Source organism: Lemur catta, chromosome 19 (genome assembly GCF_020740605.2).
Source record: "Lemur catta isolate mLemCat1 chromosome 19, mLemCat1.pri, whole genome shotgun sequence".
Taxonomy (NCBI): Eukaryota; Metazoa; Chordata; class Mammalia; order Primates; family Lemuridae; genus Lemur; species Lemur catta.
In genome coordinates this window covers 27,140,250-27,198,101 of record NC_059146.1, presented here as the reverse complement: position 1 = coordinate 27,198,101, position 57,852 = coordinate 27,140,250, and the positions used below count along the sequence as shown (strand labels likewise).

The 57,852-nt window shown below is 39.6% G+C and overlaps 3 protein-coding genes across 8 annotated transcripts; all 3 read left to right on the top strand.

Moving 5' to 3' along the window:
- The first annotated feature begins 5,846 nt into the window (after window positions 1-5,846).
- Window positions 5,847-16,123, top strand: LOC123624001 (zinc finger protein 225-like). Its single transcript, XM_045531510.1, has 5 exons — window positions 5,847-6,026; window positions 6,551-6,677; window positions 9,564-9,690; window positions 9,833-9,925; window positions 14,333-16,123. The coding sequence occupies exons 2-5, from the start codon at window positions 6,663-6,665 to the stop codon at window positions 15,946-15,948; spliced, it is 1,851 nt and encodes a 616-aa protein (XP_045387466.1). The 5' UTR covers window positions 5,847-6,026; window positions 6,551-6,662; the 3' UTR covers window positions 15,949-16,123.
- A 3,250-nt stretch (window positions 16,124-19,373) lies between these two features.
- ZNF234 (zinc finger protein 234) lies at window positions 19,374-32,433 on the top strand. Of its 3 annotated transcripts, none has more exons than XM_045531505.1 (6): window positions 19,374-19,509; window positions 20,180-20,250; window positions 22,577-22,638; window positions 24,983-25,109; window positions 25,564-25,656; window positions 30,565-32,433. In XM_045531505.1, exons 3-6 carry the CDS (start codon window positions 22,624-22,626, stop codon window positions 32,430-32,432), a joined length of 2,103 nt encoding a protein of 700 aa, XP_045387461.1. In that variant the 5' UTR covers window positions 19,374-19,509; window positions 20,180-20,250; window positions 22,577-22,623; the 3' UTR covers window position 32,433. The 3 variants fall into 3 exon arrangements, with proteins under 3 accessions (XP_045387461.1, XP_045387464.1, XP_045387462.1); XM_045531508.1 differs by lacking the exon at window positions 19,374-19,509 and adding an exon at window positions 19,519-19,653; XM_045531506.1 differs by lacking the exon at window positions 19,374-19,509 and adding an exon at window positions 19,663-19,760.
- Window positions 32,434-36,398: 3,965 nt separating this feature from the next.
- Window positions 36,399-46,728, top strand: ZNF226 (zinc finger protein 226). Of its 4 annotated transcripts, XM_045531500.1 has the most exons (5): window positions 36,399-36,524; window positions 36,978-37,029; window positions 41,068-41,129; window positions 42,575-42,701; window positions 44,534-46,728. In XM_045531500.1, the coding sequence occupies exons 3-5, from the start codon at window positions 41,115-41,117 to the stop codon at window positions 46,714-46,716; spliced, it is 2,325 nt and encodes a 774-aa protein (XP_045387456.1). In that variant the 5' UTR covers window positions 36,399-36,524; window positions 36,978-37,029; window positions 41,068-41,114; the 3' UTR covers window positions 46,717-46,728. The 4 variants fall into 4 exon arrangements, with proteins under 4 accessions (XP_045387456.1, XP_045387457.1, XP_045387459.1 ...); XM_045531501.1 differs by lacking the exons at window positions 36,399-36,524; window positions 36,978-37,029 and adding an exon at window positions 41,210-41,247 and having other exon boundaries at window positions 40,356-41,129; XM_045531503.1 differs by lacking the exons at window positions 36,399-36,524; window positions 36,978-37,029 and having other exon boundaries at window positions 40,356-41,129; window positions 42,579-42,701.
- Window positions 46,729-57,852: the final 11,124 nt, after the last annotated feature.

The window sequence follows — 57,852 nt, the reverse complement described above, 5'->3', positions numbered from 1 at the left end:
TATTTTATAATTTATCACAGAATCCATCCTAGTGATAAATTTCATCTGGTTTTATTGGAGGGAAAACATTTGTTTAACTTAAAGTCTATGATTTTAGCCATACGTCACTGTATCTAGGGGTCCTGGGACCACATAAGGGAAAATGCTCATGCAGGGTAAAGTAAGGGCTTCATTCAGAAGTTTGACAATAATAGTTGTTATTCAGGAGACAGGCTTTAGGATAAGGGTTTGCTCAGGCATTTGCAAAACTCTAATGATTGGCATTGCCAAAGTTGTGGTCCACTAGAATGTAAGTTCCCTGAGGGCAGGGTTTTTGTTTGCTGCAAAATTTCCACAATCTTACTATTGATTAGCACCTCAGCACTTGGTTGTTAAATGAATCAAAAGGAGAAAACGTGCACATCAGCTTTCCATTTGGATGTGTTATGTAAGAGATTGAGTTTGAGAAGGCCCTGAAGCCACAGGTAGGTGCCCCTGGGGCCCATGGCAACCATTTCTACATTAGTTTCAAAATGAGTGAACATGAAGATAATTCATGAAATTATTGTGTTTCAGCATCAAAAAGAAATGGAATGATCAAAAGTGAACAACTGAAGGGACAATATGGACATCCTCTTTTGGACCAAGTTATGCATTACAGGAGTCCCAGATGAAGAGGAAAGGGACAGAGAGCTTGTTTAAAGAAAGAAAGAGTGAAAACTTCTCAAATTTGAGGAAGACATGGATCTACAAATCCATGAAGTTGAATGAACTTCAAATAGGATAAACCAAAAGACACATTACAATCAAATTACTGCAAGCAGAAGACAAAGGAGAATCTTCAAAGCAGCAAGATGAAAGTGACTTGTCATGTATAAGGGATCCTGAATTAGAGCATCAGTATATTTCTCTGCAAACCTCTGAGGCCAGATGATGTATTGTAAAGTGCTGGAGGGAAAAGAATCTGTGTACTGAGAAATCTACGTTGAGCAAAACTACACTTTAAAAAGAGATAAATAAATACTTTCTCAGATAAATGCCAACAAAATTCATTGGCGGTAGACAAGTTTTTCAAGAAGTGCTAAGTACTTCAAGTTGAAATGAAAGGATGTTAGACAATAACTTGAAATCATGTACAAATATAAACATCCACTGTAAGGGCAAGTGCATGATTGAATATGAAACTCAGTACTGCTGTAATTTTGGTTTCTAACTCCACTCTGTCTTTTAAAAAACAGATGCATAAAAATGATTCTAAGTCTGCTAATGGAATATGGAACAATATGGAAAGGTCTAATTTATGACATCAGTAACATGAAGGGGGAGGAGCTGTGAAGGAGCTGGGTTTTGTATGTGATGGAAGTTAAGTCTATCAATTTAAAACAAATCGTTATGACTTGGGATGTTGTTAATACATGTAACCCCTATTGTAACCCTAAAGAAAATACCAGTGACACGTACAAGACGGGAAATAAGTGGTCTAAAATGTATCACCACATGAAAGAATTCAACACAAAGGAACGCAGTAATGGAAGAAATGAGGGGCATAAAAGCAACAAGACTTACGGAAAACAAAAAGATAAGTCCTTTTTTATGAGTGATAATAGTTTAAGTATAAATAAATCGAACTCCCCAGTGAAAACACATATATTGGCAAAATGATTGAAAAAATATATATGCAAGTATGTTCTCTGCACAAGAGATTCTTTTGGATCTAATGGCAGGCATAGGTTGAAAGTGAAAGGATGGAAAAAGATATTCCATGTGAATAGTAACCAAGAGAAAGCAAGGGTGGCTGTATGAATAACATAAAGTAGGCATTAACTAAAAAATTCTTAGAAGAGAGAAAAAAGATATATTACTAAAAGGGTCATTTCACCAAGAAGTTGAAACAATTTTAAGCATATACCCACCAAGCATCATATATGCTCCAAAATATAAGAGGTAAATACAGACTTGAAGGGAGAAATACATAGCTCTCTAATAATAGTGCAAGACTTCCTTCCTTACTTTCAAGTGCAGAAGACAGCCGGACACAACATCAATAAGGAAACAGATAACTTGAAAGAGATGAAACACCAATTCGACTTGATAGATACATACACAACTCTTCACTCAACAACAGAAGACACGCTTTCTCAAATGCACAAGGGATGTTCCCCAGGATAAACCATACATTAAGCCACAAAAATCTTAATAAATGTGAAAGTTTGATACCATAAAAATATATTTTTCTAATTACCGTCTAGATCACAAAAAATAGATAGGAATAGCAGCAGGAAAAGGGGAATATTCCCAATTGCGTGGAAAGTAAACAACACACATTTAAATAACCAACAGGTCAGAATAAATCAGAAATAAAATTAGAAAATATTTGGAGACAAAAGTGATAATGAAAACAACACATGCCTAAATGATGGTATGAGGCAAAAGAAGTGGTAAGAGGGAAATTTATACCTGTAAATGCTTACATTAAAAAAGAATAAAGATCTCAGTTTTACAAACTAATTTTATACTCAGGAATTAGAACAAGAAGAAACTTCACTGAAAGCCAGCAGACAGAAGAAAATAAGATTAAAGCAATAACAAATAGAGTGTAGAAAAATGTAGAGAAAATCAACCAAATTAAGAGTTAGTTATTCTGGCCGGGCGCGGTGGCTGACGCCTGTAATCCTAGCACTCTGGGAGGCCGAGGCGGGTGGATCGCTCGAGGTCAGGAGTTTGAGACCAGCCTCAGCAAGAGCGAGACCCCATCTCTACTAAAAATAGAAAGAAATTATCTGGCCAACTAAAATATATATAGAAAAAATTAGCCGGGCATGGTGGCGCATGCCTGTAGTCCCAGCTACTCGGGAGGCTGAGGCAGGAGGATCGCTTGAGCCCAGGAGTTTGAGGTTGCTGTGAGCTAGGCTGACACCACAGCACTCACCCTAGCCCGGGCAACAAAGCGACACTCTGTCTCAAAAAAAAAAAAATTTTATATAAAAAAAAAAGTTATTCTAAAAGGCTAATAAAATTTTGAAAATTTTATCAAAATGGATGAATAAATAATGAGAGAAAACTCCAGTAACTAAAATCAGAAACAAAAGTGGGGACATTACAAATGATTATGATAGAATACTATAAATTGCCAATAGTTTGCACAACCTACATGAAACAGATTTCTTGAAACACATAACCTATCTAAGGTAAATCATGAAGAAAGAGAAAATCTGAGTAGATCTATCACTAGTAAGGAGATGGAATCACTCATCCAAAGACTCTCAAGAAAGAAAAGCCCAGGAGCAGATGGCACATTGGTGAATTCTTCCAAGCATTTCAGGAACATTTGACACCATAACTACTTCTCCCAAAAATTCAAGAGGAGCGAACACATCGTAGTTCCTTCTATGAGGCTGGCATTACTCTGATACCAAACTAGACAAAGACATTACAAGAATATTATAGACCAATATCCCTTATGAATACTGATGCAGGAATCCATAACAAAATACTATCAAAACAAATTCAACAGCATATTAAAGGGATTGTACACAATGACCAACCAATGGGTTTAATTGGCAATGCAAAGATCGTTTGTGGTTCAACATGCAAACATTGGATCTGGGCATGGTGGCATGCTTGTATTCTCAGCTAGTCAGGAGGTTGAGAAAGGAGGACTACTTGAGCCCAGGAGTTCGAGGCTGCAGTGAGCTGTAATCATGCCACTGCATTCCAGTCTGGGTGACAGAGCAAGAGCACTTCTCTAAAAAGTAAAAAACATGCAAAAATCAATGTCTTATGTAAACAGATTGAAAGATATAAACCACATAATCATGTCAGTGAATGCAGAACACATCATGCAATAGATAAGTAAAGATCTTGAAGTCTTTGAAGAAAGAATTCTCTTATCCTTTTTGCTGAGTTCTTTCTTCTCTTGGGAGGCAGGTGTGAAAATGAGATGAAAACATTTATATTGAGATATTTAAAGAAAGAGGACTAAGGTAGCCTTAACATAAAAAGATTTATGGCTGATGATTCTTAGGAACAAGATACAAGTACATTAATCAAGAATAAGACTCTAATATCTTGAAGGAATTAACTCCTGGTTCTTAAAGCAAGGGGTTTAGTTATCACCAAAGAAATGAAAAATTCACAAAGAATATAATAATGGCTCTTGAAAATATGCAAAGATGTTCTATTTTATTTACAAAACATGAAATACAAATTAAAACTACATTTAGACAACAAATGTTATCATTAGATTGGCAAAACGTAATTCCTCAAAGGTTGTGTCCTTTTGCTTGTTCCCTTTTAAAGAATACTGTCATATGGCAGGCATTTAGACTTTATGAAGTCATTATCTGTTACCAAACAAAAAGTCTCACTTGCAGATGCACACTAAAGCCAATAATATGGCACCAGGTTTTCTAGAAAAGAAAACCTTTTATTGGAAGCCCACCAACAAGGAGAGAGGAGTGTGGCTCAAATCTGTCTGCTTGTACTGGACTTAAGACAGTAATTTTATTAGAAAATTTTAGAGATTGGTTTCTGGGATGAACTGGTAATTGGTGGAGGGAAAGAAGAGGTATAGAAAGTCTGTAGGCACGGGCACTTGTCTCTTCATGGGTCACATGTGCTAATTTGGGGGGAATTAGTATGAAATGTGAACTAAGATAGAAGCTTAAGGACCCCCCCAGCTGACTGAATGGACCCCCCTCTTGACCAAAGGGATCCCAGAAATATCCAAAAGCTGAGTTGATGGCCACGGAAAAGGGGGTCAGACATGTCTCTAGCATGCTCCCCTCCTTTCTTGCAGGTATTCTTTGTAAGTCATTAACTGGGCCTAAGGCTATGCAAGACAAAGCCTAAGCCACACCTGCAGGTTATCAATTTACTTAACAGATCACTTGTGTCTGGATATATGTTCAGTGGCTTGTCTCTGAATAACAAACTTAAACATTCCAAGCCTTTAGTCAAAGCTTCATTACTTTAAGCAATTACATCAAAGAATCTTTAAACTCACCAATAACTCATAATCCCCCACTTCCAGATCCCCTGCCTTTGGGGGCCAAAGCAATGTACTCCTTCCATGTATTGATTTATGACTTTACATGTCATTCCTGTCTCCCTAAAATGTGTAACACCAAACTAACCCAACCACGGCAAGGCAAGGCTTCTTTGGTGTGGCTCTCTGGGCAGTGGTGGCACATATTCAGCTCAGAATAAACGTCTTTAAATTATTTTAGCGAGTTTGGGTTCTTTTCTGTTGACAGAAATATTCAGCAGAAATTTGGGCTGTGACAACAGCAATCTCGTACTGTGCAGAGTCAAGTTGGCCATATTGGTTCCAACCAATTTCAGCCAGTATTGTTTTACAAGCTCAGGGAGTTTCAACATTTCAGCAAGTTGTTTCTTTTCTTACTTACGATCCTGCAAATTCAAGAATTTCTGTTAGTCGCTGTTTTGTTTTGTTTTTTTTAATTTAACTGTTAGGGGCACATCTTCGTATTAAATATTTTCTTTCGGGGACTCAGAGCTAAGGACCTGACTATTGGTTTGAACAATCCACATTATAGACCAGGCGCTCTGAGCTGACGGATTAATTCCACTTGTGCACTGCAGGAAGTGTAGTTAAGGAGCTGCATGTGACCGCGACACTTCCACTGGAAGATGCAGACTATTTACGTTTTCGCTTAGGCATTCAGAGGAGTGTATTTCAAACGCTCTATGGGGTCGCAATTCCTTGCACTAAGGCTGAAGGATCCGGGGAATTCTGGGAAGTGTAGTCTAAATGGTCTGTTGTGGGGGCGGGGGGGGTTGCAGTCACTTCCAATGCGCACAGAGTCCGCGGAATTCTGGGAAGTGTAGTCCAGACGCTCTGCGGCCTCCCAGGCACTTCCGCTCCGGGAGTGTGAGATTACTACCGATTTGGGCAGTGGTAGTTTGGGGGAGTTCCGCATCCTGCAGGCCTTTTCTGAATTCCCTGGATGTACTCCTTGGATCCTCATGGAACTGGTGATCGATTTAGGGGAAAAGAAATCGTGGCGGAGAGCGGAGGTTTGGAGGTGCGAGGGCGGCAGTGTGCGATCTTAAAGCGGCGCCTTCTCGCTTTGGGGCTGTCCTCGCGTCCCCGGGGGAGTTTGGAACCTGGTCGTGTCCCGTCTCGCCTGGTTCGAGGGTTTTCGTGACTCTGAGCTCCCTCCATCCGCCTCTCTCCACCCCGCGCGTGAGGCCAGTTCACAGCAATAACGTTGGGGTGTTACTTAGTCTCTCTGTACTTGCCATTACTGTTTTCCAAAATGGGGACATTAGGAACATCTTACTATAATAAAATTGTTTTGGTAATTGAATGAGGTAGTTAAAATGAAAGCTTTAAAATAGTTACTGTAACGTGATGAGTTACAATACTTCATTCCTTTTAATTTCCGAATTAGATTCCATTATATGGATATGCCACAATTTGTCTATCCGTTTAACCATAGAAGGGCGTTCTGGTTGTTTGCACTTGGGGGTTGTTATGACTAATGCTGCTGTGAACATTCTCCTGCTAATTCACAATACACATCTGCGTTGGTGGGTGGCATCCCAGGCCACCCTTTTGTGTGTTTTTCTGCCTTGTGTGGCACTTTCCAGGTACTATTGTGCCTTGCTGCGAACTGCATAACCTAGGACTCCACAAATTCCCAGAAGCTGGATGAAAAATGACCACATTCAAGGTGAGTTAAGACTTGCCTCTCTTGCTGTTAAAATCCCATCTCATTACTCAGATTGTCACATATTTCTTCTCTCTGTTGGGAAGACACAAGGATAACAATAGGCTTTCGAGGACCTGTTGTTTTTAGTTCTTCTTTTCCTGTATTTTTTTATGAACTAGGAAAAATAGGAAGAATGGATACTTCTTTCATTTCACTAATTCCTAGTTCACAAATTAGCTGTTTTTAATCTTACACTTTTCTTTATGTACATTTATAACTGTATCGATGATACTTATCTAATTTAAATTATGCTCTTTTTATTTAATATTATATAATGTTGTTTTTTTATGGTTGCATTCTTTTTAACTACTTTCCCCTCACAGACATTAGGAGCTCAATTTTGAAAGGGTACTCTTTTTTTTTTTTTGAGACAGAGTCTCCCTATTGCTCAGGCTGATCTTGAACTCCTGAGCCCAACCAGTTCTTCTGTTTCAGCCTCCCCAAGTGCTAGGATTACAGGTATGAGCCACCGTGCCTGGTCTAACAGGGTACTTGTGACCTGTGCCACCTTGTCTGTTTTGTAGTTAAAGTATTGACATATGGCACAGCACAGCAGGCTGTAACTGCTGCTTCACAGAAGTATTGTTGGAGGTTTCTACACAGGAAAACTAGATTCTGTTTCCTCCATGCCCGAGTCGTGTCTTGTGTGTATTTTATTTACTGGTCGTTTCTTTTTTATTTATGTTTTAAGGAGTTTGACCAAAGTAGTAGGTAACCTTCATTTAAAATGTCTGGTAATACTAGAAGCTTTGCCAGTCACTTGTGTTCTGTTACTGTGTTTATTCCACCAAGCAGCTGGATGAGACAGTTCTCAGCCTCATCTTCCTTTTACACATGTGAAATATGAGAAACACGGTCAGGTTCAGACAGGAAACCAAGTGTCGAGAATGTTAGCCATTCTGCTCAAGTGAAAGAGAGACAAGAAGAAAGAAACTTCTCCATGGAGGGGCCTGTGCCCAGTGGTGTAGGTGTCTGCAGTGCCCTGTTGAGTGATGGCATCCACAGATGGCACAGCTCTTCCCTGTCCCCACCTTGGGGTGACCACTTCTCTTCCTGATATGGCACCTCCTCAGGTACACCCAGAGCTTGAGATGCCCAAGGACCGCAGTGACCACAGTCATTACAGAAAATCTTTAAATTCTCTATGGCAAAATATGCCTTATAAAATGTTACCAGAAAATATAACAACTTGGCTCACGCCTGTAATCCTAGCACTCTGAGAGGCGGAGGTGGGCGGATCATTTGAGCTCAGGAGTTCGAGAGCAGCCTGAGCAAGAGTGAGACCCTGTCTCTACTAAAAATAAAAAGAAATTAGCTGGACAACTAAAAATATATATATATAAAAAAAAAATTACCCGGGCATGGTGACGCATGCCTGTAGTCCCAGCTACTCGGGAGGCTGAGGCAGTAGGATCGCTTAAGCCCAGGAGTTTGAGGTTGCTGTGAGCTAGGCTGAAGCCATGGCACTCTAGCCTGGGCAACAGAGTGAGACTCTGTGTCAAAAAAAAAAGAAAAAGAAAATATAACAACTTGGAGTAAAAATACATACCACTTTGATATCTAAAAAAGAAACAATCTAAAATAAGAGTCTTATGCACAGAATAGAGAAAAAAGTCAAAGGCATATGGCTAACAGACATTAACAGGAAAGTATAAAGGAGAAATAGTGATAGCCAATAAATATTTGAAAAGGTGATGGTATTATTTATACTCAAGTAAGTGAGAATAATAAAATGAATTCTTTTTCCTAAGCAGATTATGAAAATCCTGGGAAAATTGGTAACTTGCTCTTGGCTGTGCAAAGATAAATAAGAGAACATGTTTCCTCTTGAAAGATCACAGAGTTTGATGAAAAAGTGCAAAGATATGACATTATATGATTACAATTTAAACATGCTGATTTTTTGACATTTTGATTTTTCATTTGAAAATATTTTAACTAATCAAAGAGGAGGGTAAGATCTACATAAAATTTTCTTTACAGGATTGGTATTGTTGAATAATATGTTAAATTAATTATATTTAGAGCAGGTAAAAATAGATAATCAATTCTTTGGAATATAACAGAGACATGAAATGAGATGGAATAGATCACAACAATGCTAATAATAAACATAACTAATGCTTATTAAGTACTTAATCAGTACCCCATAATTTTCCCAATGCTATATATATACCCTGGTTTAATTGCTCAAAAAACTCATGTGAAAACCATTAGAGTAGAAAGTAATGCATTTAGACTAACTTTTCAAAAGTCACATGATTGGGAACTGACAGAGACTTGGTGTGGATTCAAAGGCATGCTGGCTCTAGATGATGACAGTGAATGCTGCAATTAATGCATATAGTTCGTGCCTTGAGAATACAGAGCACGTGCTATCTAGCTGTCCCACACAGGTTGCCATAAGCTTTTTAGCTTGGCAGATATTAATAAAAGAGTAGCATCCAGGTTTCTAGTACTAGACAGGAGGACCGTGGGCATTATCAAACAGTGTTGGCACTGAATTGCTAAGTGCTGCTGGGGCACTTGGCAAGATTCATTAAAACCTAAATATGTGTAGCCCAGGGTGCAGCATTTAGGGTCCCTAGGGCGTTACTTACAAGTAGGCTCAGTGAGTGCACAAGTAGAAGTAAAAGACTTCCCTGTCATCATTGCACTTCTGGGAGAGCTCGGGAAAATCGGTGTGTGTCATTGTCAGGATCGACACAGAATGAGTGGAAAATCTGTAAGTTGACCTATGTCTCTCAACATCCAGATCAACTTCCCACCTCTCTGCCCGCTCAGGGCCACCCCTCTCCCAGTAATCACTGGTCACGCGATTGAGGTTGCATATGTTGGATGTTGTAGGAGGCAGTGACGTTCAAGGACGTGGCTGTGGTCTTCACGGAGGAGGAGCTGGGGCTGCTGGACTCTGCCCAGAGGGAGCTGTACCGAGATGTGCTGCTGGAGAACTTCAGGAACCTGCTGTCAGTGGGTGAGGACAGGCACTCTCAGGCCGCAGGAGTGACTTTGTGTCTTAGGTTATTCCAGTTTGAGTGTGCAATGGGAGCCTAAGTTTCCAATAAATTTTACCTAAAATGTGTTGAGATTAAGCATGTGACTTTGCATGTTCACAGGGCATGATCCATTCCACCAAGATACTTTCCACTTCATAAAAGAAGAAAAGTTTTGGATGATGAAGACAGCAACCCATAGAGAAGGGAATTCAGGTATGAGCCAAACAACTGCGCATCTTTATATGTGACTCTCCCATCTGTTTACTTCTGTCCATGTCCAAATCTATTGCCCTGGTCCAAGTTGCCAAACCTCTTTCCTGGATTATTACAACTGCCTTCCTGTTGGTTGCCCAGCTCCCACCCTTCCTACCCTGGCTTCTGCTCTCCTCGTAGCAGCCAGGTGATCCTTAGGAAACGTAAGTCAGATTGCCCTTCCTGGGCTCAACAGCCTTTTTGGCTTCTTATTTTTATTAAAGTTATGATCTCTTTACTTGGCTTTTAGAGACCCTGTGCTCTGCCGTTCATCCCCTACTGCCTCTCTGACTACACCTCCTGTCCTCTCTCTTGCTGTCTTTTCCAGACACATTGTCCTCCCTACCATTTCTCTGTCCTGCCAAGGACACTGTACTGCCTGTTCCTGGTCACCAATTACCACAAACTCAGTGGATTAAACAAGAAGTTTTTATTATTTTTCTGTTCTTTAGACTTAAATCTGACACATCACACTGGACTAACATGCAGTTGTCTATAGGGCTTCATTTTTACTGGGTGCTGTTGTGGAGAAACCTTTCCTCTGGTTTACCTGGATACCATGGCAGGTATCTAGGGACTGTGCACATTCCTCAGCTCTGACTTCCCTTCTTCCATCCTCAACAGCAGTAACTTTGCATCTCTGACCATTCCTCCATGGTTATGGAGTAGCTTCCTCTGCTACTCTGCTTATGCCTCTGTCTTCTACCTTTCAGGTCCCATGTGATGATTTTGGTCACTCCTGGATATCCCAGGATGATCTTTCTAGTTTTTGGCTAGCTGAGTAGGGACCTTAATTGCATCTGCAACCTTAATTTTGCTTGCTGTATAACATAATATGTTCATAGGTCCTGGGGATTGGGTGTGGAATCTTTTAGGAACCATTATTCTGTCTAGTACAGAAGCTTTTGCCTCAGAGCCCTTACCTGCTCTCCTCTCTGTGTGGTATAATCTTTCACCTCGAAACCTTCTAGCCCCTCCTTAAGTTTATGCAAGTCTCTGCTCTGTTTTATTCGGAGGAAGGCCATCTCTAACCACTCCATTTAAAATACTATTCTATTTTTACTCTTCTTATCCTGTCTTGTACTGTATCTCATATATTTGTCTACCCCATGGATTGTAATGTCTACGAGGAGGAATTTTAGCTGTTTTGCTCATGGCTGAGCAAAGAGTCTAGAATAGTTCTGGTTCGTGGCGGGTACCTAAATATTTGTTATCGTGATGAATGAGTTAATGGATGGGGGGAGTTCACTGTCTCCAGAAATCATGAAGATAGCTGTTAAGAGTGTATGAGAGAGAGTGCAAATCACGTTTCTGTGCTGGATGACTCTCTATCCAATTGCAACTTTCTTAGGATCCCTTGTAATTGCATTTTTTATGTGTGCAGTTGACGCATATCCCGTGGTAACTTCTAAGCATTCTTTTTTTTGTTTTGTTTTCATCTCTGCCACTCTGTTAGGGGAAAATGGTAGTGGTCTTTTTTTTTTTTTTTTTTTTTTTTTTTTAAGAGATGGGGTCTTCCTCTGTTACCCAGGCTGGAGTGCAGTGGTGTGATCATAGCTCAGTGGAGCTTAGAACTTCTGGGCTCCAGCGATCTTCCTGTGTCAGCCTCCTAAACGGCTGGGGCGATAAGTGTGGGCGACCACACCCAGCTAGCATTCTTTTTATGACCACACTGATTAACATGCCTTCCCTGTGCCTTATCCTGGAGCTCTCTGTAGGGGGCATATTTAGTTCTGAGAAGAAATCTTTGTTGAATGAGGATTCTGATGTCTACTTCTGAGAGAGCTCCCCTACATCAGGGGGAAAAATATCTCAATTTTGTGATGTCTCAATCAATAATCACCTTTCTAGCTACCTTTCCTTTGAAACATTTACCCGTGTTTTCCACAGTCTCCATGCACATCACTGCGGCCAGGTTTCTCACTCCTCCTCATATGGGGAGAAGAATGAAGATGAGGGTGACACGAGTCACGCAACTGAACATTGCCTATATTTCTGGTCATCTTTCTTCAAAAATGTGCATATTTCTGCAGCTTTATTTGATACAAATTTAATTGTTAAATACATTAATGAATATGGATTTTATATCATTTATCTTTCATTTTTATAAAGACAGTGCTGTTTTTGGACTGGTGAACTTTATCACCTGGAATTAATTGGGAAACTGCCCTCTCAAAATAAAAACATCCTGAAAACTACTCTCCCATCTCCCTGAAAGCTTCTTATTTATAATTTATAGTATATTAAATATATCCATGTACCAATGTGCACCAACAGGTACACCCTTACCTACTCATATTTTCCAAGATTCTACCCTTGGAAATTAACTTTCCATCAGAAAAATTTGCTTAATTTAGGACTTGGTAATATCCTGACTACAGTTTTCAAAGTTTTATGAGCATGTGCCATAGTATAAACACCTCTTAAATCATAACCAGGACAAAAATTTTCCATCTGTGTAGATGTATATGGGAGACTTTGGTAGACATACCATGTAATGACACTTTTTGAAACTGCTTCTCATGATGCTCTGATAGTTTCTATTCTAGTTGTTCTTTCTCAGTGCTTTTTAGGTTTTAAATTCATTTTAAAGCTCACTAATGGTTTGTAGTCTTTTATATGAAAATGTGTATAAAGGCCTATTTGTTTATATTGTATAATTTCTGCACTCTGTTTTTTTTTTTTTTTTTTTTTAAGACAGAGTCTCACTCTGTTGCCCAGGCTAGAGTGAGTGCCATGGCGTCAGCCTAGCTCACAGCAACCTCAGACTCCTGGGCTTAAGCAATCCTTCTGCCTCAGCCTCCCGAGTAGCTGGAACTTACAGGCATGCGCCACCATGCCTGGCTAATTTTTTCTATATATATATTTTAGCTGTCCATATAATTTCTTTCTATTTTTAGTAGAGACGGGGTCTCGCTCTTGCTCAGGCTGGTCTCAAACTCCTGACCTCGAGCTATCCACCCGCCTCAGCCTCCCAGAGTGCTAGGATTACAGGCGTGAGCCACCGCGCCCAGCCTCTGCACTCTGTTTTTAATGAGACAGTTCAATAACCTGACATTGAACTAACCAGGTCATACCCTTCAGCCATTCTTTTCGTCTCAAGTGATTCTTGTCACCTTTCATTGTCTCCTCAGGAGCATCCTCCTTCGTATTCCTCTGTTAGGTCCAGCCTTTCAGATTCCCATCAAAACTGCAGTATTCTCTTCCTTTTCTGTTTTAGAGAACCAAAGCATTATTCATATCAACACAGAAAAATAACATTAAGAATACATGTTGTGCAAAAGTCTTAAGCAGGAGTCCTCTGAATATGCAGATATAAATACTTCTAGGTATTTGGTATTTAGTAGTGTAAAGAGTTTAATTATCTGCAAGGTTTAGAGGTACAGTTTAACAGAAGACTGCTGTCCCTTCATGCCAATTACAATGTTCAGTAATTCACTACAAAGACAAGCAGAACTCACTGAATGCTTTTATACTCACAGTTAGAGATATTTATAGGGGAAATATGTGCATTACAGTTAGTAGAAGAATCAAGTAACACTCCAGGGAAGTACCAAATGAGGACTTTCCATTGTACTCTCACGTTAAGGTCAGGATGTGTTATGTTCCCAAGATGAAGGTGTGTTATTACAGTATGGACTAATATTCTAATATCGGGTGAGAGAAGCTCACCTGAGTACTGCTATACAGAGTAATTATTAGGGACCCATTACGTAGCCATTTTTGGTTGACTGATTTCTCATGTGGGTAATCTTATTCTTCTGGTTGACTGATTCCTTGTGACCTAAGCCCCACCTTAAAACACATTGTTGTTCTTTGTGATGTGGTGAGTACCACACCCTCTCCAAAGGTGTGGCCAGGGACAATCCTAATTCATAGTATTAGACTACCCAGAGTGACCGACTACCTCCAGGCAAATAAAGACACTCTCCTCAGGTATGAAATGTCAAGAGCCTATAGATTACCTCTCGGATGTTGAGGATAACACCCAGACCTCTTTTTGAATTAGATTAATTTCTTCACTTCATAAGGATACATACACAACATAAACTAAAATAAATAAAGTATTGATCATGTTATTGTTTCTCCTTAAAGTTCCTTTTGATTCACATTTCATTATCTACATAGCTTATTAGTTACATAATTTACCATGCAAGGTTTTATTTCTACGAAATATTTCACATAGGAGACTTAGTGTGGTTCTGAATTGGTCTCATGCAGTGTAGAGTGACCATGTTGCCCTTGAAAAACACAATCTGAACATACCTTGTAGTCATAAAAGTTTCATGGCATGTCCTAACTGGAAATCTTCATAATACTGAGTAAAATCTTCATTTGTTCATATCTCTTACTTCTGTGTTCTTATAGGAGACAAAATCCAAACTGAGATAGAGACTATTCCAGAAGCAGGATCACATGAAGAATTGTCCTGCCAGCAAATCTTAGAACAAATAGCAAGTAACTTTACCACATCTAAGTTCTCCACACAAGATGATATGCCCTGCCAGGTTGAGACAGGACTGTCTGTTATTCACATAGGACAGAAACCTTACCTGGGTCATGAGTATAAACAGTCCTTAAGTGATATCTCAATCTTTGATCTTCATCAACAATTACACTCAAGAGAGAAGTCTTATACATGTAACGAGTGTGGAAAAAGCTTCTGTTATAGCTCACTTTTTCAGATTCATCAGAGAATTCACAAGGGAGAGGAACTCTATAAGTGTGATGTGTGTGGTAAGGAATTCAGTCAAAGCTCACATCTGCAGACTCATCACAGAGTCCACACTGGAGAGAAACCATTCAAATGTGAGCAGTGTGGGAAAGGCTTCAGTCGTAGATCAGGACTTTATGTTCACCGCAAATTACACACAGGAGAGAAACCTTATAATTGTGAGGAATGTGGGAAGGCCTTCATTCATGATTCCCAGCTTCAGGAACATCAGAGAATCCATACTGGGGAGAAACCATTCAAATGTGATATATGTTATAAAAGCTTCCGCAGTAGATCATATCTTAATAGACATTCCATGGTCCACATGCAAGAGAAGCCATTCAGATGTGATACATGTGGTAAGAGCTTTGGTCAGAGATCAGCACTTAATAATCACTGCGTAGTCCACACTGGAGAGAAACGGTACAAATGTAAGGAGTGTGGAAAAGGCTTCATTTATAGGCGACATCTTTATAAACATCAGATGGACCACACAGGGGACAAAGCATATAATTGCAAAGAATGTGGGAAGAGTTTCAGATGGGCCTCGAGTCTTTCAAGACATCATCAGCATGTGCACAGTGGAGAAACACCTTTGAAATGTGAAGAATGTGAGAAAAGATTTACTCAGAATTCACAAGTTTATACTCATCATAGAGTCCACAGTGGAGACACGCCTTTCACATGTGACGAATGTGGGAAGGGATTTTATACGAACTCAGAGTGCTATTCCAATCAGAGAGCCCAGAGTGGAGAAAAGCCATACAAATGTGAGGAATGTGGAAAGAGTTACAGAAGCAGGTGGTATCTTCACTTTCATCAGAGGGTCCACAGAGGAGAGAAACTCTATAAATGTAAGGAATGTGGGAAGAGCTTTGGCTGGGCCTCTTGTCTTTTGAATCATCAGAGACTTCATAGTGGAGAAAAACCATTCAAATGTGAAGAATGTGGGAAAAGGTTTACTCAGAGTCCACAAGTTTATACTCATCATCGTAGAGTCCACAGTGGAGAAAAACGGTTCAAATGTGAAGAGTGTGGGAAGAGATTTACTGAGAGATCAGAACTTCATTCCCATCAGAGAGTTCACACTGGGGAAAAGCTATACAAATGTGAGGAGTGTGGAAAGAACATTGTACACAGTTCATACCTTAAAGACCAGCAAAGAGACCACAGTGGAGAAAAACCATACAAATGTGAGGACTGCAGGAAGGGCTACAAGAGGCGCTTGAATCTTGATATGCTCTTGTCATTATTTTTAAGTGATACGTAACTATTCATATTCATGGGATACATTGTGACATTTTGATACAAATCTACAATGTATAATGATCAAATCTGTAATTAGCATATTTATCTCCTCAAACATTTATCATTTCTTTGTTTTGGAAGACCTTGAAAATCTGCATTTCAAGCTATTTGAAAATAAACACGAAATCGTTGTTAAATAACCTTGTAGTGCTGTAGAATGCCAGAACTTATTCCTCTATCTAGCCATACTTTTGCATCTGTTAATCAATTTTGGCTGTTCCCCCATCCTTCCCTGCTTCTAGTAACCACTATTCTATTCTCCACTTTTATGAGATCAACTTTTTCAGCTGCTATATATGAGTGAGAACATGTATTTATCTTTCTGTGCCTGGCTTATATCATTTATTATAATGTCCTCAAAAACTTATGCACATTGCTGCAAATGACAGGATTTTGTTCTTTTTCATGACTAAATGGTAATTGTGTATATATGCCATGTTTTCTTTATTTATTTATCTCATAGACCTTTAGTTTGATCCCATATCTTCGCCTATGTCTTGGTGATTGTGAATAGTGCTTCAGTAAACACGGGAGTGCAGATATCTAACATACTCATTTTCTTTCCTTTGTATATATACCCAGTAGTGGGATTGCTGGAGCACTTAAATCTTTATATGCATTAGAGGGTCCATAGGAGAGAAACCATGGAAGTGTGGATAGTATATTCTTTGATCAGGCCTGAAGTCTTCAACTTCAGAGTGTCCACAGTGAAGAGAAAACTAAATGTCGTGTGTTGTTAAACTCTTCACCACTTCTTAACATCCACGGTCTCATCCGATTGCTCACATGGGAGAAACATTAATTAAGAATGAGAGTCATTGGCGGGCACAGTGGGTCACACCTGTAATCCTAGCACTCTGGGAGAGGTGGAGGATTGCTTGAGCTCGGGAGTTTGAGACCAGGCTGAGGAAGAGCAAAGCCCTGTCTCTGCTAAAAATAGAAAAGTTAGCCAAGCATGCTGGCACATGGTTGTAGTCCCAGCTGCTCAGGAGGCTCAGACAGGAGGCTTGCTTGCGCCCAGAAGTTTGTGATTGCAGTGAGCTATGATGGCACCACTGCACTGTAGCGGGTGACAGAGTAAGACGCTGTCTCAGAAAAAAAAAAAAAAAGAGTCATTGGTAAGCACTTGAGTTTGAGTTCATGTTTTATAATTTATCACAGAATCCATCCTAGTAATCCATCCCTAGTTTCAACAGAGGGAAAACATTTGATTAACTTAAAGTCTGTGATTTTAGCCATAGGTCACTATATCCAGTGGTCCTGGGGACACATAAGAGAGACTTCTCATACAGGGTATAGTATGGACTTCATTCAGAATTTTGACAATTACAGTTGTTATTCTGGCTTAGAATAAGGGTGTGTTCAGGCATTTACAAAACTCTAATGATTAACATTGCCAAAATTGTCCACTAGAATGTAAGTTCCATGAGGGCAGGATTTGCTGCTAAATCTCCACAACCTTCCTATTGATTAGTACTTTGTAGGTATGTTCAGTATTTGGTTGTTAAATGAATCAAAAGGGGAAAACATAATGTTTTAAAATTATATCCAGAAGACATTGAATCAGTAATCCAAAATCTCCTAACAAAGAAAAGCCTAGGACCATATGGCTTCACTGGTGAATTCTTCCAAATATTCAAGGAACATTAACATGATAATTACTCAACCTCTTCCCAAAAACTCAAAAGGAGGGAACACTTCCTAGTTCCTTCTATGAGACCAGTATTACAGTGATACCAAACCAGACAAAGACATTACAAGAATATTATAGACCAATATCCCTTATAAATGCTTAAGTGGATACTAATAAAGAATCCACACAAAAATAAGCATTAAATGAAGTTCAGCAGCATATTAAAAGGATTATAGTCAATGACTAAATTGATTTAATCTTGAAATGCAAAGATGGTTCATGGTTCAACATACAAAAATCAATGTACTATACCACATGAATAGATTAGAAGGTATAAATCACATGATTATGTCAGTGAACACAATTCATTTGAATAAAATTCAGCAACCTTTTATGATTAAAAAAACACTCAAAAGCCAGGCGCGGTGACTTTCACCTGTAATCCTAGCACTCCGAGAGCCTGAGGCAGGATGATTGCTTGAGGTCAGGAGTTTGAGACTAGCCTGAACAGGAGCAAGACCCCGTCTCTACTAAAAATAGAAAAAAATTAGCCAGTTATGGTGGTGCGTGCCTGTAGTCCCAGGTACTCAGGAGGCTGAGGCAAGAGGATTACTTTAGCACAGGAGTGTGAGGTTGCAGTGAGGCTGTAGTGAGCTATGATGATGCCACTGCACTGTAACTTAGGCAATAGAATGAGATGCTGTCTCAAAAAAACAAAACAACAACAACAAAAAAACCCACAACAAAAAAACAAACCTCAAGAAACTAAAAGGAGAGGAAACTACCACAACACAATAAAGGCTATATACCTGGAAAAACTCAGAACTTAACATTGTATTCAGTGTTACAGGGAAAAATATACATTACAGTTAGCTAAGAGAAAAATTACATAAGTCAGTCTAGGGAAGTACCAAATGGGGACTTTCCAATGTACTCTCCTTGTAGAGTCAGGTTGATACCAATGTCAAGCTCTTCAGCAGTTACGTTTGCTTTGAGATATTGGGCAATTTCTTAACTTCTCTGAAATTTGATATTCACCTGCAACGCACGAATAATAATACCGTTTAAACGAAAAGTTTAAATGAGCAAAGACAGCTTTTCCATGAGGACAGGGCTTTCCTTTCGGTCTTTTCAAATGGTGGTTATTCCTGCTAAACACCTGGTAGCACAGGGTCTGGAGTGGGTGCTGGTACCTTTCTCGTTCCTCATTGCCCTTCCCAAACCATTCCATCTCACCCATTCTTTAAAATCTACCTGCTTTGGCCTCATACCATCAGATTATACTTATTCTCCTTTCAGTCGTCTACTGACCCCTAAACAGTCATTCTCTGTTAATTTCTTGAAGATTATATTTCCCAGCTTGTTCTCCTTGTAATAATACTCCTGTAATAACTAGGGGCATTAGGAAGTCGTGTTTATAGAATAGTTTCGCTGGGGAACTCAAGGAAGCCGAACGCAAACTCTCAAGTGTAGGAATGCATATTACTGCCCAGGAGGTCAGGCCTGCGGGATTAGTTCCCTTCGGGCATTGCGGGAAGTGTAGCAAGAGATCCCGGAGTAGCCGCAACACTTGCCCCGGGAGAGGTGAGACAAGGGAGTGTAACCCACAAGGTCTGGGGGTAGCGGACACTTCCATTGACTTAGACAGGCGGATCCGGGGAATTCTGGGAAATGTAGTCCAGCAGCCCCCACAGAGTCATTTCGTGGCTCAGGGCAGACGGGCCAAGGAATTCTGGGGAATGTAGTCCCGACGCTCTATGGCAACGCGGGCACTTCCGTTCCTAGAGTGGCATGTTGCTGCCTGAGTTTCCTTGGTAGTCCGAGGCAGTTCCACGTCTCGCGGGCCCTTCCGAACTTCGCGGATTTACGCTTGGGGCCTGCAACGACCTGGTAGGCGATTGAGGGGAAAAAAGTCTTGGCGGAGAACAGAGGGAGGGGCAAAGGCGGCGGTTTCCGTTCGCGGCGGTTTTCGTTCCTGTCAGCGGAGTCTTCTCGCCTTTGGGGTTGTCCTCGCGTCCCTGAGGGGGTTTGGCAGTTAGTCGTGTCGCGTGTCGCCTCTCGCCTGGTTTGGGGGTTTCTGGGTCTCAGCTCGCTCAATCCGCCTCCCTCCGCCTCACCTGCGAGGCCACTTGCTCTCGCGTGTAACGTTGGGAAGTTACTTAATCTCCTTGGGCCTCTCCCTGCTGTTCTTTAAATGGGGGATTTAGGATCGTCCATCCTAGGTCAACTATGCTAGCAGAATTGTTTTGGGAACTGAAAGGTCATGCAGACGAAAGCCTTAAAACAGCTCCTGTCTCGTGGTGAATGGTGATCTCTTCTTGTTCATATTAATTTCCCGTGAAGCAGTCAGGTCCCCCGGTTGGGGTCAGCGCTCCAGCTGTAGTGACTCCGGCCCTTCTCTGTGACCCCTGCAGGACGCTGGATAATCCTGGACGCCTTCTGATCTCTTTTTTAGAAAGGAGAGGGTTGGTTCCATCTTGCAGGGAAGGGAGGGGAGCATTTAACTTTTATCGAGGACAGCGACAGGATCTTTGTGTTTCACAGCTTTCTCTTTCCCTAGCTTGACTTTTCAAAAATGACAGCACAGAGGTAGAGGGAGTGACTCCTTGGCTACTGACAGCAAAGCTCCGCGTGAGTATGACGTGTCATTTTTGTTTTAGAGAGACCTCATCTGTTGGGGGATATGTCATCGGGCATGAGTGTTGATGATAATTAAATCTTAATTACTAACTTCAGTTCTAAGGGCTTTGTACAAATAAATACATTTATGCCACACCGTGGCTCTGTGGAGAGGGACTGCTTTTTCCTTAAAGATGAGAGTGAGACACAAGGAGCATGCGTTATTTGCCCATAGTGACCCATGAATGGCAGCGCTGGGGTTGAAACCTATGCAGCCTGGGTCGCCAGCCTGAGTTGATGCCTTATTCTCATTAAGGCATAAGAGCTAGCTGTAATTAGGTGGCGAAAGTTAGGACTTGGTGATTAATGGGACCTTGAGAGCAAGGCTCAAGAACTTGGACTTTTCTGAGTTTTTAAAACCATTGTCAACTATTTTGTTTCACTTTTTGCAAATATTTCATATTCTTATAGAACCATAACACTGTGCAGCATTCAGAAATTACAGAAATAGGAGGAGAAAATTTTTTTAATTACTCATGACTCCAAGATGTAAAGATAGTAACACTTAAGCTTCTAATGCATTTCTATTTAGTGGTTCTTTATTTACTCACAAATGTTTCAAAATTTTTATTATGCTTTTTTCAATATTTTTCCCCTTATCTGTTTAACTGTGAAAATGTCCAGACACTGCCAAGAGAGAATAAACCAATGAACTGCCACATTCTATCATGCTCATTCTTATTTTTCTCATTATTATTATTCCTATGACTATTTCCTGATTTTCAAAAACTTTAATATAGTATTTATATAACTTTATTTCTTTAGGAAAGTTTTAAAAATAGTATAAGAAATTCTCATGTACTCTTTTCCCAAATTTACTAAGTGTTTACATTTTGCCTATTTACTATGCTGATAACCATCAGCCAGGTATCACTAGGAACACACCTATGTCCAGAGACAGCTTTCTGCAGCAAGGAAGCCCACATACCTGGGTAATCATGGGGTAGCCTGGTAAGAGGCATTTAGGAAGAGCTGGCTAGACAGTTTCACATAACATGCCAGATAATGTTACATGTTATAGTACATAAAATAAATATGTATCTATTAAATGACTACTAATAGGAGTTTAATTGTGTTAACTGTTAGATAATGCTAGGTAACATTAGATAACATCATGGTAACTAATATGAAATCCCATATTTAAATTTGTTGTTTTTCATTTTAAGTTTTTTCATTTTAAGTCCTTTTAACTGACTCGCCCCTCTTCCCCACTTCAAAGTCCAATTTTGTGCATTGCTTTTAGTTATCACATTTCTATCATCTTTAATATGGAATGATTCCACAGCCATTGTCTTTTTTGTTCCTGATATTTTTGAAGAGTATAGGCAAGTTATTTTGGACAAAGGTGTTTATTTGGGGTGTGTCTGATATATTTCATGTTTAGGTACAGATTGTGCATTGTTGGCAGGGATACCACAGAAATGGTAAGATGTCCTTTTCATTGTAACATAACAGGCCACATGATGTTGTTTTTTTCCTTGATTAGTGATCTCAGTTTTCTTCACTTTGCTAAAGTGATGTTTGCCAGATTTTTTTTATTGTAAAGGTACTATTTTTTTTAATTAATGAAGTTAATTCTACTATAAAGACACGCTCCCCCTTCTCCCCTATTGGCTTATTCATTCATCCAAATATAAATATTCTATCAATATGGACTCTGAATCCAGTTTTGTTAAGTTAAATGACATGTAGATTAACCATTATTTTTTCCAGCTTTATTGAGGTAAATATCAGCATTTATTCATTTCAGATATATAATTTAGTGATCTTTAGAAACTTTGCTGAGTGGAGAAACCATCACCATAATTCAGTTTAGATCATTTTCATCCCCTAATTAGACTCCTCATGCCCATTTACAGTTAATCCTCATTCTCACCCCAAATCCCCATCAACGAATCTTTCTCTTTATATACATTTGTCTGTTCCGGACAGTTCATGTAAATGAAATCATACAATCTGTGGCTTTTTGTGAGTGGCTTCTTTCACTTAGCATAATGTTTCCAAGGTTCATGCATGTGGTAGCATGAGTCAGAACATCATTCCTATTAATTTGCAAGTGAGATTCCATTGCATGGATATGCCTCAGCTTGTCTATTCATTTACCCATAGGAGGACATTTAGGTTGACTGCAGTTTTGGGTTATTATGAATAATGCTGCTGTGAACATTCGTGTGCTAATTCACAATACACATCTGTGTTGGTGGGCAGTATCCCTGGCCACCCTTTCATGTCTCTTTCTGCCTTCCATAGCATTCCAGTCACAATTCTGCCTTCACAGGAACTGCAGAAATCGGACTCTACAAATTTCCAGAAATAGGACGAAAAATGACCACATTAAAGGTAATACAGTTTTGTTTTGTTTTATTTTTTTGACAACAATGTCTCACTCTGTTTTCTGAACTACAGTACAGTAGCATCATCATAGCTCACTGCAACCTCAAACACCTGGGCTTAAGAGATCCTCCTGCCTCAGCCTTTCAAGTAGCTGGGACCACAGGCATGTGTTACCATGCTCGGCTAATTTTTCTATTTTTTTGTAGAGACAAGGTCTCACTATGTTGCCCAGGCTGGTCTTGAACTCCTGGCCTCAGGTAATCCTCTTGCCTTGGCCTCCCAAAGTGCTGGGGATATAGGCATGAGCCACCATGCCTGGCTGGTGATATAGCATTAACAGCCTTTCTTGCTGTTAAAATTTTATCTCACTACTCAGATTGTCACATATTTTTCTCTGTCTTGGGAAGACTTGAAGGGAGCAACAGGGATTTGAGGACCTGTTTTATGCCAGGGTCTGTCTTTGTCCCTTTTGAGTTGACTTTGTTTTTAGATTTTGTTTATTATTGCAGTTGGCAGTCAGCATTTCTCCAGTGAAATAGCACATTTTCTACTTGGCCCCCTCCTTGGGGGACCTCTTCTCGTCCTTATATGGCACTTCCTCAGGTGTACCAAGATGCTCAGCACTCCAGGTGCACAGGGACAGCAGTTAGCATGGTCATTATATAAATCTTTAAATCCCTTTATGACAAAAGATATCTTACAGAGAATTACCAGAAAATATGACAAGTTGGGGCAAAAATATTTAGTACACAGATGCCCAAAAAAAGACAAAGTCCATAATAAGAATCTTATACATGGTGTAAAGAAAACATCCCAAGCGATGTGAATAAAGAACATGAAGCAGCAAGTGAACAAAAGAAAAATAGAGATGGCCAGTAAACGTTGGTGTTCATTTATAATTCTGTGACAATGATAAAAGGAATCGTTCTTCCTAATCAGATTGCCAAATTGGAAAATTTATAACCTGCTTTTGGCCATCATGTAGAGAAACACGGTGCTTATATTCTCTTGAAAGATTGGAGAGGGGCCGGGTGCAGTGGCTCACACCTGTAATCCTAGCACTCTGGGAGGCTGAGGTGGGAGGATCGCTCGAGGAATTTGAGACCAGCCTGAGCAAGAGCAAGACCCCATCTCTACTAAAAATAGAAAGAAATTATCTGGACAGCTAAAAAAATATATATAGAAAAAAATTAGCTGGGCATGGTGGCACATGCCTATGGTCCCAGCTACTCAGGAGGCTGAGGCAGAAGGATTGCTTAAGCCCAGGAGTTTGACGTTGCTGTGAGCTAGGCTGATGCCACGGCACTCTAGCCTGGGCAACAGAGTGAGACTCTGTCTCAAAAAAAAAAAAAGAGAAAGACTGGAGAGGGTAGGAAGAAAGTTGGGAAGAAAACCTGCCATTATAAGATCATAATTTTAAATGTGCTTGTTTTTTGATTTTTAAATATTCATTTGCAATTGTTTTAAATGGACATTAAAGTAAGATCTACACAAAATGTTCCATGTAGGGTTGGTTGTAATGAGAAAAAGATGTAAAATTAAATATTCATTATTTAAGACAGGTAAATACAGATCATCAGTTCCCTTGAATAATGTACAGTCATGAAATGAGATGAAATAGATGATGTTAATAATAATAATAAATGACAGCTAATGTTTGTCAGACACTTAGTCTGAGCCACATACTGTTCCAAAAAATGCTATACGAGGTATATAGTCCCTTGTTCAATCTTTGAAAGAGTTCTGTCATTTGAGAACTATTATACTGGGATCAAAGTAGGTGAACTTGTCCAAGGTCACACAGCTGTGAAGGGACAGACCCTTGAGGTGGATCTGAGGCATGATGGCTGCAGTTAATGGTGCTGGTGTGTGCCTTGAGTGTACAGAAGACAAACTAGCATGTCTGCTCCAGACATGTTATCAAAAGCTTGTTAGTTTGGCCGACTTTAATGAAAAGTGCTCGCAACCAGGGTTCCTGGGTGAGAGAGGAGGGAGGTGGGTGTTATCAAGTATGTTGGTACTAAATTGCTAAATGTTTCTGGGACAGTGCTACTATTTGCCAAAAAATGAAACATGTATAGCCCCAATGCATCATTTAGAGTTCTAGATGGTTACTTATAAATAGACCCGGTGAGGGCACAAAGTAAAAGAACAAGGACTGTTGTCATTGCTGTACTTTTGGTCAGGCTGAGGAAAATCAGTGTGTGGCATTGGCAAGACAGGAGAAGAAGGACTGAGAAATCTACAAATTGATTTAAGTCCCTTAACATTCTCTCCACCTTCTCCATGCTATTTCTTTTCAAGTGCCCATTGATAATAAGATTGAAGTTAGGTGTGTTTGATGCTATAGGAGGCAGTGACCTTCAAGGACGTGGCTGTGGTCTTCACAGAGGAGGAGTTGGGGCTGCTGGACCCTGTCCAGAGGAGGCTGTACCGAGATGTGATGCTGGAGAACTTCAGGAATTTGCTCTCAGTAGGTGAGGACACGAGCCTTCTGACACTAAATGTCAGTCCCCTGGAGTTACTGCATGGTCTCTGGAGGTCTAGAATTAGTTACCCACATTTGTGGACCTGACTTTCCTATTAACAATTTTTAATGAAATAAAATAAGGTAGAAAACACCAGAGTTTGTTAGGAGGACTGGAATACATTGTAGCAAAAACTCTGGCCAATTGCCTGAGTGGTGTGACAACCAGTGGGAGGAGATGTAATGAAAATCAACATTGGTTAGAAATAGGTTTTTGTCGTATATATTTATGCATTTGTGTCTGAGTCTTGAAATACTGATTTCTCTTTAATAGATCATCCTAAAAGTGTTTGAAAAACACCGCTTTGGATTAATTGATCAGTGTGCAGTGGGAATTCAAATTTCCAGTAAGTTGTATTAATACCTTTAGTGTGTTTTAAATATGTGACTTTGCATGTTCATAGGGCATCACCCCTTGAAGCATGATGTATTCTGCTTAGAAAAGGAAAAAAGGCTTGATACGGTGAAGACAGCAACCCAAAGAAAAGAGAAATCAGGTAAGAACCAAGTGACTGGGAGTCCTTATCTACGTTTCTTTATCTTTTGCACTGCTGTTGCCGTCATCTAGGCCAAATTGCCAAACTTCTTTCCTGGATTATTGCAACAGCATTTGTACTGGGTCCCCTGCTTCCACCCTTAATAGTATAAAGTCTGTCCCACAGGCTATTTCCATTTGTGGCCAAAGTGATCCTTTGGAAATGTAAGTCACATTGCCATTCCTCTGCTCAAACCCTTTATGGCTTTTTATTTTTCTTGAAGAATCTTAAAAGTAGCTTATAGAGTCCTACATGGTCTGCTCTTCATCCCCCACTGCCTGTCTGACCACAGCGCCTGTCTTCTCCCTCTTGCTCAGTCTTTTCCAGCCATATTGTCCTCCCTACTGTTTTTCAGACCTGCCAAGGACACTGTATTTCCTATTGTTGCCATAACAAATTACCACACACTTAAGCAGATTAAACAACAAAAATGTATTATCTTTCAGTTATTTACATTTGAAGTTCAACCTGAGACTCATTGAGCTGAAATTAAGCTGTTAGCAGGTCTGCACTCCTTCCTGAAGGCTCTAGGGGAGGAAAATATGTCTTTACTTTTTCAGCTTGTAGGGGCTGCCACATTTCTTAGCTTCTGGCCCCCTTCCTCTATCTTCACAGCCAACTCCATTGCTTCTCTGATCATCTATAGTCACATTTCCCTCTTACTCTCCTTTTGTGTCCCTTTTCTACTTACAAGGACCCTTTAGATTACATTGGGCCCACCTGGATAATATAGGATAGTCTTCTATTTTTAGGTCCGCTGATTTGCAACTTTAATTCCCTCTGCAACTTTACCCTTTGTCATGTAACCTGACATATTTTTAGGCTCCAAGAATTAGAACACAGATTCTTTGGGGGACAGTTATTCTGCCTATTAAAGACATTTCTGCCTCAAAGCCCTTATTTGTCCTTTTCTCTGCCTGGAAAACTCAACTAAAATCTTCTTGGCCCCGTCCTTACTTCATTCTCTTCTCTCTACCCTGTCTTATGTTGTGTCACATAGGCTTTTGTTTACTTCAGTGTCACCTCTTTCTCCCCACTGGAAGGTAATCTCCAAGATTGGAGGAATTTTGTCTGTTTTGTTTATTGCTCTAACTCCAGTGCCTAGAATAGTCCAGGTGTCTAAATATTTGTTGGCATAATGAATGTGTTAATGGATGGGCAGGACCTCACTGTCTCTAGGAGTCTTGGGATAGGATAGGTCTTGCACAAACCAGAGTAAATGAAGTATTTTGCAGAACATTATTTGTTTTCTGACAGCTGTATATATAATTTCTTCTTCCTTAGGTGCCCTTGGGGTGAATGTGTGTTTGAATGTGTGCACTTGACCCATATCCCATGGAAACTTGTAAGCATGTCGTTGTGAGCACCCTAAGTAACTAGCCTTCCCAGTGGCTTTCCTGGAGCCTTCCATGGGAAGTATATTCATTTCTGGGAAGGAATACTTTTTGAATAAGGATTCTGATGTGTACTCCTGGAAACAGCTCCCCTACACAAGGCAGATTTCTATTTCCTACGATGTCAGACAATAACCAGGTTGCAAACTGTTTTCCCTTAAATGATCTACCCATCTGCAGCCCTTTTGCTTCTTCCAAAGTACCCATCCTCATCACCACCCACAGGTTTCTCCTTTTCTGTGCTAGAGTTAGAAGATTTAAGATTTGAATGACACAAGTCACACAGCTGAACATTGCCTATATCTTAGCTTCAAAAATATGTTGTGGGCTGCAAGCGGTGGCTCATACCTGTAATTGCAGCACTTTGGGAGGCTGAGGTGGGAGGATGGCTTGAAGCCAGAAGTTCGAGACCAGCCTGGGCAACATAATGAGACCGTGTCTCTACAAAAAATAAAAAAAATTAGCTGAGCATGGGGGCACATGCCTGTGAGGTCGCAGCTACTCAGAAGGATGAGGCAGGAGAATCGCTTGAGCCCAGGAATCCAAGGTTACGGTGGCTATGACTGGACCACTGCACTGCAGCCTAGGTGAAAGAGCGAGACCCTGTCTCTAAAAAAATAAATAAAAATAAAACAAAATGAAAATATGTTGTGCTTTTATTTCCTATAAATTTAGTCATTAAACAAATGTTAAAGAGTATAGATAACATACAATTTTCCCCTTATTTTTATAAAGACCTGGGTTTTATTTTCAACGAGTTGACATTATAACTTGAGAAAAATCAGAAAACTTCCCACTCAAAATTGTCCCATCTTCAGAGAAACTCACTGTCCCCCTCAAAAAACTACTATTTCTAAGGGTTGGTTTGTTAGATATAACCATTAACTACAGTATCCACCAGCAGGTACATACTGTATTAGTATTTTTCCAAGGTGTCACCCTTGGAAATTATCTTTACATTTGAAACAATTTGTTTAATTAAGGATTGAGTAACTTCTAGAACAAAAGTTTTCAAGGTCTTTTGAGCATGAGCCATATTAAGAAATTCATCTTTCATTGTAACCACAACAATGAAAGAGACATTTTGCATGTAGACTGATATGCATGGCTTTAGTAGGCATTTCACATAAGGACTCCTTTTCTGCTAATGCTCTGATAGTTTCTATCCTGGGTTTTTTCCTGAATGCTTTTTATAAGATTTTAAACTGTAGCTCCCTAAAGGGCTATAGTTTTCAATTTGAAAACCTGTTGTGAAAGGCCCATTTATTTATATCCAGAGCTTCAGAAGGCCCTCTTGCTTGCTTTTCATCCCAAGTGCTTCTTGCCACCTTTGGTTTTTTTCATGCTCATCACCTTTGGTGTACACCTATCTCTCATACAGCCTTTCAGCTTCCCCACAAAATTATAGTTTTCTGTCCTTTTTCTATTTCAAATAACTTACTTAGAAAAGATATTTTCCTTCTAGGACTTGGGTTTTAACTGTCACAAAAAAGTCAAAGTGGGGCTCATTTATTTATTTGACATGCATTTGTTGAGCACTCAATGTGACAGGCACAGTTCTGGACAGTGGTTATAAAGTAGGAAAGTATAAAATGTGTATACTGTCCCAATTGTAAAATGTTTCCCTTGCTGATGCTGCACTGTGGTAGAAAAGACATACATTAAAACAATCAATGACTTTAGAGTGTCAGATGGTAAAAAGTGCTGCGAAGAACATAAACAGGTTCAAATTGCCAGAAGTGAATTGAATGATGACAGGATGTATCATTTTTCATTTTCATTTTCAATGACTTACATTTTGAATTGGATGAGGACAGGGTTTATCATTTTTCTTTGGGTGGTAAAGAAGGTCTCATGGCTGAGTACCATTGGACAGGGACCTGTAAGATATGAGGAGTCATCTGTGTCACTATCTGGGAAGAGTTCCTGTCCAAATATAACGCTTATAGGGTTGGCTTTCATAGTTCACACTGTGACCTCATCTTTTCCTTCTCTCAGGCTCTGTCTCAGTTGTAAAAGATTAGCTTCTACTTTTTTATTGTTTTTTTTTTTTTTCTGGAGGCTTGAATTACCATCAGATTGTAGAATAATATGTTATCAAGTTCAACTTTCACTTTTGTCCTCCTGAAGGAAACTTGCTGACAGGAGCTAAAGATCCACTTTCTGCTTATATGCTATATTTTAGTCAGTATGTGGTTAGATATTTGCTCCCAATGTGCAAGTTGTGTTAAACATTACAGTCACCTAGACACTGAAGTAACTTTCCAATAAAATGACCCAAGGTAGAGTTATATGGAGGCTGTTTATCCAATGTCTACTGAAACAAATGAGGAAGCAGCTTTTAAATGACTATTCCTACATGGAGGGGAATAAATTTTTCCCCTGTGAAAATTTCCTCAGAAGTACTTTCTAAACTTTAGTGGAAGAGTTTCTTGAAAAAGGGTAGATACCACTGTACAACTTTAGAAACTTTGGAATATCAATAAGGATAAACCTGTTAGAAGATACATTTTAAACTTCATTTACATTAGAAGTGATCAAGAGTTTGTAATAGTTGCCAACTTATTTAATGTCTATCAACACAGAAAAATAAGATTAGGTGCATATGTTGTACAGAATTCAGGAATGAGTTGACCCTTGAACAACATGGGGTTTGGGGGCACTGACCCCCCCTTGCAGTCAAAAATCTGTGTATAACTTTTGACTCCCCCAAAACTTAACTACTAATAGCCTACTGTTGACTGGAAGCCATACCAATAAATTAACACATTTTGTATGCTATATGTATTATATACTGTATTCTTACAATAAAATAAGCTAGAGAAAAGAAAATGTTATTAAGAAAATTATAAGGAGGAACAATAAAAGTAAGTCTTGCTGTCTCAGGGGTGGTAGAGGTAGAGGAAAATCCATGTATAAGTGGACAACACCCGGTTCAAACCTATGTTGTTAAAGGGTCAGCTGTACTGTGAATTTGTAAATATAAATATTTCAGGGCATTTAATAATTTGAATATATAACATGAATCCAAACTGTAAAGTATTTGATTATTTTTTGCTTTTTCTTAAAATTCTTGTTGATTCATATTTTATTATCTATGAGTTTTATGTTTACATAATTTACTATCCAGGGTTCTATGCTGACTTTGAAATTCAATAGAAACGGCAGTAGGTTAACAGTTTGTATCATATTATCAATTTTTAAAATTAAGTCTTTGACTTCTAACTTGTATCTCACATACAATACTTGTTATCATATAAATAGGTCTCATTAATGCCTAGTGGATAGCAGCCAACTAAACCACCTCTTGGTTTCTCTACTTATGCAAACCAGAGACCATGATACACAGTGGAAAAGACAAACTGGATCTTCTCTGGATTTGTTAAAATCTCATGCTCTCTCCTAAGTATGAAATCTTGAAAACTTTGAACAGAGCCTTCAGTTATCCACATCTTTGAATTCTCTGTCCTTACAGCAGACAAGATCCAAAGTGAGATGGAGACTATTCCAGAAGCAGGACCACATGAAGAGCTTTTCTGCGGGCAAATCTGGCAACAAATTGCAAGTGATTTAGGCAGGTGTCAAGACTTCATGATAAATAGTTCTCAGTTTCCCACCCAAGGTGATTTGTCCTGCCAGGTTGGGGCAGAACTCTCTATAACTCACACAGGACAGAAACTTCACCAGTGTAATGAATGTAAAAAATCCTTCAGTGATGTCTCCAGCTTTGATCTTCATCAACAGTTACATGCAAGAGAGAAGTCTCATACATGTGATGAGTGTGGAAAAAGCTTCTGTTATAGCTCAGCTCTTCGTATTCATCAGAGAGTTCACATGGGAGAGAAACGTTATAAGTGTGATGTGTGTGGTAAAGAATTCAGTCAGAGCTCACATCTGCAAACTCATCATAGAGTCCACACTGTAGAGAAACCATTCAAATGCGTGGAATGTGGGAAAGGCTTCAGTCGTAGATCAACACTTACTGTGCATTGCAAACTACACACAGGAGAGAAACCTTATAATTGTGAAGGATGTGGTAGGGCCTTCATACATGCTTCCCATCTTCAGGAACATGAGAGAATCCATACTGGGGAGAAACCATTTAAATGTGATACATGTGGCAAGAACTTCCGTCGTAGATCAGCACTTAATAATCATTGCATGGTCCACACAGGAGAGAAACCATATAAATGTGAGGAATGTGGGAAACGTTTCACTTGTAGTTCAAATCTTCGTATCCATCAGAGAGTCCACACAGGAGAGAAGCCCTATAAATGTGAGGAATGTGGGAAGTGCTTTATACAGCCTTCACAATTTCAGGCTCATCGGAGAATCCATACTGGAGAGAAACCATATGTATGTAAAGTATGTGGTAAAGGCTTCATTTATAGTTCAAGTTTTCAGGCCCATCAGGGAGTCCACACTGGAGAGAAGCCATACAAATGTGATGAGTGTGGGAAGAGCTTCAGGATGAAAATCCATTATCAAGTTCATCTGGTAGTCCATACAGGAGAGAAACCCTATAAATGTGAGATATGTGGGAAAGCCTTCCGTCAGAGTTCATATCTTAAAATCCATCTGAAAGCACATACTGTGGAGAAACCTTATAAGTGTGAGGAGTGTGGACAGGGCTTCAATCAGAGTTCACGACTTCAGATCCACCAGCTGATCCATACTGGTGAGAAACCATACAAATGTGAAGAATGTGGAAAGGGATTCAGTCGTAGAGCAGATCTTAAAATTCATTGTAGAATCCACACAGGAGAAAAACCATATAATTGTGAGGAGTGTGGGAAGGTCTTCAGTCAAGCCTCACATCTTCTGACCCATCAGAGAGTCCATAGTGGAGAAAAACCATTCAAATGTGAAGAGTGTGGGAAGAGCTTTGGTCGGAGTGCACACCTTCAAGCCCATCAAAAAGTCCACACTGGAGAGAAGCCGTACAAATGTGAGGAGTGTGGGAAGGGCTTCAAGTGGAGCCTGAATCTTGACATGCATCAGAGGGTGCACACAGGGGAGAAACCATACACATGTGGGGAATGTGGGAAGCATTTCTGTCAGGCCTCAAGCCTTCAGCTTCATCAGAGTGTCCACACTGGAGAGAAACCGTACAAATGTGATGTGTGTGGTAAAGTCTTCAGTCGGTCTTCACAACTTCAGTATCATAGGCGAGTTCACACAGGGGAGAAACCTTACAAATGTGAGATATGTCATAAGAGCTTCAGCTGGAGATCAAATCTTGTAAGTCATCACAAAATTCATGCTGGTGATACATTTTATGAAAGTGACGAGAGTGGTAAGAACATCAGAGAATTGTCAGAGGGAGGAAGTTCTATAAAGTGATGTATTTTAAAAACTCATGTACAACCTGAATTCTTATAATCAGGTTTCACAGGAGAGAAAATGTTTGTTTTACGTAAGTCAGTGTTTAAAGCAATAACTCAACATATCCCAGTGGTCCGGAGACCACACAGCTGAGAGCCCTTGTAAGTGGCATAGTAAGGACTTCAGTCAGAACTTTGGCGTTTACCAGATGTCACTTAGGAGATAGGACTTAGGAAAAGAGTTTGGTTTGGCTTTTAACAAAAGTATAGTGATCAGGGTGTCAGAATTGATATCCACTAAACTATAAGCTCCACTGGGGAAGGAACTTTGCTACTGAATCTATACAGCCTTAACATTGACTAGTGCTTACGGGTGTGATCAGTATTTGTTTGTTAAATGAATCAAAAGGAATAAATGTACAATGTTTGAAAATCATATCCAAAGGAGGAAACCTGCAAAATAAAATTATTCAGGGAAATAAGCATTTGTTGAAATGCAGAAAACCACTGGATACTGCAGTCTACAATACTAGTATGGTATTACCCTATTGCAGTTGACTACCGTCCTATCTCTAGCCTCTGCTCTCAAGTTGGGTTTTTATTGTTTGGGGCCCTGTCTAGTTATCCAAGGGTTGCATACAGTATAAATTGAACTATCTTGTGATTTTTCTGACAATGCATACTGAAAAAGTTTTACTAACCTTACAACAACAGGTTACTGAATATTAACACCATTGAATTTTTATCCATAAACATTAAGGCAAGGGTTTACTGTGACACTTTTAAAGTGTCAGAAGTAGTTAACCAATGATAAAAACAATTACCTTTATTAACCTTGAATTTATTTGATTTCTAACTTTGCATTTCCATCCAGATTTTGAAATGATTGCCTTCCTATTACTGTAGTATTCTCTTATCAAAACTTCTCAAGTAAGGGCTATACCATATTCTTACCCTAAGCCCATGAAGCAAATACCAAAAAAAAAAAAAAAAAAAAAAACTTGTAGAGATTTGATTATTTTATCAAATGTATTATTGGGGCAAGATTGACGTTTACATGCTTTTCCCTATTGGTAGCAGTAAAGCATGGTTTTGGGAAAGGGGTATATAACAGAATATAGGTTGTACATCTCTTTGATTTGGAATTTATGTAATTGGAATTTATGATTATGAGGTTAAAATGCCAAAATATAAATAACATACCAATGATGTCACTGATTATTTAAAATGGAAGCGTGCATTCCTCTATAGGAATTTGAGTTTTGATATATTCATTCCTGTATTAACCTAAAGCCGTTAAAACAATGGTAGATATCTGTAATGACAGGAGAAATACATAATATTGGCGTTGGGAGATCATAGATGATAGCCTTTGTAGCGTAAATCTCTGAGTGAATCTGTGTGTGTACATGCATAAGATAATGTATAAAGGGATATCCTTCCTTAATGATTTTCTCTAGCAATGAGCATTTTGTAGTATTTTTCTATTTTATAATTCCATAAGTATGTTTTAATTTCTTATTGAACATCAATATTACCAAAGCAGTAAATTATGGACAATAGAATTTGAAAAAATACTAAATAATAACCCCTTACAGCTAAAGCCTCAATATTATATGATTGTTCTATGTCGTTATATGGCACATAAGATCAAAATTAAGTAATGGACTCTGGGAGCAAATTTCAAAAACAAAAAAATTCTCTGCATGTTTGAATACACAGACAAATTGATGAGTGTGAACAACAGTATTTTTACAATTAATGCATGCTACACTTTTTTAAGCATTAATCTATAACGGAGAGGGCAAATCCTGGATATAGAAACAAAATGGGTAAACATATGTTGTGGAGATATTAAAAAAAAAGTTTCCCTGAGGAAAAGGTGTCATAGCATAATATCAGCAGACCTTCTTTGGATGTGGAACTGGTAAGGACAAAGAGCAGGTTTGGATGTCATTCCATACTCCTTAGACATGATGGTGATATTTTCTGTGTAGTTGATTAAAGGGCTTTACTCAACAAATTATATCTAATTGGGGAGACTTGTTTTCACAATTGATTTTCTGGAGTGTACTTTCACAGGATGCTTTGTACTCACCAATTTGCATGTTATATTGGGGGACCCTAAAACCACCACCACATCTGTGATTTGCTAGGAATACTCAAGACACCCTCTATTGTCATACTCACTATGATAGGACACAAAGTAAATTGAGCAAAGGGAAAATGTGCATGGGATGAAGTCTAGAGGAAATCAAACACAAGTTTCCAAGAGTGGAACCATTCACAATGTACTAAATTTCTTTCAGCATTGAATTGTAACAACATGTGTGAAATGTCTACCAGGGGAGCTCAACAGAGACTCAGTGCCCTAGGTTTTTAGTTTAGTTTAGTTTAGTTTTTTTACTAAGAGCTGGTCACATAGGCAACCTCTCCCTAGCCTATACCAAAATTCCAGACTCTCATAAGGAAAGTAGGTATTCAGTGTAAACCACATTGTATAAATAGCTTATGCACAGTGACCCACTCTTATCAAAGAACTGTGGAAATCCTACCAAAATCTAAGTTTCCAGATACCAGTCAAGGGCTAACCTTGTATCTTTGTTTGTGCTGCTATAACAGAATACCAGATTGGGTAATTTATAAACAATGGAAACTGATTTCTCACACTTTTGGAGGCTAGGAAGTCCAAGAACAAGGCACTGGCAAGTTGTGTGTACAGTGAGGGCTGCTCTCTGCTTCCAAGATGGCACCTAGTTGCTGCATCCTCTTGAGGGACAGATGGTGGATACTAATGGCGGAAGGGATGGAAGGGGAAGAGGGGAAACTTCAACAAGGGGATATCATCATTCAAACCATAGCTTGTTGCAAGCAGGCCTTTCTAAGGATAGCAGTCTCTAGCCTATCTATGTTAACTCTTTTCTATACACATGGCATCAGAAATTCAGTACCTATATTCTTTCTTTCTTTTTTCTTTTTTTGGTACCACCGGATACCATATTAGGTCATCCTTCCTCAAGGTAATTTGTAACAGAAAACTCAGTAGGTTAAGCCAAAAAAATTTGTTGACACCCCCTGCCCATAACTGATAAGACTGCAGGTACCTCCTGATGACCTGAGTCTTCAGGTTGGTCACAAGATAGCTGTAGAACCTGGGAGCTACCTGGATTTGAGGCAGGGGAGTGTTGTTTGTTTTTACTTCTATGGTGAGACTTTCTAGAGTTTACCAAGAAGACTTTGTGATAGGCAACGGACTTACATCCCCTTGACCATGTCTGTCTTAGTCCACTCAGGCTGCTATAACAAAATACCATAAATGGGTAGTTTATAAACAACAGAAATTTATTTCTCACAGTTCTGGAGGCTAGGAAATCCAAGATCAAGGCGCCAATAGGTTCATTGTCTAGCAAGGACCCTCTCTTGTCCATGGATGGGTCTCCTGTGTGTTCACACATAGCTAACTCACTCTGCTCTCCTGATCTAATTACCTCGCAAAAGCTCCACTTCCCAATGCCATCACCTCCAGAGTTAGGCTTTCAACACGAATTTTGGTGGGGCGGGGGGCGAGGGCCCAAACATCCAGACTGTAGCACTGTCCAAAGAGAAGTGAGGGGTTCTGGGAAGTGAAAACACGAGCTCAAGGGAGTTGACCACTTCTGCATCAGGGGGCTCCGACATTCAGGAAGTGTACTCCTGGAGGGCTGTACTGTTGCCAATTTTTCTCCTTCCCCAGGCCCCCCAGCATTTTTGACGTGTAGTCCAGAGCGCCATGTAGTCTCACATACTTGACCTACTGTAAGGCCAGATTGTAAATATTTTTTTTTCCCTGCGGAATTCTGGGAAATGTAGGTCCCGGCGTTCCCTGTAGTGGTCGGCACTTCCCGCGCGAGGCAGGCGGTGCTGGGGGATTCTGGGAAGTGTAGTCCCGGAGCTCCTGGTAGTCGCAGGTACTTCCGCCCCAGGAAGACGACGTAGCGGCCATCTTTGCCTTGGTTTTGGTGATTCAGCTCAGCTCCACAGGAACCTTCCGAACTTGCCCGAAATGTGCTTGGGGCCGACAGCTACCGGCCTTTCGTATGGGGAGAAAAAGGAGGATCAGCTAAATGCGGAGGTTTGAGGCGCGAGGGCGCTGTTTTGTGTTTCCTTGGGCAGGACTGCTTCGCGTTGGGGGCTTACCAGGGTGGGCCAGCCCGGGTCGTGCTCCGCCGGGTTCGAGGGTGTCCGGAGCTGTCCGCTCCCCAACCCGACTCCCCCACCTGCAAGCCAGTCCTGCCACTTCGTACGGTGTCACAGTGGGCTAGTTAGTTAACCCCTCTATGCCTTCGTTTGCTGTTCTGTAAAAGGAAAATAAAAGTAATACCTTCCCAGTGTGGTGTTTGAGAAAAAACGAGGTAGTACAAAAAGTTTTAAATGAGCTTCCCTGAACCCATGAGTATGGTTTGCCCCTAATTCCTGATATTTTTAGGAAGCAGAGGCTTGCTTCTAGCTGGTACCGGGGAATGCCCTGTTATTTATCTGGGATGGAGACACAATCCTGATTTCACAACCCTCTTTCCTTCCCCAGTCCTGACTTCTCAAAAAAACGCTGTTCGGAGGAGGAGGCAGCAGAGCCTCACGTGAGTAAGACTTGTCATTTTTCTTCTACGAAGATATTTACATAAATCAGAAAATATGTAGGCCATGTATTGGAGCATGAGAAGTGATTATCTGAACGAACCCACAAGGGGAGTTCAATGTTGCTCCCCACACAGACAGCCAATTCTGAGACAAGGATTGTCAAGGAAGAAAGGATTTATTGCAGGAGACCCTTCTGCTGGGTGGGGGAGGTTATGCACTGCCTCAAATTGCCTCCCCCTCCCCAACCAACAGGGTCAGGGGGGTTTTCTGGAGGCAAAATGAATAATGCACGAGGGGAGTGAGTATCATTCTGTGTTTGGGGTGGAGTGCAGGGCACGCAAGAGCAGTGGGAAATCATGCTAGTACATATGTCCCACGATCAAAAAATGGTAGATAAGTCTTTCTCCAGGGTGAGGATTTTAGTATTATAATGGGCTAGGGGTAATGTTGGTCAATCTTTCAGCCTGTGCACAGGCTCAGTGGGTCGTTGGGGACAGTCTGTAGTAGAGTATCACTTATCTTGTCTTCTTTGGATAAACAGGTGGTGTGAGGCTTTGTAATTATTTTATGGCTGTAAGGAGGTTCCACTATTTCTGGGAAAGAAACTCAAAAGAGAATGCATCAGTGCAATAGAAAGTTGCCAAGTTCTGGTCAGCAAATCTTACCAACAGCTTTCTATTTTCTGCCTATTTTGAGACTACAGCTGCTAACCTGCTAGGACTGAGATAAAACTCACTGTCAAGGTGACTTAGAGCAGCCAGCCTTAGCCACAATGTGAACACTGAAAACTCATTTGAAATATGAAGGAAATAAAAACGCTATTGAGGAAACATTTTCTTGCTTATGGAGCTGGTTATAATTACAATGAAGCACTAGTTGCTAAGTCCCATTCTAAGGACACCTTTCCATCACATCATGGCTCTCTGAAGTGGTGTTGCTATCTTTCCTACTCTAAAGGTGAGGAGACTAAGACACACTTGTTTGCCTATAGTCAGTCATCCAGGAGGCAGAGCAAGTATTGAAATCTAGGCAGTCTGAGTCTGGACCTGAGTTCATGATCTTTTTGGTGTATTCTCCCTAAGCCACAGGAAACTGGCTAGTATCATGTGAAACTAGGTTGGGATTTTACTGCAGGGAATTTGAGAGCAAGGTTTGGTTTGTTCTCTGAGTTTTTAAAAGTCATTTTCTCAACTATTTCATTTTTTAAATGTCAATTAATATAGAAGTAACATATAATCATGGACAATTCAGAAGATACAGAAATAAATTTTTAAAAAACTTAAATTACCCATAGCTTTTGCACGTAAAGATAACAATTATTAACATTTTTAGTGCGACTTTGTCAGGTTATTCTTGTGTATATTTCTGTTCAGTTGGGGCTATTTGGGACTGATAGTGCACTGTAGTCCTACTCAAACTGTGATCCACAAACCAGCAGCATTGGCATCACCTGAGTAGAAATGCCCAGATCTTCTGATTTAGAATTTTTACAGATGGGACCCAGGAATCTGCATTTCAGCAAGATCCCAAGGTGATTTCTGTGCCCATTTAAAGTTTGAGAAGCTCAGGAAAGAGTCTTATTTGGAAACTCAGGTCTAGAAAATTGACCCTGCCAGATATCACAGATAAAACTGAGCTGGCCGTATTAGAACTTTACTCAATCCAATGATTTTTCCTTCCCACTAAATACTGTTAACTGTCAAGTCTCTATGCAAAATCATGACATGAGCAGAAGGCAGCTGGCAAGTCTATCAAAATGGAGAAACTTACAAGTCCTGAAGACACATTTCTCCCAGGCTTTGGGTAGTGGATTCATTGCCCTCTTTTGTACTGGAGCACTTCTCCCAAAAGTGGGAGTATCAAGTACTAGTTACTATTAATTAATGTTAGAAGTTACTGCCATAATTGTCATCATTATCATCTTTGTTGCCATTACAGTTGTTTTTATTACTGTTGCTATGACTATATCCTGATTCTTTTTTTAATTTTATATAATTTCCAACTGACAGAAAAGTTGCAAAAAATAGTATAAGGAAATTCATATGCTCTTAACCCAGATTCACCAGTTGTTTACATTTTGCTTGTTTGCTCTGTTGATGACCATAAGCCAAATACTACCAGGAACATACCTATAACCAAGGACAGTTAAGTTTGTTTTAACTTGCTACATCAAAGAAGTCCACACACCACAGGGAATCATCATGCATGGGGTGTGTTGGTAAGAGGCAATTAGGAGGGGCTGATTGTAGGGTTTTGGGTTATATTAGCTGAGTTGGAGAAAGTTTTGGGCAGTATGATTGGATACTGTCATTATTGAGTAATTTGATAACTGAATATTATAGTAATTTTTACATAGGAGGTGGGGAAACAAAATGAGACTGTAGTTGTCACTTTTAATGAAATAGTCATTCGTGTTAGCTGGGAGAGGCAGTCATTTGGTTCTTTTTGTCATTGTAGAATGTATTTGTCTCTGTGTTACAGACCATGTTGTTCACCATGATCACTGAGTGGCCCTGTCTGATTCTTGTTTATAAATTGAAATTACCGAGTTCTGGCTGTTGCTGCTATTAGCTGTCAGAGCTAATTTTTTTTTCTTCTTCTTTCACAACTTAATCATACTTATATTTTGTTTTTAGCTTTTTGCTGAAGCATTTGAGAGCAAGCTAGAGATAGTGATCAAAATGAAATTAATTACATTGATAACACACTGTTATCTATAGTTCACATTTAAATTTGTTCAGTTTTCCCAATAAAGTCTTTGAGAACAAACGCACCCCTGCACCCCTGAAGGCCCGTCTAATTGTATGCATTGCACTTAGTTTTCGTTTCATTAGTCACCTTGAATCTAGAATGACTCCTTAGATTTTATTTTTCTTTTTTGTTCTTGATATTTGTAGAGTATTGGCAAATTATTTTGTAAAATGTTCCTTTTTTTTTTAATTTAATGTTTGTTCATGATTAAATTCAGACAATGAGCTATCAGCAGAGATGCTACAAAAGTGGTGAGTTATCTTTCTCAGTGCATTGTAGAAAGACTCTTGTTGGTTTGTGAGTTTCCCCCACTGGTGGTCTTAACTTTGTTCTTTTGGATAAAGGTCTACCAGGTTATCTTTTTCCTTTTGCAGTTAATACTTTAAGACTATGTAGCTATCTTATTCTTCAACAAACTTAATAATTTTTAGCATCCATTGATGATTTTCTAGTTGTCTTTCATTATTTATTAGTTTATGTGTTAGGCTATAAGAGGTGGTTTCTCTTCTCACCCATTTATGTACTATACATTCCTTTATTTATAACATTATGGACTCAGATTCCTGTGTTTTTCATTCAAATTAGGTATGGACTGTCAAACTTTTTTTTTTAATTGCAGTATCTTAGTTTTTATTAGTTCAGCATTGAGGGAACAACTTATAAGAAAGAAAATGAGGTTTTTCAGAAGTATAAGATACTTTCACATAAACAGAGCAACAACCTGTGAACTTAGGCATCTTAAAATATTCTCATGGTAGAAATTGCATTTTTAGGGATAATTTCAAACTATAGACTATCCTTTACTTACTGCAGTTGCAGAGAAATATGAAACCTGACAATGTTCAGAGCTTTCTACCTTGAAATAATCCCATGAGGTTGGTACTGGTTTTCTCTCCCACTTACAGATGACAGAAGTGAGCCAAAGCGATGTTAATTTCCCCAAGGTGGCACTGCTAGTGAGTAGCTGTACCAGGATTTTAACCCATGTGTATCAATTTCAGAGTCTACTCTTAGATGTTGTCTCAATTTATACCGTACCCAGAATAAGAATTAACTACAGTAGAAGTACAGGCACACCAGTGATGGGGGCCACCGTGTGGTTGGGCAGGTTGTACACTGAAAGTGGTAAAGATGGCTATCTGAGATCCATGTCATGTTCTACTCAGAAGCCCCGTATCTGCAGCCATCCTGAGGAACAAGTGCGTTTTCTGCTTCACTAGGAGCAGCCACAGGGATTAGCAACATACCTGCCCAGTTTCCATTGACTTCTCTCTCTTCTTTCCTAGTTCTGCTTTCTTAGGACTCTGTGCTTCCCCAGAAGGAAGAATTAAAAATGAGTAAGTTCAAGGTGAGTAGAGCTTCCTTTTCTCATTATTAAAAATGCTATTTTTGTACTCAGAGATGGGACACATGTGTTTCTTTTTCAAGGAGAGTCAAGGCATTTGAGGACCTGTTGAGTGTGCCAGGTACTTATTTTGGATCATTTAAATTTAACTGATTTGGGTTTTAATTTTTGTTTTGTTTCATCATTTTCTATTTTACAAATAAAAGTAGAAAAACTAATAGAAATAAGAAACATCTTCTACTTTACTACTTCCCCACTTATAAATTGGCTGTATTTATATTTCTGTAATCTCTTCATCATGTGTACTTAAGTTATATATTTGCATTTATAACACAGATACAATTAAAAATTTTTTTTAATATTGTGTAACATTCATTGTTAATTGTTGTGTCATATACCCATCAAATTTATGTACCCAATTTTTAAATTATTTTCTCTCTAGTTTAGGATTTTTACTGTTTTAGAAACTATAGTGACAGTTTTCCTGTATTTTTCCAAAAAAGTTAATTTTGAAAAATGTTGCCCTTTAACATATTAAGTATTCAGAATTGAAAAGGTATGTTTTGTATGTAGCACTTAGGATGTTTTTGATAGAATATTCAAATATGGCACAGTGCGTCAGGATTTGACAGTTGCTTCACTCAGAAAAAATATTTTTAGACTTTTTTTCATGATAAGAGCTAGATTCTATCTTACCCATGCCTCAATCATACCCTGTGTGTATTTTATTTACTGGTCTATCTTTTTTCCTTTGAGTTTTTTTTTCTTTTCTTTTAAATCAAAGTAATATGTGACCTTAGTTTAAAAAAGTCTAGTGGTATTAGAGGACTTGCCAGGCACTTGTGCTCTGACCCTGTGTTTACCCCTCAGGGCAACTGTATGAATTATAGAGATACTTGGTTTTATCTTCATTTTAAACATGACAAAGCATTGTAAAAAATGAGGAATCTGCTCAAGTTCACATGGGAAACCAAGGATCTAGAGTCAAGGTGTTATATTCAAGTGAAAGACCATGACAGGAGAAGAGAGACAAAGAGTCAATCAGAGACCTGGCATCCCCTTTTGGTTTATTTCCATGTATAACACTACTCCTCACCTGGCTCCCACTTCCTTGGGAAGTCAGGTGCTATCAAAGATTGTTGGGACTAAATTGGCAAACATTTCTGGAGAAATTGACAGTGTTAATTAAAAAGTAAAACCTTTTTAGTTCAGAGTGCAACAGTTAGAGTTCTAGGGAGTTTACTTAGATAGTACTCACTGAGATCACCAAGTAAATATATAAAGCTTTCTTTTTCATAGAAGGACTTTTGGTAAAACTGAGGAAAATCAGTGTATGGCATTGGCAAGAGAGAAGGAGAAGGGCTGGGAAATCTATTACAAATGCCTCAGTATCCAGAGCAGCTTCCCACCCATCCTTCCCACTTTGAGGTCATGTGTTTTTGTTCTAGGAAGCAGTGACATTTAAGGATGTAGCTGTGGCCTTCACTGAGGAGGAGCTGGGGCTGCTGGACTCTGCCCAGAGGAAGCTGTACCGAGATGTGATGGTGGAGAACTTCAGGAACCTGCTCTCAGTGGGTGAGGACAGCCTCCCTCTGTAGTATCTTTCTGACCGTAGAGTTTTAGGCTTTGAGGCTCCTAAAATGGTTCCCTGAGTATGGGCCCCTGCCTCTCCTGGTTCCTATGGGATGCAGAGACCCAAGATGTTTCTGGTCTTTCTGAATAGGATATTTTAGGTCTTTTTCATTTATAAAAGGTCTGTAAATGGACAGAATACTCTTATACCTTGTCTGTTCTTTTTCACATTTCACTCCTGTCTCATTAGCAAATTATAAAACCAATTTATTGAATCCCATCAGTAATTTTTTTTTTTTTTTTTTTTTTTTTTTTTTGAGACAGTGTGTCGCTTTGTTGCCCTGGCTAGAGTGAGTGCCATGGCGTCAGCCTAGCTCACAGCAACCTCAAACTCCTGGGCTTAAGCGATCCTACTGCCTCAGCCTCCTGAGTAGCTGGGACTACAGGCATTCGCCACCATGCCTGGCTAATTTTTTCTATATATATTTTAGTTGACCAGATAATTTCTTTCTATTTTTAGTAGAGATGGGGTCTCGCTCTTGCTCAGGCTGGTCTCGAACTCCTGACCTTGAGCGATCCTCCCGCCTCGGCCTCCCAGAGTGCTAGGATTACAGGCGTGAGCCACTGCGCCCAGCCAGCTCTTTACTTAGTTTTGATATCACAAGAGAGGCCTCCTTTGACCACTCTATTAAAAACACATTTCTCCGTTTACTTTCTGTGCCCTACCTTATTTTGTGTATAAGCATTTATCATCACTTCATATATATTTTTGTTCACTTGTTTATAACTTATGTCTTCTCACTGGAGTGTAATTTTCAGGACTGGAACAATTTTGTCTCTTTATTGCTGTCTCCTCAGTACTTAGAATAGTCCTGTAAATAGAGGACTCTGTAAATATTAGTTGAATAAATGAATGAGTTAACGCATACGGAAATGTGTCTTCCATAGAGGTAACTAATAGGAGGTGAACAAATCAGAAAAAATAAGGGATATTGCAAAATATTTTTTGTCTTTCAATCAATTCCTAACCTAATTCTAATTTCTCAGGTCCTTAATTCTAATTTCTCTGGGCGGTGGTGGTATGTGTGTGTGTTTACCTGTCTGTACCATCTTAGGGACCTAGAGTATTATAGTTGTTACCAAACTGAATAACATGCTTTCCGTATGATTTTCTTTGAGCAATTGTAGCAGAGCCTGTTCATTTGGGGAAGAATTATTTTTGTAAGAATTCAAGTGATTTTACTGCCTTTGATTTTTTCCTTCAAAATTAACTCCTTTGGTGAAACCTTGCCTCAGGTACACCTCTTCAACTTCTCAGCAAAACTGTACTTTCCAGTTCTTTTTGTATTTCAGATACCTTACTTATAAAAGCTCTTTTGCTTCTATGACTTGGCTCAAACTTAAACTTGAATTTGGAGTTATAGAGAATCTTGGAAATCAAACTGGAATTCATCTATACATACATTTCTTGAGTACCTACTAACTGTCAGGCACTATTCTGGGCTATAGTTATAAAACTATGAGCACTACAAATGTTCTTCCTTATTGGTAGTACATTATGATAGGAAAGATATGTAATTTTTAAAAAATGATTTAGATAGTATGTCAGTAGTTGTGTTTTTAAATGGATTTCATTACTGCTTAGTGGTTGGGAGCTTAGTGGACCACTTCTTGGTTTCTATCAGTATGTAAACCAGAAAACTTTTTATGTTGTGAAAAAGATAAGCTGCACCATCCTGAGGTTCATTAAAGTCTCACACTGTGTCCTAAATATTACTTGGATCCTTGAACAAAAAATTCACCTGTCTATATCTCTGAATTCTTTGTCCTTACAGAAGAGAACAGTCAAAGTGAGTTAAGGACTATTCAAGGTGGAGGAACAAATGAAGAGCTTTCGTGTTGGAAAATCTGGCAACAAATTGCAGATGACTTAACCAGGTGTCAAGACCCCATGATAAATAATTTTCAGTTTCACAAACAAGGTGATTTCCCCTGCCAGGTAGGGGCAGGACTGTCTGTTCACATTTCTGAATATGACAACTATATGCTAAATCATAAAGCAGATGGTCCCAGTGATACTGGAAATTCAGAGTTTCTGACTTTGAGAAGCCAGGATTCTTTGAGGAAAACTTTCCTGACTGAGTCACAGAATTATCAGAATAGATACCAGCAAATTCCCATGAAAAATAAACTATGTCAGTGTAAACAGGGTGTTGACCCCATCAGTTGGATTTCACGTCACCATGATGATTATAGAGCACACAAAAGTGAAAAGTCTCATAGATCTGATGATTATGGAAAAGACAACATGAAGATTTTGACCTTTGATCAGAATAGCATGATTCACACAGGACAGGAACCTTACCAGTGTAACAAGTGTGAAAAAGCCTTTGGTGATCTCTCCAGCTTTGATCTTCAACAGCAATTACAATCAGGAGAGAAGTCTCTTAAATGTGTCAAGTGTGGAAAAGGCTTTCGTTACAGCTCAGTTCTTCCTGTTTGGAGAGTTCACATGGGAGAAAAACTTAAGTGTGATGAAGGTGGTAGGGAATTCAATGAGGACTCACATCTACAAAACCATCGGAATATCCATATGACAGAGAAACCATACAAATGTAATCAGTGTGGGAAAGGTTTCAATCGTAGATCAGCACTTAATGTTCATTGTAAGGTCCACACGGGAGAGAAACCTTATAATTGTGAGGAGTGTGGGAGGGCCTTCAGTCAGGCCTCTCATCTTCAAGACCATCGGAGACTCCACACTGGGGAGAAACCATTCAAATGTGATGCATGTGGTAAGAGCTTCAGTCGCAATTCACATCTTCAATCCCATCAGAGAGTTCATACGGGAGAGAAACCATACAAATGTGAGGAGTGTGGGAAGGGCTTCATTTGTAGCTCCAATCTTTACATTCATCAGAGGGTCCACACAGGGGAAAAACCCTATAAATGTGAGGAATGTGGTAAAGGCTTTAGTCGGCCTTCAAGTCTTCAGGCCCATCAAGGAGTCCACACTGGAGAGAAATCATATGTATGTACTGTGTGTGGGAAAGGCTTTACTCTGAGTTCAAATCTTCAAGCCCATCAGAGAGTGCACACTGGAGAGAAACCATACAAATGTGAGGAGTGTGGGAAGAGCTTCAGGAGGAACTCCCATTATCAAGTTCATCTAGTGGTCCACACAGGAGAGAAACCCTATAAGTGTGAGGTGTGTCGGAAGGGCTTCAGTCAAAGTTCATATCTTCAAATCCATCAGAAGGCCCACAGTGTAGAGAAACCTTACAAGTGTGAGGAGTGTGGGCAGGGCTTTAATCAGAGTTCACGACTTCAAATTCACCAGCTGATCCATACCGGCGAGAAACCATACAAATGTGAGGAATGTGGAAAGGGATTCAGTCGTAGAGCAGATCTTAAAATTCATTGTAGAATCCACACAGGAGAGAAACCATATAATTGTGAGGAGTGTGGGAAGGTCTTCAGGCAGGCCTCAAATCTTTTGGCCCATCAGAGAGTCCATAGTGGAGAAAAGCCATTCAAATGTGAAGAGTGTGGGAAGAGCTTTGGTCGGAGTGCACACCTTCAAGCCCATCAAAAAGTCCACACTGGAGAGAAGCCGTACAAATGTGAGGAGTGTGGGAAGGGCTTCAAGTGGAGCCTGAATCTTGACATGCATCAGAGGGTGCACACAGGGGAGAAACCATATAAGTGTGGGGAGTGTGGTAAGTACTTCAGTCAGGCCTCAAGCCTTCAGCTTCATCAGAGTGTCCACACTGGAGAGAAACCGTACAAATGTGATGTGTGTGGTAAAGTCTTCAGTCGGTCCTCACAACTACAGTCTCATCAGAGGGTTCACACAGGAGAGAAACCTTACAAATGTGAGATATGTGGTAAGAGCTTCAGCTGGAGATCAAATCTTACAATTCATCACAGGATCCATGTTGGTGATAAATCCTGTCAAAGTAATAGAGGTGGTAAGAATGTCAGGGAATCCACACAGGAAAAAAATTCTATAAAATGATTTTTTTGAAGGCTCAAGTGTCATGTGAATTCTTCCAATCAAGTCTCAAAAGAAGAAAAAGTAATTTGTTTCAAATAAGCCAGTGTTTCAGCCATAACTCCTCATGTCCCAGTGGTCCAGAGACCACACAACAGAGAACCCTTATAATTGGTACCCTAAAGGCTTCAGTGACAACCTTCACCTTTATAAAATACTACTTAGAAAGAGGTGTTAGACTAAGAGTTTTATCAGGTCTTTACAAAAGTATCATTATGGACATGCCAAAATTAGTGTCCACTATATTAAGGGCAGAGACTTTGTTCGCTACTGAATCTACATAATCTTAGCATTGCCAAGTACTTCATAGGTGCTCAATATTTGTTATATTAATAAATGGGAAAAATAATATTTGAAAGTTGCATTGAGATCACCTCCAGAATATCAAAAATTTGTATTCAAAACAGGAAACCTGAAAGTAGCCTTAATTAAATTTAATTCAGGGAGACAGAGTTGGAATGTAGGAAACCACTCAATACTGTAATCTGCAATACTGATTTGGCACTGTCCTGTTATGATTAGCTCTTGTTCTCCCCTAGCCTCTCTAATCAAGTTGGGTCCTATCTTTCTGGACTTTGTCTAATGTTATATTAGTTTTATGTAGATTTAGTTATCTTTTGTGACAGTATAGACTGAAAAGTCAGTTTTGTTAATCTTGCAGTAATAGGACACTATGTAGTACAGTATTGATTATTCACTGTTAAGGCAGGCATTTATGTGTCAGAAGAGTTAATGACGAACAGTAAATATTGAATTGATTATTAGTTTGTTATTCTCAACATTTTCATTCAGGCTTTGACACGATTGCCTTCTAAGGGCTTTAGCATTACTTTCATCAAAACATAGGTAGAGGCTATTTGCAGTAGATAACTTTTGTCAAGTTCTCTACCCCATAGTCTCCTTTCCCCATTCTGAGAAAGGACAAAAATTATTAGAATTTGATAAATTTTATCAAACACATTGATAAGTGGAGCATGACTGACGTGTTTTAGCAGTGGAATACTGCTAAAGTATTCCAAAGAATACTTTTGGAAGAGGAGTTCATGTCAGTATATAATGTGCATCCCTTTGCTCTGTAAATCAGAATAGGAACTTAGGAGATTCAAATAGAAAAGGCGAGTAGCACATCAATGATGTTGCTGAATTTTGTTAAAAGTGGAAATAATTTTTTATATACTCATTCAACAACAAATTCATGAAAATGATGGCTAAACTTAGAAGAAGTTTAGTGTAGGAACATCGTATACCTTAGTCAAACTCATGAGTCCCCACGTGTATGAATAATGCAACAGTGCATCTGATCATGTGTGAGAGGCTGTTCACCCTTAGGTATGCAGTGGCAAGGACAATCTGCAAGGCTTTTTTTTTTCATATTTCTATATTTTTTAATTTTCAGTGAGCATCAATTTTAGTAAAATACTGTTATTTTACAAAGCAGGTAGTAAAGTTACATAAAATATAATTTGAAAAATTGCTAAGAACATTAATCCATTACAGTTAGAAATTATCTATCATCATATGGCACATAAGGCCAAAATTAAGGAATGGAAGTCTGGAAATCATTTATAAAAACTATGAGTCAAAGATACAGATACATTGGTGTGGGTATGTATTTACAACTGATGCATTTGAAGCTTCTAAGGCACAAATACAGCCTAGAAGATTTCAGTGCAATTTCATGAGTAGGAATTAATGCATCCTCATTCCTGTCGGATTCCTTACTGACTGGGTAGCCCAGAGCATTGCCTTGTCCTTTCAATCTTGATCTGATTGGGGAAGTGACTGAGTCGTTCCAGGTACTGTATGGCAAAGAGAATCTTGAACTGTGGTAAAAGGGAATGATGAAAAACAATTTTTACAAAGTAACAGGGCGAGGGCAAATTCTGAAGACAGTGAAAATAGCTTTAGGGGGTAAAATTTAAAAAGATTCCCTGAGGAAAAGATGTGCATAGGGAGGGAACAGCGTGATGCCAGCCAGCAGAGATTAATGATGGGAACAAGCAGTTAAGCAGGATTGAATACCCTTCTTTTTAGGCATTTCAGTGATGTTTAAAGATTAGTTGGTTAAAGGGCTTACTCAGCAAAGGATATGTATAATGTGAGGGGCAGGTTCCTCCAATTTTCTTTGGTTTCCTGGGCCACACCTTCACATGTGAAGTATATAAAGTCCATGCTACCTCAAATTGCGTTAGAAATCCTCAGTGTTTGATGTTTAGTTTGCTCTTGTAGATACCAGGATAGCTCACTAACTCTCAAGGTAGTTTGTTGTTTAGTGGGTTAAGCCAAGTGTTGGCAAACTACCTCCTGTGAGCCAAACGTGGCTCCCTGCCTTGAAAACTTTATTGGAATATAGCAATACCCGTTCTTTTATGTATTGTCTGGCTGCTTTCTCACTGCAATGACACAGTTTAGTAGTTGTGACAAACACTGTGGTCCACAAAATCTAAAATACTTTCTGGCACTTTACAGAAAAAGTTTGTTGACTCCTTTGTTAAGTGAACTTTCTCTTTACATTTATCTCCCATAACTGAAAAGACCACAGGGAGAGTAGGACTTAGACCTGCTTCAGTCTAAGGCAACTAGAATGGTTGCCTTTTGATTCTCTTATCTGCCCTTCTGGTTGGCTTTGGTTGTTAGGTTGGTCTAAAGATGGCACTAGCAACTGGGGAACGGTTTCCTTTTTTACAGCCAATGGAAGAAATGCTCTTACATTGGTAGTGTTGGGTAGTTCACTACTCAGTCCCATTGTTCACAGCTCCTATGACCTTGACTCCCATTTACATTCTAAATTAAACTTATATGGGCTGGGCACGGTGGCTCATGCCTGTAATCCTAGCATTCTGGGAGGCCGAGGCGGGTGGATCATTTGAGCTCAGGAGTTTGAGACCAGCCTGAGCAAGACCGAGACCCTGTCTCTACTAAAAATACAAAGAAATTATATGGACAAAAATATATATATAGAAAAAATTAGCCAGGCATGGTGGCACATGCCTGTAGTCCCAGTTACTCGGGAGGCTGAGGCAAGAGGATTGCTTGAGCCCAGGAGTTTGAGGTTTCTATGAGCGAGGCTGACATCATGACACTCTAGCCCGAGCAACAGAGTGAGACTCTGTCTCAAAAATTAAAAAAACAAACAAACAAACAAACTTATATGTATCCAGTTCACTTGGCCCATGTTGGCTATTAAGTTTCAATTCCCACTTGCCACTGTGGGCTAGAGTTCTTCATTTGGGGCCTCTGGGAGATTTTCCTATTTTAGCTTTGAGTTTGGCTACATGTTAACATTTTGGAGAACTTGTTATATATTAGCATTTCTTAGTTTTTGAAAAAAGAGATACCCAAAGTTAAATTCAGTCCGTGGGTGACTGACAACACATTGCATTCAAAGCCTTATAGAGTCTCTTATGTCACACACACAGCATCAATGGGAAGGAGTGGAATTCTGAAAAATTGGGATGGGAACATATGGGCAGACTCCAACAAAGCTGAGGACTTTACCACTGAATTTAGCAGAACCTCGTTTGCCATTAGAAAGAGCCCTTCCTCCCTTTTTTAGGTTATGCTCCCCTTGCTTGAGAAACCTGTAATGACCTCCCCTGAGATAGTTTCCTTGCAAGGGACTGTAGATCCTCAAGACTTGCCCTCCACTACCTCATTTTTCTAGACTTATAATGGGACTCAAGTCCTTGCAGGCAATGGGGAGAGAAGTCATCAAGTACAAGGTATGACCATGAGAAGATACTGTACTAGCCCAAATAAGGATTTTTGTAATTTATATCAATAGAAACCTGAGAAATATATATGGTTGTGGAGATTAAGGGTATTGAATCAGGTGGAAGTAATATAATGATGATTAGGCTAGGTTTGTTGTTATGGGTGCACTGAACAGTCATTCCAGATGCACTGTGGTAGCTGGAGCACCTGGGAATGCCTTTAACAGTTTGCTCAGTTGAGTGACTGAAACCTGGATGGAAAGCTAGCTGACCTTAAAGTCAAAATGCCAGAACTTTGTAAGTATGTTGTAGAACAGAGTTTCTCAGCCTTGGCACAAGTGACATTTTATACTGAATAGCTCTGTTGGGGGATCCCCTGTGGATGATTAGCAATATAGTATCCCTGCCCCCTAGCCACTAGATTCCAGTAACACACAAACATATGCACAAACACCAGTCATAACAGGCAAAAACGTCTCCAATCACTGTCAAATGTTCCCTGGGGTGGGGCAAAATTGCCCCAACTCAGAACTACTGTATAGAGCATACATAAATAAGAATGCCACAGTGCTGGAGTGGATTTATCATGAAAGACCTTCTTACCCAACCCCTATGTGCCCTGGGAGAGCACAGAGAACACTCTCTTTGCCAAGTATATGAGAAATCTATTGGTGAGAGGAGTATTGGTGATCTTGGAGAGCTCTGTAGGGCCTCTTAGACCAGGAATGAGAGGGAAATTATGACATCAAGGTGGGCCCATTGAATTCAATGAGGATGATGAGATCCTGGAGCATCAGGGGTTAAGTGCAGGCACTTCATTGGTGAAGACAAAGTGAGTGTGTTTATCATAATGAGCAGCAAAGCAAAAGGGATCCTCTGAATAGTTTAATACACAAATATCAGAAGCCTACCAAATTCCTACTTGATTTTAATAAGTGGAAAAGTTCTAGGTCTGGTAAATCAACATGAGAGAGTTGTATACTCTCAGCCACTTCCATTATGTGAGTGAGTTCCCATTCCCAGAGCACCTTCAATGAAGGGCAGGTCAGGTCCCCTAGAGGAAGTACCCTAATATGCTGCCCAAACTGATTTATACTACCATAAATTACCCTAGACATCTCCAAAGTGACTTGCAGCCATATTTAATGGAGTCTGTGCACTAGGTAAATGGAAACAACCAGACTGTGGAGGGATTACTGGACACTAGACTGAATTGACACTAACTCCCAGAACCCCAAAATGTCACTGTGGTCCACCAGTTAGAAGGGTTTATGGAGGACAAATAATGAATGTCTGCTTAGGTCCATTTGTGGTGGTCCAGATGGATTCCTGAACTCATCCTAGGGTCATTTCCCAAGTCCCAGAATGCAGAGTTGCAATAGCTGCATTCAACAGCTGGCAGAATCCTCCTTGGTTCCCTGACCCATGGAACAAGGGCTGTTTTGGTAAGAAAGGACATGTGAACACTGTAACTGCCTTGTATGTGCCAAAATAGGAAACCCAAAGCAAAACCGCATTCATGGAAGGGTTGCAGAAATTAGTGCCACTAGCAGTGTCTTGAAAGTTGCAGGAGTCATGATTTCTATCACATTCTCATTCATTCACTTATTTGACCTGTGCAGAAGATAGGCAAATCTTGGAGAATGACAGGAGATTATTTAAAACTTAATTAGGAGTTGACTTCAATTGCGGCTTCAGATGTGGTTTCATTGCTGGAGCAAGTCAACATGTCTGCTGGCACCTGATGTACAGCCATTAAGACAATGTATGCTTTTTTATCCATACCCACTAGTATATATCATCCAAAGAAGTTTATTTTTGTCTGGTAAGGCCATCGATACACTTAGAAGGTCCTAGCTCAGTGCTATGTCAGTGTTTGGAAATTTTCACAATTAGGGATTGGTAAACTGGTTCGTTGACTAAATCTGGCTGCCACTTTTTTTTTTTTTTTTTTTTTTGAGACAGAGTCTCGCTCTGTTGCCCGGGCTAGAGTGAGTGCCGTGGCATCGGGCTAGCTCACAGCAACCTCAAACTCCTTGGCTCAAGCGATCCTACTGCCTCAGCCTCCCGAGTAGCTGGGACTACAGGCATGCGCCACCATGCCCAGCTAATTTTTTCTATATATATTTTTAGTTGGCCAGATAATTTCTTTCTATTTTTAGTAGAGACGGGGTCTTGCTCTTGCTCAGGCTGGTCTTGAACTCCTGACCTCGAGCAATCTGCCCGCCTCAGCCTCCCAGAGTGCTAGGATTACAGGCGTCAGCCACCGCGCCTGGCCTGCCACTTGTTTTTGTAAATAAAGTTCCATTGAACCATAGCCATGACCACTCTACGTATTATCTATAGGTGCTTTTGTGCTAAAATGGTAGAGCTGAGTAGTTGACCACAGAGATCCTGTGGTCTGCAAATCCTAAAATATTTATTATACTACCTGGCTCCTTATGGAAATAATTGTTTGATTCTAGTCTGTATAAATCTTAATTGCCTCTCCATTCCACAGAACATTACTCTGGCCTGATACATTGTAAATATAATAGTGACTACACTTTCTAAGCAAGAAGAAGTGATTACACCAGACATATATAATACGTGAGAGAGGATGGATAAAAACACAAAAATTCAGGGGCTGACCACCTTCATTAGATTTCTAGAGGACCAGTGGTCTCAGACATATCAACATATCCCTTCTGAAGTGAAGAACAAATAGCTGAAACTGGCCCTTCTAAAACCACTAGGAAGGAGACACAATGCCTAGTAGGCCTCTTTGCAAGGGGCATGTGTGTGTGTGTGTGTGTGTGTGTGTGTGTGTGTGTGAGTGAGACTTAAAAAAATATGGTAAAAAACACATAACATTAAATTTACCATCCTAACCATTTTTAAATGTACAGTTCATTAGTGTTAATTGTGTTCACATTGTACAACAGATATCTAGAACTTTTTCATCTTACAACACTCAAAATCTTATACCCGTTGGATACTATTTCCTTCCCCCTTCCTCCCAGCTCTTGTTAACCACTTTCTACGTTTTGTTTCTGATTGACTACTTTAGGTACTTCATATTAGTGGAATCATACAGTATTTGTCCTTTTGTCATTGGCTTATTTCACTTGGCATAATGTCCTCGAGGTTCATTCATGTTATAGCATGTGACAGGTTTTTCTTTTTTAAGGTTGCATAATATTTGATTGTCTGTATGTAGCACATTTTCTATGTCCATTCTCTTGTCAATGGACACTTGGATTGCTTCCACCTCTTGCATATTGTGAATAATGTTGTGATGAATATCAGTTTGAAAATACCTCTGAAGTCTTGATGTGAATTATTTTGGATACATATCCAGAAGTGGAATTGCTGAGTCATCTGGTCATTCTGTTTTTCATTTTGGGGGAAACCTGTATACTGTTTTCCACAATAGCTGTGCCATTTTACATTCCTGCCAACAATGCACATGTGTCCGAACATTACATCCTTTGATAGTGGCCATTCTGATGGCTATGAAGTGATACCTCATTATGGTTTTGATTTGTATTTCCCTAATGATTAGTGATGTCAAACATCTTTTCATGTGCTTATTGACAATTTGTATATCTTCTTGGGAGATGTCTATTTAAGACATTTGCCCAATTTTTAATTCAGGATATTGGGGGGGGTGTTATGGTTGAATTTTGGAAATTTTTTATATATTCTGGATATTAACCCCTTATCAGATATATAATTTGCAATTATTTTCTTCCATTTCACAGGTTGCCTTTTCACTCTGTTGACTATTTCTTTTGCTACACAGAGTTTTTGTTTGTTTGTTTGTTTGTTTTTTGAGACAGTGTGTCGCTTTGTTGCCCGGCCTAGAGTGAGTGCCGTGGCGTCAGCCTTGCTCACAGCAACCTCAAACTCCTGGGCTTAAGCGATCCTACTGCCTCAGCCTCCCGAGTAGCTGGGACTACAGGCATGCGCCACCATGCCCGGCTAATTTTTTCTATATATATATTTTAGTTGGCCAGATAATTTGTTTCTATTTTTAGTAGAGACGGGGTCTCGCTCTTGCTGAGGCTGGTCTCGAACTCCTGACCTCGAGCAATCCACCCGCCTCGGCCTCCCAGAGTGCTAGGATTACAGGCGTGAGCCACCGCGCCCAACCTCTACACAGAGTTTTTGAGTTTGGTGTAGTCCCATTTGCCTACTGTTTACTTTGTTGCCTGTGCTTTTAGTATCATATCCAAATCCAATGTCATGAAGGTTTTCCCTTATGTTTTCTTCTAAGAGTTTAATCCTTTTTGGTCAAACATTTCAGGTATTTAATCCATTTTGAGTTAAATTTTGTATTGGTGTAAAGTAAGGGTCCAACTTCATTCTTTAGCATGTGGATATCTGGTTTTCCCAAGACCATTTGTTGAAGAGACTGTCCTTTCCCCATTGTGTAGTCTTGGTACTCACAAAAAATCATTTGGGCATATATGCAGAAGTTTATTCTGGGTCTTGTACTGTGTTCCATTGTTTATATATCTGTTTTTATGCCAGTATCACATCATCTTAGTTACTGTTGCTTTGTAGTATGTTTTGATATCAGGGAGCGTGAGGCCTCCAAATTTATTCTTATTTTTAAAGATTGTTTTGGCTATTAGGAGTCCCTTGAGATTCCATACAAATTTTAGGACTTTTTAAAAAATTTCTACGAAAACCAAAATGCCAATCGGATTTTGATAGGGATTGCATTGAATTTGTACATCACTTTGGGTAGTATGACATTTTTGTAATATTAAGTCTTCCAATCCATGAGCACAAGATGTTTTTCCATTTATTTGTTTCTTCTTTGATTTCTTTTATCAATGTTTTATAGTTTTCAGTGTATAAGTCTTTCACTTATTTAGGTCTATCTCTAAATATTTTGTTCTTTTTTGATGGTGTAGTAAATGAAATTTTCTTAATTTCCTTTTCAGGTTGGCCATTGTTAATGTATGGAGATGCAATGGATTTTCAAAAATTTTTATTTCTTTTTCAAAACCACATATTTTTTTGTAGCCACTGATTTTTAAGTGTTGATTTTGTATCCTACAACTTTTCTTTTTTAATTAGTTCTAACTTTTTGTGTGTACATTGAATCTTTCTATATATAAGATCAAGTCATCTGCGAACAGAGATAATTCTACTTTTTTCCAATTTGGAAGCCTGTTCTGTTTTCTGACTGCTCTGGCTAGAATATCTAGTACTATGTTACATAGTAGTGATGAGGTTGGATATCCAACCTGAAACTTTGATTATTATGAGGTGTTTCTTCGCATATCTCATAATGCTCTTTGGTTAAAGGTTTACTGTACTTTGTCCAGTATGAATATATTATAAAATTATAGAATCGGGCCTCAGATAGCAGTCTTTCTCTTTGGAGGATTTGTATTTGTTTCTGTCAGGTGCCTAAAGATACTAACAAAAAAGGTTCACTTTATCTATTTTCAGGTACTGAGGTGATCTGAAAGTTTCGCTTCTGTCCCTGCCGAAGACACTGCATTTCTCTTTTATCCTTACTACTAATTGTGCAGTTCTTTGGGGTTTTACCAGGCACACCTCTCCTGACCTCCTCCCCGAACCTCTACAGGAAGGCTAAAGCTTTCAATAACAAAATTGGCAGGCGCGACCAAGGCAGACCCTTCCACAACAGAATGGTAAATCTTGGCCGAGGTTCTAGGAGTATCCGGAAGCTCCGGGTACTCGGATGTATTTCCTTTCCAGAAGGCGGGGCTACCGGCATGTTTTCCTCTGGAGCATTCTGGGAAGTGTAGTCTGAGGCCCGTGTAGCAGGGGGCACTTCCGCTTCTGGATGTCAGGGCCACGGAATTCTGGGAAGTGGTCGCCGGGCTCTCTGTAGTCGCAAGGAGGCGCTTTGGCTGTAGGCGACTTCAGCGAGACAAGTCTTTGATCCGCGGGGACCCTCCAAGGTTTCTCGGCCTGGACCGGAAACCATCGGGGCCCTGAGTCTTGTCTCGAGGAGAGACCCAGAAGCCGCGGCCACCTGCGGGGGATTAAGTTGGGAGCAGTTTGCGTTCCCCTTGGCGAGGCTCCCGTGTAGAGCAGTTCGTGCCTCTTCAGCTCCCCCCCACCACCACCTGCCAGCTCTGCCACTTCCTAGTGTTATAACGTTATGCGACTTACTTAATCTTTCTCCATCCCATTCTCCTTGTCCCTTAAGTAATGTCATTAGTAGCAGTTCCTTATAGTTTTATATGAATTAATTTATTAAATGGCCATAATAGCCTCATGGGGTAGGTACTGTTATCCTTTTTTTTTAACAGATAAAGATACAGAGGTAGTAGTCATCTCTACACAACGTAGAAAAAGCAAGCAAGCAAAACAGTAATAAAACAATTACTGAATAAGGATATCCAGGGTATAGTATTGTAGGTAATCTACAGGAAGAGATTACAAAGAAATTCCACCTTATGTATACAGTCAAGCAGTTACAAGCTTTTTATACTATTCTGTGTTTAACCATTATGTAATCGGTTCTCAAAATTAATGTCTTTTTATAAGAGTGCTTGACTGCATCATTTGCTGCAAATCTTTCATAATTTCATCCTAAATGTAGTTAAGAATCAAGTCTTAGTTAATTGAGTAAATATTTGTCTTAGTTAACTGACTTTACCCAAAGGATTGATAAAACTCTTTTACCTCCCGTGGTAGCTGATTTACAGCTCACAGAAAGGGACCTTGGTGAAACTCTTACAGTAATAGGAACACTGGGGTGTTATTTTCTCAGATGTTTACATTTAAAAGGGACAAATCCCAGACCTTTGAAAAATACTTCTGGGTTGTAAACCTGGTAAGAAATTTACTTTGTCTCTAATAAGATTCACATGCATATCAAAAGGTTAGAGAAAGAATTCAGAAATACTAGGTTTCTAGTAGCCCTCTTAGTGCGTCTGGCAGCATGTCAGTCTCATAACTTGAAGAAAACTGGGTTTCCAATGGAAATACTCTAAGAAAAAGGAAAGATAAAACAGGCCCTTTTGGCAAAGAAAGAGTATTTTTTCTCCGTTTTCTCTTAGGGAGTTTATGTTGTTTGCCCAAGACTTACAGTGAGTAAGAAGCAGAACTGCCACTTGAATCCAAGGAGTTCATAACCCAAATCTGTGTTAATAATCCCTATACTGTAGGTTTCTTTTACACTGAAAGGGTCAATGAATGACCCAAAGGACACATTTCACACGCAGGCTATGTGAGAGCAACATGGCTGGTTTACTCACCTGAGTGGAGGTGGGCTGAGTCCAAAAAGAGAGTCAGCACAGAAGGGGGTTTAGTGAGGGTTTTTATAAACAAGGATAGCTGACCCCCTCCCACCAGCCCTTTTCAGTTCTTTGTTTCTGGGCCAAACAGGCAGGTGAAGAATTGCTTCCTGCTA

Bases quoted from the DNA above. Each gene is read 5' to 3' on its own strand.
- ZNF234 (XM_045531505.1), top strand. The intron at 25,110-25,563 runs GTGAGGACACGA...GCATGTTCATAG, and splicing joins CAGGAATTTGCTCTCAGTAG to GGCATCACCCCTTGAAGCAT. The intron at 25,657-30,564 runs GTAAGAACCAAG...CTGTCCTTACAG, and splicing joins CCAAAGAAAAGAGAAATCAG to CAGACAAGATCCAAAGTGAG.
- LOC123624001 (XM_045531510.1), top strand. The intron at 9,691-9,832 runs GTGAGGACAGGC...GCATGTTCACAG, and splicing joins CAGGAACCTGCTGTCAGTGG to GGCATGATCCATTCCACCAA. The intron at 9,926-14,332 runs GTATGAGCCAAA...GTGTTCTTATAG, and splicing joins CCATAGAGAAGGGAATTCAG to GAGACAAAATCCAAACTGAG.
- ZNF226 (XM_045531500.1), top strand. The intron at 42,702-44,533 runs GTGAGGACAGCC...TTGTCCTTACAG, and splicing joins CAGGAACCTGCTCTCAGTGG to AAGAGAACAGTCAAAGTGAG.